The sequence below is a fragment of the Oryza sativa genome, chromosome 6 (assembly GCF_034140825.1).
Source record: "Oryza sativa Japonica Group chromosome 6, ASM3414082v1".
Classification (NCBI taxonomy): Eukaryota; Viridiplantae; Streptophyta; class Magnoliopsida; order Poales; family Poaceae; genus Oryza; species Oryza sativa.
In genome coordinates this window covers 10606529-10677899 of record NC_089040.1, presented here as the reverse complement: position 1 = coordinate 10677899, position 71371 = coordinate 10606529, and the positions used below count along the sequence as shown (strand labels likewise).

The following is a 71371-nucleotide window of genomic DNA, read 5'->3' as shown; positions in this document are numbered from 1 at the left end:
GCGGGCCCAAGTAATAGGCTGCCCCTCTGGCTGCGTAGCCTGGAAATGATCCCACCATAGAGATGCGGGTCCCTGCAGTTGGTGGGCGGCGAAGACGACTTTCTCCTCATCGCTGCACTGCACAGTGTCTAGCTTTTTCCCCACGGCATGCAACCAATCCAACGCATCCACGGGGTTGTTGGAGCTAGAGAAGGTAGGTGGACGGATGCGTAGGAACTCGGCGAGTTTAGAGTGTTGTGGGGGTGGTGGTGGAGCATTATGTTGTGGCGGATTTTGGATGTGGTGGAGGAAAGCAGCCATCATGTTGGCCTGCTGGGCGAGGATTTGGGTGAGAATGGCGTTGGTGTCTGGTGGTGGTGGTGGAGGCGGTGGAGGAGGTGGAGGTGGGCTGCCATGGTTGTTGTGGTTGCTGCCTTCAGGTTGGTTGCCATCACTGGTGGCAGCATTTCTCCTGGTCGTCACCATCTGAAAACCCCACACAGAACCAGCAAACAGAGAGAGCTGACAATTAAAGCTAACCATCCACGACTACCATAACTCTTGAATTTATTACTGCTATTAAATTGGTTCATTAAAGTTCAAGTTGCTTAAGCAAATAAAATAAAGACAGGCTCCGACACAGTTATGCCACACACCGGCATAACCATGCCCCACAAGACCCCAACAAGAAGACAAACGAGAAAGAACACACGCGCAAGCCTACTAACTGCTCGTCTACCACTGCGACGGGCCAGGACGGAAGGTGAGCAACAGCGCATCCTCCGTGCTACCGACGCCGGAGGCTTCCCCCTCCTGAGGAACCACGGGTGCGGGCTCGGCACGAGGGGTCTCCACGAAGCAAGTCCACGCCAGGGACTGACGAACAAGCTCGGGCCTGGAGGTGCTCTTGCGGGCAGTGATCTTCTGGCTGCGGCCGACGCGGCGACGCTTGGGGCGACAGACCTCTCCCTGGGCGATCTTGAGCTGATGCAGCTGCGCCTCCACTGCGTCTAGGTCCTTCTTCAGCTGCAGATTCTCCTGACGCAGCTCCAGGATCTTCAGGTTGTTCTCGACCATCCCACGGCGCACCATCTGATGGAAGTCGATACGAGCCGCGTCGTACGCCTCCACCATGCGCGCCAGGTGCATGATGGTAGCGTCATCCTCCGAGCTAGCATCCCGGAAGGTGGCGTAGTCGCGGGCTCCTCCGCGACGAGGGTGGTAGCGGTAGGGCGAGTGCTGCAGCTCGTCCGGGTAGCGCTGGTGAAGAGTGCCGATGGCGAGGAGAGCGGCGCTCTGGCAAGCGGCGGAGAAAGAATCTCCACCCGCGGTGACTGCCAACGAAGTCCGCTCGGGTGAGCCAGTGAGGATCACTGCAGTAACCTCCCAAGCAGCGTGGGGCTCTGCATCGTCACCCTCCTGCTCCGGGAGCGGCCTGCCCTAGTAGTCCACTCCATGCGGATACCCCAGGACAACGCACATACCCCGCAGCTCCAAGACGAAACCAGTCATGTCCAGACCACGACGACTGACGCTGCCGGCCATCTACAAACAAAAACAAAAAGAAAAGCAACATTTAAAAGTCAGATTTTGGCGATAAATGAAGCAGCAGGACAGAGAGAGACTAGAGAGTTTTCACAAATAGCAAAGGATTTTTATTTTTGATAATATTGCTAAGGCTTGGGATCTACGGCTCGTCCTAGGGTCAAGGGGGCTCTGATACCAACTTGTCACGACCGGAATTAACCCAACGGGCGTTCCTTTTGTGCGTGTATTATTCCTTGTCCCAGGAGGCAAGGTACACCAAGAGTTGATACAATTCAGAGTTTAACAAGCGGAAGCGTAAATAGATAATTTATTACATGGGCGACGAAGGCCCAGCACACACAAAGACAAACGAGAAACAGCGGAAGACTAGGGCGACGACCACAGGCGCTTGACGGCAGGCACGAGCTAGACACCAAAGCCTTCATCAACCAGGGGCTCCTCTTCTGGGTTGGGAAAAAATTGAGCAAGACTGAGTACAACCACCGTACTCAACAAGACACACCCACAAGTGCATAATAAATGCAAGGGAGTACAAGGGAGTTATAATATAAAGGGTTAGGGTTGCAGTAAACAGCATTTAAAGATGCTTAGTTGCTCAAAGCTATTTTGTAAACACGATTCTAGAACTATGCAATATTATTTATCAAGGCCGTGAACCCACACGAACCTGCCTTAACCCAAGGCCTACGATGATTCAGACCGAACCGGCAACCCGACCCTGGGTCCCAGCTCGTCCCAAGCCAACCCAGGCCAACCATTCCACATTTTAGTTGTTAAGCAGGTTTTAAGAATTAAAACGCTAACTTGGGTACATTGCTCGGCTTGCCCATAACCGAGGGCGCGGCTATTCGAATAGATTATACTCTGATCAGAGGTGTACATCTTTACCCACAAGACACATCTTCCTCACATGCAACCACGTGCCACATACCACCACGGTATACAGACGGAAGACGTGACATAGTTTCCAACCCATCCTAGCCATAGACAAGAGTACCGACCCAATCCCACCTACGGCCGGAACCCCCGGGACAGGCAGGCAGGACTGAGCCCCTAGCAGCAGGACACCGGCCCTGTGCCACGACATCTCGACTACCGGGCCGCAGCTCGTGTAGCCTTCATTTGCCCTAGAGATGTCCATCGACCCCCGACTTCGTCCATCTCCATCCGTGTACTTTTGTTTATAACCAGACTGAGCCACAAACTAAGCCTTACCCACTAGACATGTGGAAGTACGGTAGTGCTTTGCAACAGAGGCCCGAAGACCGGTCCTTATATGGCCGAGGTGCTACTATCAAAACCATGCACCCCGAGCCCAGCCTAAAACCATTTTGGGGATTTTGAATAGAGGGGGCGGTGTGAATCCAATTCCACAATACTCCAACAATTCCAAAGTGTCCAGGTGATATGAATATCCCAAAGTCTAGAGTTGTAAAACCGCCTAATGCTACCTAATTAAATAGCGAAGCATCTACCTAACATCATACTAGTGGTACCATGAGTACAGTGTCCACTAGTTGGAGTTTTGTTTAATCTAGGGTGAACAAGGAAATAATAACAATAACAATAATAAGGTCATAACAAAGGTAAATAGGCATGGCTAAATAAAACAGTGATAACGCGGGAATTTAAATAAAGCGATAATGCAATAATTTAAATCAACATAATTTTATAAACTGGGATTCAATATGTTCAAAGATGATGTGACTTGCCTTGCTCGCTTTCCCAAACGTCGGCTTCAACCTCCACGAAGAGCGGATCTTCCGAAGCTGCAGCGTCTACACGACCAACGGAAAAGAAAAGGCTTTTACTCTAATAAACTCCATATAACAAGCAGAAACAAAGCACAAAAATGGGTTCTTGACTTCTTAAGGAAAAATTAGAGACTTGAACGGTCCAATTCCGAGTTCAAATGGCCAAGTTATGGCCATTTGAAGGTTATATGCTCTTTAAATGAATATTTGTGAATTTCTTCATTTAAATTTTAATTTAAAATTTGGATTTATTGCGTCAGCCGAGGGGAGGGGCGCGCGGACCGGGTCCACGGGAGTGGGGCCCACGCGGCAGCCTCACGGTCCACGGTGGACCGGGTGCACCCGGCTCACACCGGCCGGCGCCGTGGGCGGCTGACGGCCGGGCCCCACATGGCAGCCGCGGGGCGCGCCCGAAGGCGGCCACGCCGGCACAGCCGACGGGAGGCGGCGCACCCGCGCCCCGATGGTCGCCGCCGGCGACCACCGGCGCGGCGGAGCGGCGCCCGAGAGAGGGGAGGGAAGGGGGAAACGAATCGGCGGTCCACAGCTCACCCCGGGTCGACGGCGACGACGGGAACGGCGACCGGAGCGGAGGAAGGCGGCGGCGCGGCTCGGGTAGACGGGGACGGCGGCGTTCCGGCGGTCGGCGGGCGAAACGGAGGGGTGGACGAGGTCGGCGAGGTTGCGGCGAAACCGAAGGAGGCGGCGCCGAAGCGGGAGAAGGTCCGGGGCGACGACGGCGGCAGACCGGAGCTCGGCGGTGACGGCGGAGAGAGAGAGCGACGGCGCGAGCTCGATTCCGGCGGAGAGAGAGAGCGGCGAGTGGCGGAAACGGTGGAGGGAGGCACGGGGAGTGTTTATATAGGGTTGGGAGTGAGAGAGGGCGGCCGGATGAGGGGGAAACGGGCGCGGAAGATCCGGCCGCCATTGATGCGCCGGCGAGGTTTAGGGGGAAAGATTCCGAACGAATCCGAGGGAGAGAGGGAGGGAAAAATGGGGGGAAAGAGGGAGGGAATCACGGGGAATATTTCCCCCCTCTTGATTGCACGCGGGGCGGACGGGAGCGGCGGGATTTGCGGCGGCGGCGGCGCTAGGGCACGGGCGAGGCGGCGGGAGCGGCGGGAGGAAGGGGATGACGGGTGGGCCCCACCCGTCAGCGAGGGTGGGGGGGGGGCCCGCCCGTCAGCGGCGCGCGCGCGGGGAGGAGGCCGAATGGGCCGCGGGGAGGAGGAGAGAGAGGGAAGGAGATGGGCCGAGCCGGCCCAAGAGGGGGAGGGGGGGAAAAGACTTTTTAGGATTTTTCTTTTTATAAAATCATTTTAACTTTGTTTATTTCTTAATAATTATTATTTGTGCTCTGAAAATTCCACTAAAATTTATTTACGCATTTTAGGCTTTTAGGAAATATACAAAAATCCTCCAAGCCTTATTTGACTTTTAACTTTACACATTTTAATTGTGGGAGGCTTTCACAAGGATTTTAATTATTCTAGGCATAATTTCGAGGATGTATTTTAGAGTCATTTTGGGACGCGACAGCCACCTCGCCGCCTACGAGCGCTGGCCGCGCCGCCGCTTGGGGGCGCCGCATCGCTGCCGTCGTCGCCCCCCATCGGTTAGGTTTAGGGTTCTCTGTTTTTTCCCCAATTTCTTTTCTTTTACCGCCTCTGGATAATAAAATTTGGAGCGAGGGTAATCTGGTCATTCTGGTAAAAAAATTTCTAACAATGTGGACTAAACGGTAAGTTGACTGTGATAGTATTTCGGGAAGAAAAACGGTTGTACGATGGCATTTTGAGGAAGTTGCGCTTGTCAATGGCATTTCTGGGATTAGAGTGCTTGTCAATGGCATTTCTTGGATTTTCTCATAAAAAAATAACCAAGCAAACTCATTCACTTTTTTTTAAACCGGGGTGTTATATTAAGCAGAGGGAAAATATTTACATGCTTCACCAACAGTGAAAGAAACAGAGAAAAGAGAAAAGAAAAAACTAGGATGCTAGAACATTTTTCTTTTTTTAGATAATGGAATAAAATAACATCCCGGCCTTTGCTCAAAAGAGCTACAGGCAATTATTACAAACTAGCACTCTGTAAGAGTGCAGACCAAAAGAAAGCAAACACACCAACCAAAATTAAAAGGTAACCAAACTAGACAAAATAACATTATTCCAGTCTATTGGTAAATCTCCATCCATAATTGGCAAACAGTTGCATAATCATCGTTTCAAGCCTACGACACGCAACAATTAGGAATTCTCCATCTTCATCACACTTTTGTAACTGTGCCCACAGACGAAGCCAATATGTTGCCTTGAAAATGACCTGCATATAAGTAACAGTAGATGATTTGTCAAAAACCCTATCATTCCTACTCAACCACAAAGCCCAACACAAGGCAGAAGCTCCAACAAGTATCAGTTTGCTCTTTTTGTTTACGACTCCCTGAAGCCAATCATCAAAAATATGAGATATGCTAGTAGGAATATATAAACCAAAAGAAAACTGAACTGCTCTCCAAATAAACTTTGCAAAATGACATTCAATGAACAAATGTTGGATAGACTCATTTTTCGTACAAAAGCAACATCTTAAATTACCATTCCAATTTCGTCTTGCTAAATTATCCTTGGTTAACACAACTCCCTTAAGCAAATACCACATAAAGATCTTGATCTTAAGCGGCATCTTAAGTTTCCAAATTAACTTATTTCTGTCAATGTAACCATTGTTAATTAAAGCTAAGTACATTGATCTAACCGAAAATTGGTCATTCTGATGATAGTTTCATCTAAAACAATCAGAAGTATTATTCAACTGAATATGAACAATAGATGCACACAATTCATGCCAATGTGTTAAATTCTGACCAAATAAAGCTTGAAAGAAACATTGAGCAGAACAGAAGCCATAACACTAGCAACAGAAGAACTTCTCCTTCTGACAATAGCAAATAAAGATGGATACTTTTCTCTAAAGGCCATATTTCCTAGCCATTTATCTTCCCAAAATCTTATTTGTTCCCCATTATTCACAATCCAAGAACCCATAGTTAAGAAAGTGTTTTTGACTTTCATGAGTCCTGACCAAAAATGGGAGTCACCTTGTTTCCTGTCAACTTGGGTAATAGACTTATTGTAAAGATACTTTCTCTTCAAAAGGTCTTGCCAAACACCATTTTCATTTATTAACTTAAACAACCACTTACTCAAAAGACATCTATTTTGAATCTATAAATTATGAACCCCCAAACCACCCTGTTCTTTGGGTTGGCAAATAATATCCCATCTAGTAAGTCTACTTTTTCTTATGATCATCACCTTGCCAAAAGAAACGAGATCTATGATAATCAATCTTTTGAAGAACCCCTTTCGGAATCTCAAAAAAATATATCATAAACATAGCTAAACTTGAAAGGAAAGAATTAATCAAAACCAGTCTACCCCCAACAGACATATGTTTTCCTTTCCAGCTGCTAAGTTTTTTCTCAATTCTTTGTTCAATAACTTTCCAATATTTATTACAAAGTTTTCTAAAATGCATTGGAATACCAAGATATTTAACTAGAAACGACCCTAACTTACAACCAAAGATATTAGAATATTGCTCATAACACTCCTTTGCCCGACCAAAGCAAAATAACTCACTTTTGTGAAAATTAATTTTCAAGCCAGATAATTTCTCAAAGATAGACAATATCAATTTTAAATTCTTTGCTTGTTGTAAGTCATGTTCCAAAAAATGATGGTATCATCTGCATATTGCAAAATAGACAAACCATCATCCACTAGGTGAGGAACCACCCCATTAAGAGATCCATTATATTTAGCTCTTTTAATTAGTAAAGCTAGCATATCAGCAACTAAATTAAAGAGAATTGGAGATAGAGGATCCCCTTGTCTAAGACCTTTATATGTTTGAAAAGTATTACCAGTTTGATCATTAACTGTAATACCAACATGACCACCTTGAATAAAAGAGGCAATCCACTCACACCATTTAGGAGAGAAGCCTTTCATCCTCAAAGTCTGTTGTACAAATGACCATTTAACCTTATCATAAGCTTTCTCAAAATCAATCTTAAAAATTACAGCACTTTTGCTTTTACGATGTAATTCATGCAAAGTTTCATGCAAAATAACCATACCTTCCATAATGTTTCTCCCAAGAATGAAAGCAGTTTGAGTAGGACTAAATACCTTTTGGGCAACAGTCATGTCTCTATTTGTAGCAACTTTGGTAAAGATCTTAAAACTAACATTAAGTAAGCAAATAGGTTTCTAAAAGTTCTTTTGTTCCGCTCGCACTATTATTTCCTATGTCACTATCATATGAAGTGATTTAAGTTCATATTTTTGTCTTCATACGCATGCCATAAAGTAGGTGTGCCAACGGACACACCAATTTTCTAGTTTACATATAAGACTAGAAAAATTGCTCGTGTGTTGCAACGGATGAAGATTATTTTAATCGTATTATTGTTTAGATTTTTTTTGAAATGTATATGTATTTTTATTTTGATAGTATTGATATCTAATTCGGAAATCCTTATTAGGATGATAGCCATATCCTGTATGTTGATTTCTTATTGTCTAAGAAGAATTCTGAAGCGATTAGGAGTATGTCTATCATCCCAAGTTAACATGTGAGTTTATCAAAATGATTTCTTATACGACCCCTTACGTATTTTCAAAAGCGAACGAACTTAAAAACCGACTCAAATACGGACGATGTACCGAAGTATTGATGGAAATCTTCAATTTTTGCAATAGTAGAGATTTTCGTTCGATTTGAGTGTTGTGTTGTATTTATAATTGGTGAAAAGAAGTTCGTTGGAGCAATTTATGTGGTATACTTCATACATGCAACGTTCTTTGCTGTTGTTGTCCCATTGTATATTTGTATACAATGAGCAACGGTAGAGTTGGACTCACGGTGCCCACTACGTGGTGACAAAGGAAGGATACAGGAGGATATATAAGAGTCCGATGATAAAATTAAGGAAAAAGTACACATTACCCCCCTGAACTATCAAGGTGGACCGAATTACACCCTCAAACTCGAAAACCGGACATTCTACACCCCCAACTATTGAAACCGGACAAATAACCCCTCGGCTCAATCCGGAGCGGTTTTAATCCTACGTTGCCGCACACGTGGCACAGGACCCCACATGTCAGCCTCCACCTCATCCTCCCTCTCTTAAGAAGCTAGTTGGCCCCACATGTAAGGTGCTCCCTCTTCTTTCTTCGTCTCCAGGCCGCAGAGATGCCCGCGTCGCCGCCCTCATCTTGAAGCCCGCCTCCTTCAGCCGGTCGTCGTCGCCGTTGCTCCCATCCAACCGCTGGAGAGAGAGGGAGAGAGGAGGGGAGAGAGAGGGGGGGAGAAAAGAGATGACAAACGGCGGCGGCGACGCCCTCCAGGGCAAGCGGGGAAAACGACAGACGACTCTACTCCGGTCAAGGACCCCTGCCGCCCGAGTTCCGTCGGGCTCCCGCCCTGCTATGCCGTCGCCAGAGGATGGATGCTGCTTCACCGCCTCGATTTCCTCCGCCGATCCCATCGTCAGGAGGCCACCACTGACCAGGCCAGCGCCGGTCTCCATCCCCGCTAGGCCGCCGCTTCACCACGACCGCCACCGCTCTGCCTGGCTGCCAATGTCCTCTCCTCTCCCTTGTGCCACATCTCCATCTTTCTCTCTGCGCCACATCACCACCACCATCCCAGTCAAGCCCGTCACCACTCGCCACCATTTGAAGCTTCCTCTCCGCGCGCGCCCCCTCCGTGCCGCTCCCGCCGCCGCCTGGAGCGCCCTCCCATCCGCGTCCGCCGCCGCTCGCCGCCGACTGGTTCCCCTCCCCTCCCCGACTCGCTGCCGGCCGGAGCCGCGCCCGCCGCTGCCCGGGCGAGCTCTGCCGCCGCCTCAGCCGCCCAACGCTCGGGGAGCTCTGCCTCCGCCGCCGGCCGCCCGCTTTGCCTCCGCCTCCGCCACTTGCCGCCCGGGGAGCTCCGCAGCCGCCTCCCCGACTCGCCCGATGCCGGCCGGAGCCGCGCCCGCCGCTACCCGGGCGAGCTCCGCCTCCGCCTCAGTCGCCCGCCGCTCGGGGAGCTCCGCCTCAGCCGCCCGCCGCTTGGGGAACTCCGCCTCAGCTGCCCGCCGCCGGTCACACCCTCCGCCTTCGTCTCAGGCGCCGTGCTAGTGAGATGGTGAGGGGAGGGAGAAGAGAGAGAGAGAGGGGGGTTGAGATAGAGAGGGGTGGGGAACTGACAGTGGGTCCCACTAATTTTTTTTTTAAAGAATTGCTGACTACCACACGTATGCCACGTAGGACCAAAACCACCGCGAATTGAGCCAGGGGGGTTATTTGTCCGGTTTCAATAGTTGGGGTGTAGAATGTCCGGTTTTCGAGTTCGGGGGTGTAATTTAGTCGAGCTCGATAGTTTAGGGGGTAATTCGTACTTTTTCCTAAAATTAAAAACCAATTCAAACACGGATAACGTCCCAAAATTATAAAAAAAATATTTTCAATTGTTATAATAGTAGAGATCTAGATTTTTTTCCTATTCAGCCAATATTTTTTCCCCAACATATGTAAGAGAGAAAAAAAGAATATCTGTGCTATCTAACTCCGTCATATCTGAACTATAATCAAAATTAACTGTCCCTTTAATTTTCTCATATAAATTTGATTTCTTTGTTCAAATCAACTGTTTCCGCCATATGCGCTGACGTGCACTATACGTTGTGTTGTCACGGAAAAGAAACCGGTCAGCGCTGTAAGCAATATCTAGTTAAATCTTGATCGTAACGGGCCTAAATCAAACCAGCCCAAAACTTCCCTTTTCCTTTTTCCTTTTTATTTTTCTTCTTGCCAGATTGCTCAGCACCTCCTCAAACGAATATTTGATTAGGCTGAATTGGAGTGCTCCATCCAGTGATCTCATGGCGTAGGAAAACCGATACGTCTCGATCATGGAAGATTTGGCACGACGATGAAAAAAGAAAAAGAAAACAATTAATTAGTGCGTAGGTCAGTGTTAATCGGAGCACAAGCCAATCTGATGATTAAAAGAGAATCAAACACGGACACTGATCTGCTTCGTCTCGGATACATGCTAGGTACGAAAATCTTCGGCAAAAACATATTTAATTTTTAAAAACATATTTAATTTTTATAATGGTTAGTTAATAAGACAGGTTGAAAATAAACATTTTTAGAATTGGCAATGTTAAAATTTTAGTAAGTTAGTAATATTCTCAAGTTTGATACGATGAGCTGAATATGATATTGCCAAAACTTTGTTGTTATTTACTCCCTCCGTCCCATAATATAAGAGATTTTGAGTTTTTGTTTTCGCTATTTGACCACTCGTCTTATTAAAATATCTGTGCAAATATAAAAAACAAAAAGTTATGCTTAAAATACTTTGGATAATAAAATAAGTAAAAAATAAATAATAATTCTAAAATTTTTTGAATAAGATAAGTGGACAAAGTGTAAACAGAGGGAGTATGTTTTGTAGCAAGAGCATCAGCGATATAGAAATAGAGGGGGTCATAAGCCTCCCAAAAGATCCATATACATTTGAAGGTGGTCTCTATAAGAGTCATTTGGATGAGCTACATTATAAATGCAGTGTGCATCTCTCTTCCCTGGAATTCTCCTCTCTCCTCAATGCACTTCGTTGCTTGCCGCCATGGAAAGGAGAAGAGGGCACGGAGCTGATGTCGCTGGTGATTCGCCGTGAGCACCGCCCTTTCCGCCGATGGAGGTCCGACCACGAGCGCCCCCGCCGCCGTTACGTGCGAGACGCAGACCTCATCAAATCCCCGCACACCCACGAACACTGCCTCCGCCCAGGCCTCTTCCGCGAGCGACGTTGCCACCGTCGCCGCCTCCTCGGCAAGCGCTGCCGCCTCCACCGCGGCCTTCTCCCCGCGCGACTGCCGCCTCAGCCGGCGCCGAATCCCGCGAGCGCCGCCACCGCTGCCACCGCTAGCTTCCCCCGTCAGATCAGCGTGCCTCCGCGAGAGCCGCCGCCGCCGCTGTGGCCTCCTGCGACTGCTGCTTCCTCCTCCTACGACTGATGCTTCCTCCCGCGAGCGTCGCCGCTGTTGCCGCCGGATTGATTTGTGTTCTGTACAGGGAGGAGGAAGTTGGGGGAGAGGAAGAGGGAAGCGGTGGTTGGGATGGTAAATAGTACTCCTATTGTATTGGAAAGTGGGGCCCAGCTTAATATCCCTCCCTCCCATGTTGTACATTATGTGACCACAGTGCTATATACTACAGCAGGACCCATATGGGACTCAACATGATGCCAATTTAGAGCAAGGTCAATAATTTAGCGGACTGTTGGCGTCAAAAATATCCACATCAACAATACAGTTAGCTACTGAAGATAGTCACGTACAATAGTTGGCTATTAGTTCATATATCCACAATATTTTAATCTAATTTTTAATTTGTCTGTTGTTATCTTCGCCATGCTCGCAAAGCTCTGTTCATGCATCGTCTCGCGGGGACAAATAAAAGCTCGCCCAGTGCTGTTTCTCAGTCTTGGAGCCTGCGTAGCGTCGACGACAGATTAGGGCCCGCTTAGTTGCCAAAAATTTTTCCCAAAAACATCACATCGAATCTTTAGACACATACATGAAGCATTAAATATTGATAAAAAAAAAATTAATTGCACAGTTATAGAGGAAATCGCGAGACGAATCTTTTAAGTCTAATTAGTCCGTGATTAGCCATAAGTGCTACAGTAACTCACATGTGCTAATGACAGCTTAATTAGTCTCAAAAGATTCGTCTCACGGTTTCCAGGCGAGTTCTGAAATTAGTTTTTTCATTCGTAAAACCCCTTCCGAAATCCGGTCAAACGTTCGATATGACACCCAAAACTTTTCTTTTCCCAATTAAACACACCCTTAGTCACCCGTTCCCCTCTCTGTCCACTTAAATTTTCTCCAACTCATCACTTTTGCCAGCTTGGACACGTTACCGCCGGCTTAACCTCTTTATTTACCTGCTCTTATACACTGCTCATGCCCTAAATAATGCCAACAGAGACGTGACCCTGATCTGCGCATAGTTACGCCTTAGAGCAAGTATAATAAGGCTATAAGCCAACTATAATATTATATAGAGGAAAGAGAATTTAAAAATAAAGATGATTGGCTCTCATGCAATAACTAGCTATTCACATACTTCAAGATAAATATATAAAATATATAGTTGAGAGATAGAGAGAGGAGGAGAAAAAAAAGAGATAACATTATAGCTCATAGCTCAGCTGCTATACATATTAACTCTAGTATAAGCTATAAGCTCATATTTGGTTACTACTACATTATTAAACTTGCTCTTAAAAGAAACATGCAGTAGCACAGAGCTGCACCTAGCACGTGGGGTTCTCGAAGCTTGTCCACACACCATGAGTTTTGATTTGTATTTCTCCATCCAGCAGACGAATCTTAAAGAGAATCCTACAGATAAAACAATAAAAATGATTTTTTTTTGCTTTTTTTTCTTCAATCCCGATTAGAACAGCAAATCCGTTTTTAGATGAACAGATGGCCACTTTTTACCCGCTCTAGGGATTGAGATTTTCTGCATTGAAAAAGAAAATGCAGAGGTGGTACTGTATCTTGCATTGGCTCATGTTTTATGCGATGGATCTTCATCCAACGGTACAAATCAGTACCTAGAGTAACTAGAACACTGTTGCTATAGTAACCGTGCTACTGTGATAATGCAAACCACTGTAGTGACAGACTCAAATGACTGTACAAAGTACAAACGTGTTCTCTGCGGTTACAGGAGCCAGCCTTATCAGAATTCAGATGGGCTACTCTGCTTCAAAAGCTCGGCCCTCGCTTCATCGTGGCCGGGCGGGAGCAGCTGCAGGTGTTCGACCATGGCCTCGCAGGCGAAGATGCTGAGAGAAGGCGACACGGCGGACGGGCGGCCGCACCCGCACCCGCACGCCGTCCTCATCCCGAGCGCCGGCATGGGCCACCTGCTCCCGTTCGGCCGCGCGCCTCGCCGTGGCGCTCTCCTCCGGCCACGGCTGCGAAGTCTCCGTCGTGACGGTGCTCCCCACCGTGTCGGCGGCGGAGACGAGGCACCTCGAAGCGCTGTCCGACGCGTTCCCGGCGGTGCGGCGGCTCGACTTTGAGCTCGCGCCCGTTCAACGCGTCGTAGTTCCCCGGCGCGAAAAGCGGGGCATGCGTAGTTCACAGTAAAATTAGAAGTTTAGTTGAAATTGAAACGATGTGATGAAAAAGTTGAAAATTTGTGTGTAGGAAATTTCTGATGTGATGAAAAAGTTGAAAGTTTGAAGAATTATTTTGGAACTAAACACGGCGTTTGTAGTAAAGCCGCTCAAGATTTCTCATAATAACACACAACTCCTAACTCACGTGGACGTGGGTCACCATATCTCGCATGAGAGTCCAATCCAACCATCCACTCGCCCTAGTTACTTACTCCCTTTGTCTCAAAAAGACTGAATTCTTCGGTTTTCGTGTCCAACGTTTAACCGTCCGTCTTATATGAAATTTTTTTTATGATTAGTATTTTTATTATTGTTAGTGATAAAACCTGAATAATATTTTATGCATGACTTATCTTTTTATATTTTTTTTATATTTTTTTCAAATAAGACGAACGGTCAAACGTTAGACACAAAAACCTAGGAATTGAGTTTTTTTTAGACGGAGGGAGTACATCGCCAACCCTTACACCATCGTAGGATTGGTGTGACCATAACAGGCAACGTAGATCCTTTAAACGGATCAACAAACAACGTACTGGCTCGGGTTTTAGACTCAACTATAAAGGTGTGATGAGAGCATTAAGTTAATAAAATCTACATGTCGACAACTTGACACAACGAGTTAGAGGTTCACCAATAAAATTCAATAATCAATGGGTCTTTGTTTTGTGTAGATATTTATTAGCTTGTGTTTCCTTTAGCTTTACTGGTGTATTTTTTTAAGACTTTTTTATGTACTAGTTTATATGAATTTATGTAATAATTAGCTGTAGCTACTTGAGGAAAGGGCGAGATTTTATTCCATTATCTAACAAGCTGGATCAGCATCCTCACACCACTTCCCTACTGCACTCTCACTTCTGCTCCCGCTCCCTCATTTGCATGACCACCCAGCAATGAGCCCGACAGGTGACATGACCGCAACCTGTCATCTTATTTTATGGTTATTGATCTTATATTATTGAAAACATGTGAAATACAATTTTTATCACCGTTGACAATATTTACCTATACTTATATCGATTTGTGTGGTACAACCACTTACAAGATGAAAACGACCCTGCTAGGATCCGGATTGACCCTGATAATTTGTCCTTGTGAAATGAAATGCTTGTTGAATTTATGGCTGTACTATTGGTGAATTTATTATCCTTAGTGTGGTAGAAATAAGTACCATTGAACCGTACATAATTGTCATAACACTCGGAAAAATAAGCTCATACATGAAAAATGTACATTACAAAAACGCACATATAAAAGTGTAACTAAATAAAACGAGTTCGTACTTTTCAGGCTTATACCAAATAAATCACAATAGCAAGAAAAAGATGTTTATACATGTGATCAGCATATGACAATCAGACCTTACATCACAGTAATGTACCAATCTCTATCTCAAAAGATCTATAACCCCCCCCCCCCCCCCCAATTGTTTTTTTCCTCTTTCAAGGCGATTTGTCATGTTTCTGTCACGTGGTATGTACGGCAATCCTTCTCCCAGCAAGTTGCTATTAACTCCATCTCAAAATATATTATGGATATTTGAAAGGTTCATGATATATATAAACAGTGTGTGCAATGTCAATAAGACATCTACACTAATATAAAAAATAGGAGTTACCCTGCTACAATGCTACAATGCTACAGGCCAAATCATCCGGATTAATCTGTACCGTCCATCCGCGCGCAACTTTTTCCTACCGCACGATTTGGCAGACGAGGAATCCATGCGCGAAGACTTCGCTCCTCCTCCACCCGCGGCCACGGAGACCGCGTGCTTCTCTTCCTCGCTCACTCCTCCTCGCGTCCTCGCAGGAGCGACTCCTCGCTGCCGCCGCTCCTCCGCGTCCTCGCCGGAGCCGACGCGGCCGTCCTCCTTCTTCCCCACCGCCGCGGCTGTCCTCCTTGCTCGCTCCTCCTCCGCCCCGCTGCCGGCGCCGCCGCGGCCGTCCTCCTCGCTCGCTCCTCCTCCGCCCCGCTGCCGGCGCTACGCCGCGTCCTCGCCGGAGCCGACTTCGGCCCCTTCTCCGGCGCCGGAACCGACCTCGACCTCGGCCCCTAGAGTACAAGTCCCAAAAATCCTGTGTCTTTCCTTAATCTTTTCTGTACGTGTGGGAATTTTAATCTTCTTCCTTCTTGAGCATTGGCCTGTAGCATTTGGTAGTTGAAAACACGACCTGAAAACAAGTGACCATGATTTTCCTTTTTTGTTGAAGTTAGTGAACAATCGGATAATTACATTGAGGTGATCTTCTTTTGTGAACTTTTGAACAAAATTTTTAACAACGGTTGCTGTAAATTATTTACTATGGAAGCAATTGTATGATGCTGCTGTTGCAAATGAAAACTTGAAAATGTGACTACATTGCAGGGTCATAGAAGCAATTGTGCAGGGTCTGCCAATTGTGCAATTTTTTTGTTTGTCAGCTAGCAATTGGTTGACATGCATATCACGTTTTGTGACTTACTGAAAATGTCTGCCAAACTGCTGCATGTTACATTTTGTGAATTTTTCAATGACTTCGAATGTGGCTCAAATACATTCTGCCTTTGATTCCACTTTAATTCCCCTATCGATGTCAACAGCATATGACCATGTCAACAATCTCCACTGGTTGAATTATCTGCAGGAAATGTACTTGAATTATATCCAGGAACTAACTAATAATTCACAGCTGTTATAATTTGCAGCACGTGTGTTTGATTTGATGCAGGTGATCGTCAATAGGTCCAGTGGGCTGGAGCTACCAATTCATCTAGGTCTTGCCCTGGTAAATATTTGCATTCCATTTTGGAGCTGAAAACTTGGTCATCGCCACCGCTCCTTCGCACAGCCAATTTGATAAAGAAATCAATGCGATTGTCCTTTTTTTTGTTTAATCTACCACAGGTAATGCTCCACTTCCAAAATTACCTGACAACTACAACTTCTTGGTGATAGCTGCTGCGTTGAAAGAGTCTGGTCTTGGATCTTCTTGGTTTTGACTTGACCAAAAGCAATGGATAGTCAGGTCATGTATATTACTGTTTCATGTTACACACACTGGTTGTTTCTTTTAAGACTTTCTATCAATTTTACTTGAGTATCCGTTTTGGATTAAACAAACAAATTTTCCTGCTGAATTTCTTCAGGCACATATTCCTTTAGAAGAAACATCTCTGCATGCTTTGCTTTGTTGAGTTGATAAAGTGGGTCAAAACGGGAGTCCTAATGTGCAAGCAGCTGGTCAAGAAGCTGAGGATATCCCATTCCAAAAAAAAAGTGCCTTCTTTGTATGTAATCAAGTCATGCAGACTTAATCTTTGATCAAGCCATGGTCGGTAAGAAATTAATTCGCTATTATATATGCTATTATGAACACTAGCTTGACTTCTATGCCTTGACTCTTCTGGACAGATGACAGATTTTGTTACTATCTGAATTTGTCGTATGAAAACGACAAATTTCATTCTCACAGGCATAATTGTAGACTATCAATACTTTGAAAAGGTAGCTTTGTCCAGAGGTTCGTAGTAGGTATAACATTTTTTTTCTCGAATACGGTAGGCTGATAGCATTTATCTACTCATTTTGGTGATTTCAGTTAGTTGTGACAACATGAGCAGCCGTCAAGAAGAAGAAAGAGCATGAATTCCATGACTAAATCTTGTGGTCTATTTTGTAAATCCATTACCTCAGTAAAACTTTTAGCACCCGATCTGCATATCATAACTGAATATCCACCTATTATTGTGGCCTACCATTTCATTTTCCAATTCTATGCTCTAGAAGTTTGGAACTACTACATGCACAATTTCATTTTTCTTACACTGATTCTGCTGCATGCATTTTCTTATAAAGAGACCTTTTCAATGGCATAAGTTTTCATCTGAATTCTCAATGCATCTTGCTTGATGGATCCATTCAGCATAATCTGATGGTACGAGGCATGCACTTCATAAGTATGATGCAAGTTATGTTAGTTCGGGGTTTGCCGTTAAGATCATAGTTAGGGGGGAAATATTTTCAGTGTTGCTAGCTAGCTCGAGGGAATGGTATGTTTCGAAACAAACAAGCCATCTGTATTTGCAGTTTGATATTCTGGTTTGCCTCTAAAATCTTGGGTACATTCTTAGCAGAAATGCTTTTCATGCGTTTTAAGAAGAGAGCTTCCATATATTTTAGTTATATCTGTATTTGCTGTTCGATATTTTATTTTCGCAAGTTCAGTTCATGTATGGCTTTAAGAAGTTTTGTGGGACAAAATCTCTATGTATACTGTGTTTTTCTGAACAAGGTGAAATAATGTTGCTCCATATGGAGATGGGATATGCCCTGTCTAGCTAAGTTATAAGCTGTGAATTGTAGATTTGTAGAAGCTGTTCCAGAATAGTTTACTCTTGTTTTACAATGTCAAGTCTGGTTTATGAGGTTTGTATCTAATTCAAATTAATGTTTTTTTTTGCGGGGACAAATTAATGTTTTTTTAGCAAACACATATGCTTCAGTTTTATTATCCTTGAGCAACCAAGTTTACAATTGTGTCGTTTTGAGAATGCAATACTGCAAGAGTATTTGACAAGACTTACTTGATTTTCATGGATATGCAGTCAGACACAGGAGTCTAGCACTTTGAGATGTCCTTCTCTAGGAGTGTAAATTGACACTTGACAGTTTTACGTATTTTGTCAACTACTCAAACCAATATCAATTTGTATTGCAGAATATTTGTAAAAAAAACTCAAATTTGCATGTGATTAGTGGTTGATAAAATTTTGCCTTCAGTTTAGTTCCTTTCATGCTTGACACCGTTGATTCTTGTTTAAATTTTTACTTCTCTTCAAACTTTCACCTCTTAAAATGTATTCACTTCAGGAAGCTAACCATCTTGCTGTCTGGATTTTGATATGTATCTGTTCATGTAATCCACAAAAAGACTTGGCCCATAAGGCCACTGCTATTAACATTCTTGCCCCCCACAATAATATGGATATATTTCATAGTTCAAATTGAAGGCTTACACTAAACAATTATAGGCGTATTCGGTGGATGCATGACTCAAGTTCAGTTTGGATGGAATGTACACCCTCTCTTCAAATTCAGCGTGACTGTTTTTGTTCTCAGTATCTAAGCTAAGACGTGCAATGTATTCTGCTCGGTTGTATGAACTGGAGTACCGGCATTTTTTAAAAAAAAAATTAGTTTGCATGGTAATGGAAATGAAGCCTGATTTCATCTCTATCTATGTAGCTTTGTTTCTTACCCACATGGATTCTATGCCCGTTACTATAATACTCCCTCCGTTCCAAAATATAAGCATTTTTAGCTATCCAGATTCATAGCAAAAAATTGTTATATTATTTTGGGACGGAGATAATATGCACTGAAGTGTTTGCTTCTCATTCTCAATCTTGATTTCAAATGATAGTGAATGTTGATTAATTTGTTCTCTAGGAATGGACCATCATTATGATTTTGTGGTGTTATGTTGAAGCAAGTTATAATGTGTACAACGTGCCTTGCACGTGCACGGTTACTAGTCACAATAAAAACTACACTCTACAACCAATGGTTTCTTAAAGTAGGCCATTAATAAATACATCATCTCTCTTCTGTACCAATCATATTTATTCTTCATCTATTATAATGACATTATTCTCTCCCAATGCAAAACTTGATAGTGTCTATTACATAGATTCTCGTGTTGAAGCTGTGTCTTGCATGAGACCCAGTTTCTTCCTCTCTTCACTCTCTCTTAATTAATATAGTGCCACATAAACTAAAAGTCCTACATGACAATGTAGTTAATGCCATAGATACCATTCGGACTGCCCTAAGGGCCTATTTGTTTTTGGAAGAATCCCAACACATAAGAATAGGAAAAGTAAAAGAATAAAAATACATGCACACTTCAATCCATAGGAATTGTCTGAGATGTTTGAGTGGATAAAATTTTTTTCTAAGTTTTCACTCAATAACATGTAGGAAAGGATATTTTTCTTTGATTTTCCTGTAGGTACATTCCTGAAAACCAAATGATACTCATAGTGATTAATCTAAATCCTTTCGTTTTCCTCCAAAACGAATAGCCCTAAGATCATATCCTAGAGAAACAACATTATACTCCTTCCGTTTCAAAATGTCTGACAACGTTGACTTTTTAAGTACATGTTTGACCATTCGTCTTATTTAAAAAATTTAAGTAATTATTTATTTTTTTATATCATTTGATTCATTGTTAAATATACTTTCATGTACACATAGTTTTACATATTTCACAAATTTTTTTGAATTTGACGAATGGTTAAACATGTGCTAAAAAGTCAACGGTGTCAAATATTTTGAAACGGAGGGAGTACTATTTATAGAGATTTAAACTCACTAAAACATATCCACTGATTAAATTTAAAATTCTTCCAAATTTCATATGGCTTCATTTCTTATTCCAATTTAAAATCTGTAACAAGGATTCCATCCGAATTATTTAAATTAGAACCCATGTCTCAGTACTCAATTAGTGCGACATGTTCCCCCTTGGCACAGCCGCGCGAACTCGACCAGACAACGGTGGCTCGATCCACCGCCGGCGACGGCCTTCGCGGCGGCCTTGGCGAGGCTCGCCGCCTTCCTACGCAACGCCTCGTCCGCCATCGCCGCCTTCACCTTCTCCGATATCTCCTCTGCGCCGATCACCCCGGCTTCCCCCTCCCAGCTCCAGGTGTCCGCCCACACGCCGAGCCCGGCGCGCGCCACCACGCCGGAGTTCACCCGCTGGTCGCCGAACCTCGGCAGCGCCAGCACCGGGACGCCGCTCGCCGCCGCCTCCGTCACCGAGTTCCAGCCGCAGTGGCTCACGAACAGCGCCACGGACTCGTGCTTCAGGACCTCTTCCTGATCCACCCATGCCTTGGTGACGAGGCCTCGCTTCTCCACCCGCTTCAAGAACCCCTCGCCGAGCAGCTCGCCGAGCTCGGCGGCGTCGTCCCTGTCCACGACGGTGCTCTTCACCACCCACAGGAACCTGTGGCCGCTGGTCTCCAGCCCGGCGGCGAGCTCCCTGAGCTGCTCCCCTGAGATGGCCTTGCGGCTGCCGAAGCTCACGTACACCACCGACCGCGCCGGCTGCGCGTCGAGCCACTCCATGTAGTTTGCCTGCGGATCTTTTGCCTGGTTGCTCGCCGGGAGAAGTGGCCCCACGGCGAACACCGGCGGGAAGCCGGAGGCGACCTTGCCCTGCTGCAGGGCCGCGACGGCCTCCGGCTCCAAGGCGTCGAACGTGTTGACGAGGATGCCGGCGGCGCTCGTGAGGCTCCGGCCGTTGGCGACGAACTGGCGGGTGAAGAGGTGGTTGGGATCGTGCAGCGCCTGCGGGATGGAGGCCTTGGGGATGCGGTACACGCCGGGGATGTCGACGTCGCCGACGCCGCCGCCGTCGCCAGCGTTGGCGTCGAGGTATGTGGGGAAGTAGGCGCAGAGGGAGAGCATCGCGGCGGAGGCGGTGAAGAGGATGTGGCACGGGAGGCCCTGCTCCTTCGCCACGGGTATGACGACGGATGTCAGCGCGATGTCCGTGGCGAGCGCCGATGCGCCGGCGCCGGTGAGGAGCGGGCCGAGCAGCGGCGCCGACCGCCGCATGGCCTCGAACCGGAGGAAGAACGGGTCGGCGCTGGGGAACTCCGACGCGTCGAACGGCGCGAGCTCGAAGTCGAGCCGCCGCACCGCCGGGAACGCGTCGAACAGCGCGTCGAGGTGCTTCGACTCCGCGGTGGACACCGTGGGGAGCACCGTGACGAGGGAGACGTCGCAGCCGTGGCCGGAGGAGAGCGCCACGGCGAGGCGGCCGAAGGGGACGAGGTGGCCCATGCCGGCGCTCGGGATGAGCACCACATGCGGCCGCCTGCCCGCCGCGTCGCCAGAGCTCGGCATTGCCGGTGGTGGCCTCGGTCGAACACCTGGCGATGTGAAGCGGGAGTAGGTGTGCCGTGTGCGTGCTGCTGCTGCTTGGGTCGTGTAGGTAGCTGCAGCTTAATAAGGTGAGACGTGCAATGCTCACCACACAATACACCAACCAGCCCAGCGGCAACGTCGCGTCGTCGACTGTTCCCTTTTTTTTTAAAAAAAAAATAAAAAAAGAGAGGCAAATACCATCAATAAGGATAATGTACTGCTACTTGCTTCTCTCTCTGTTGTTAATACATATATATATGGAGAAATTTAATAAAATCAGATATAGTGGCACCACATTATGATGGCCTCCCTGCTCTCCCCCACGTTGCAATTGGGAATGGGGCATGCAGTAATCACTGCTAAGTTCATGGAGAATAAAAGAACTCCTCACAAATGGGAACTTAGGCCAGTTTCCAAAGAAAAACTTTTCACCCTGTCACATCGAATGTTTTGCTAAATATGTGATTCGAATTTTGGGCCCACAATATATTTGGATTAGTTTCATTAATAGAACTTGACTATTAGGATTAGTTTTCTAGCATGACTCTAAGTCTTTCCCCACTAGGACTTTTAGATTTCTCATATATATATATATATATATATATATATATATATATATATATATATATATATATATATATATATATATATATATATATATATATATATATATATATATATATATATATATATATATATATATATATATATATATATATATATATATATATATATATATCTCTTGTAAGCCGTATGCGGAGGGAGCGACAACCCAATGTATCCCTTGCGTTTGTATCCAACTCCTCTATAGTGATCATTGCTAGTCGGCACCCGTAGTTTTTTCTCGCAAGTGTTTTCCACGTAAAAATCCGTGTATCCGTTGTGCATCTATTTTTATAACAAGTGGTATCAGAGCATTGGATTCGATCTATTGTCACTTCATTGTTGGGTCCATGGCCATCCATCAGATCGATCTGCTATTCGGCCTCCATCGCCGTATTCGTCCAATCGTCGAGTTCAATCTGTTTGGAGTTATGGATTTGCGGTCCTGCTGCTGTTGCGTTTGGTAGGAGTGTCCAGCATCAGCGCGTTGTCCCGCCGATTCAATCTCGTTCGGCGAGACATAATCCCGTCGGTGTTTATAGGCGCTGCAATAATCGGAGGCTGCGGCAATCTACCGAGGGAAAATCAAGGCAGCAGGGCACCGCCATCTATTGCACATTGAGCAGAAAAAGCAAGGCAGCAGCACGCATCCTGTCCTGAGGAGGATAATTAGGGCAGTCAACCTGCCGTTCATGTGAATTAAATTTCACGTTGCAATTGCTACGTGCACACGCCCTTCGCACCAGGGATTCAAGCCTTGCATAGTTTTGGTTCTGTTCAGGGAATACAAATTCACGTTCAGAATTGCTATATTCACAAGCCAAGTTTACCAGGAAGTTCTGCACGGAGATCAAGATCATACTTCGTTTTATACACCTAGGGTGTTTCGCGTTTCTGCTAGGGTTTGACAAATTGTACCAGCAGATTCAGGATCTTATTCCCAAAGCGAGTTTGAAGTTTGATCTACTGCTTCTAGATTGAGATGTAATATTCTCGTTATATCAAGTGAGGTTGCAAGTTGGCACATCTCCAATCATGGAGGAGGAGCTAATACTGTCGTGCACAAGTTTATCAGTTGCGCATACATATTTCATGACACACAAGCGAAGTCGTCGAGAGGGAGCCGCAAGGTTCCTGTCCAGATCACGTGGAGGTGGTCAAATTTCTGGCGGAATTGCTATGTCCGTTTGCCCAGTATATCAGGAGGTTAATAAGGAGATCTAAATACTTCGTTTTGAGCATAAGAGTTTCGCGTTTCTGCTAGGATTCCAGAAATTAATGCCAAGAGATTCAAGAAATTAATGCCAGAAATTTATTCTCATGGTGAGTTAGAAGTTTGTGCATCAGTTTCACGACTCTACTGGGTTCCACAATGTCATACCTGTAGATTCAAGATTTATTCCCAATGGCGAATTTGAAGTATGGTCTAACTCTTCTGGATCAAGGGTGTTATGGATTATAGTCCAAGTGACTATTTGGCGCACATTGATTTTATCATGATGAGGTTGTTTGGAGATTGAAGATTTTTATGCTACAAGGGAAATTCATATCAAGATGGAGATTGTTAAATACGCGATCTAAATTTTAGGCCCACAATATATTCTGATTAGTTTCCTAATAGAACTTGATTATTAGGATTAGTTTCGTAGTATGACTCTAAGTCTTTCCCCACTAGGACTATAGATTTCTCCTATAAGTCTTTCCCCACTAGGACTCCTAGATTTCTCCTATATATATCCCTTGTAAACCGCACGGGGAGAGTGCGACCGTACAATGTATCCCCTGTATTTGTATCCAACTCCTCTATAGTGATCATTGCTGGTCGGCACCCGTGGTTTTTCCCCACAAGGGTTTTCCACGTAAAATTCGTGTCTCTGTTATGCTTTTATTTTTCATAACATGTTTAGACACATACATAGAGTATTAAATATAGAAAAAAAAACTAATTACACAGATTACGTGTAAGTTGTGAGACGAATCTTTTAAGCCTAATTGCGCCGTGATTTGACAATATGGTGCTACAGTAAACATTTACTAATGACGGATTCATTAGGCTTAATAAATTCGTCTTGCAGTTTACAGGCGAAATTTGTAATTTATTTTGTTATTAGACTACGTTTAATATTTTAAATGTGTGTCCATATATCTGATGTGGTACAGAAACTTTTCACCCTGAACTATACAGAGTTACATACAGAATAACAGTTTTGTGATGACCGGCAGGTACACATGTACATACTAATAACATCCTTTCAATCTTTGATTATTACACACATGAGCAAGCAAGCAACCAACCACAATATACATCTATTATATACTAAAAGTACATTAATCTTTCTACAAACGCTTTTAAGCCATCATGTGACACTCCTACAAAAGCTCCTAGATCGCCACGTGCCATTCTGTAATCTCACCATTGATTTTCATTTAAAATGGTGGACCCATTATTTTGGACCATTAGATTCTATCTTCTATTATATACTAAAAGTCCATTAATCTTCCTACAAACGCTTCTAAGCCGCCATGTGGCGCTCCTACAAAAGCTCCTAGATCGCCACGTGGCATTTTATAGTCTTACCATTGATTTTCATTTAAATTGGTGGACCTATTATTTTGAACCATTATATTATATTATATTATATACTTAAAAGTCCATTAGTGTTCCTACAAACGCTTCTAAGCCGCCATGTGGCGCTCCTACAAAAGCTCCTAGATCATCACGTGGCATTTTATAATCTCACCATTGATTTTCATTTAAATTGGTGTACCCATTATTTTGGACCATTAAATTAGATCTGTTTATTTCCTCTTAATATATCATGTCCTGTGCGCATAGATGCCGTTTATACCGGGAAAAAAATTACCATCGGTACGTATTTGGAAAAAACTAAACGTACCTTTAGGTACTGTTCACTTAAAAAACAAACGTACTTTACGTACGATAAAAACTATAGGACAGAAAAAAGAAACTGTTTACTTAAAATAAAACAAAAAAGGTTGTCAATTTTCATTTAAAATGACGGACCATTTTTTAGATTATTATATTATAGTCACCGTCACATGGCACTCCTATAAACGTTCCTATACCGCCACATCGCACTCTAATTTATTAGAGAAAATATTAGAAATTTTAAAAAAAGATTTTCAATTAAAGCGGTGGACCTATTATTCTAAATCATTAGATTAAATCTATTAAAAGATTGCATCCCACCTAACCTTCCACCAAATAAAAAAAGCGGTTTTACTATATTCCTACGCCAGATTTCTGGCTCCATAGCAGTCACCAGTAGTTTTGTGTCCATCGGATACGCTGTGAGATTCGTGTCAAGTTAAATCTATTGTGCTCATACCATCGCTGGGCGCTGCTTTGCTGCGTTCACACTTGCATGTATAAGTCTGCTGCGGGTAGTTATTAATATATTTACAAATTTACACAGTAGTTACGCTACTTACATATGTATTATTAGGATGCAATTTTATGATTTATATATGTAACTTTAGGACTACATATGTAATTTTGAGATTTATATTGTCAATACACGAAAATTATATATGTAATTTAGGTACTTACAATGTAAATACATGCCGACTATTTTTTATTGAAAAATATGACGCTATAAATATAGCTACTCCCATAAAAAAAATCTCACGTGAATAGCAGTACGTATACGTACATACATACTACCCAAAGAAAAGAACAAAAACATCGATTGAAAAAAAAACTAATCTCCCATGTGCTACGAGAGAGAAATATGTATGCACTATTCACCGTAAGATCAAAACCAACAAAAATCTCACGTGTACGTGTAAATACGTACTTCCTCCGTTTCACAATGTAAGACTTTCTAGCATTGCCCATATTTATTTAGATGTTAATAAATCTAGACATATGTATATGTTTAGATTCATTAACATCTATATATACGTGAGCAATGCTAGAAAGTCTTACATGGTGAAACGGAGGAAGTACATGCTACTATCCAGCGGAGAAAAACCCAAAAATATGCATGTACTTAGAAAAGCCCCAAAAATATGCATGTACTTAGGTACTCCCTCCGTACTCATAAAGGAATGAAGGAAGTCGTTTAGGTTAATGTTTAAGTCAATCCTTGGGAATATAAATCATGAATATCTCTCAAGTTGTTGAGTTTGAAAATGTAAAAATTATATGAATAGATTTGCCTTCAAAAAATACTTTCATAAAAGTATACATATATCACTTTTTGATAAATATTTTTATAGAAACAAGAAGTCAAAGTTGTGTCAAAAGGAGGTTATTACGCTTCCCAGCGGCCCGAACCTGGATAATCTCTCGCCTCCCTCTCGATCATCATCCATCTCACTAGCTTAATCTCGGCGAGATTACGCTTTCGATCATCGCGCCTTATCCCCTAGCCGAACTAGGGGGGATCTCACGTCCTCCTGCTAGAGAGGATCACTCCTTGACAGCTGGCGCGTCAGGTAGGGGGAAACCCGCGCGTTTTGTGAGAGAGCCGTTTTTCTTCCGCCCTAAGTTTCCCTCCATCCTCAACGGCCATGGTTGAGGTAGTGGAGGAAGAGGTGGTGGCATACACTCGCACGCTGTCCGGGAGTGAGGACGGTAGCGGGAGTCGTGATCCCCGCCACCACCGCCGGAACTCTCCATGCAGTGTGTGATCGCAATCGCACTACACGCCGGCACCTTTAGCAACCCTTTTTTGTCTAAGCTTTTGTGAGGATCTCGATGGTCGCTTCCTTTCTTTGCGTCTACCTGCAGCTGCTTCCGTCTTTGTACTCAATCGTGTATGTACTATAAGCTCATTGAGCACGTCTTGGTATAATGGGCCAATGCCAAGGTCTAGCCCATCATCACCACGGCCCACACTGCATATATATAGCCCAGCCCAATACTTTTTCACATCGCTTCCATTTCCGGTATATGGTCTCTCATCTTGTCACTGAATTACAAAATTATCCCTTAACCGAAAATTTACATATATGGGATCTCAACTTATAAAATTGGATAATTCTGGTTCCTTACGTTGTATTGATCCTGGTTTTGTCCGACCTGATTACTGAGTTAGTGTGAGACCCACATGAGCCCTACATGTAAGGGTGACCACATCATCACCCTCTTTCTTTCCCATCTTCTCTCCCTTCCTCCTTTCTCTCACTTTCTCCTCGTCTGGGCAGGCTGTCCGGTGGGGCGAGGCGAAATAGGAGGAGGTCCGGCGGCTAGCGACGGGTGATGCGGTGATGCGGGAACAGGCCGGGGCACCGGGGTCTGAGTGTAGGGCGAAGATGGGCAGTGGCTGAGGGAGAACCAAAGGCTTTTTATTAAAGTCATTTGCTTTACAACTTTTAAAGGTGAAAATAGCAAGCTTTCATGGTTTTTATAAACTGACTTCTTCTTCGTAGGACTTGGGTGTTATTTGGTATCATTTTCAAAGATGCGGTTGGCCTTGCGCGATACTTATTTATTAAGTCGCAGTTGGCCATGAGCTATCCGCATTATATTTTTACTAGATGGTTGCCCTAGGGCTACACACATTATGTTATTAAGCTGTGGTTGGCCAAGAGTTATGTGCATCAAGCTTTATGCAATCGGTGTCATGTTACTCGAGGATCACACCGCATATACTATAAATTAATGTTAAGTCACCTCACTGGCTAAAATTATAGTTATTTACTATGTTTAGTTTTTTTTCCCAACTAAGCACATGGTCGGGTGCTACATCTATCAGGTGCATTATTTGATGAGCCCTCCACAACCTCTTTGTAAGATATTAACATGACGACTCAAGAAGTAAGCACTCAGGAAGCCTTCGCAAGGAACATTGAAGCATTAAGTAGTGATCATCAACCATGGAGGAGACTGCAACTCTACTATGAAGGTCTCGGGGGTTACTGTGAAGAATATGGTTACCGGGTCCCCACATGGCCTACATATTTTATTAGAGATAGGAGGTAAGCCAGATCCATCTTATAATATTATCTCTTATTGGGAGCCTGAACCTATCTAAATTTTTATGTCATATATTCATCCACTTTTAGGTTTTATGCGTTACCTCTTTTATTATTGTTGATTTTTAGAATCGACGCTATCTTTTTTGGTCTAAGCTTTTTTTGGAGCTCGGTGGTCGCCTCCATTCTTTGCGTGTGCCTGCTGCTTCCGTCTTATACTCGATCGTGTTCTATAAGCTCATTGATCTAGCTCAGTGGTCGCCTCCATTCTTACTGACAGGTGGCTTACGTGGCTTACTGATAGGTGGGTCCCACGCTGACTCAGCCGCCACGTAGGATAAAAGCGAGGTCAAAATCACAGACGCGACTCTCGGTCGGGCGCCCGATCGGGAGGGAGTTAAATCAGACGCTGACGTCAGCGCCACGCATACGTGCAAAACCACTTTAAACTATTTTTTTTTCTTAAATTACTTATCCAAATTATGATCCGATTGCACCATTAAATTCGTTGCAATTAAATCTTCAAAACAAGACCATACATGGATATATTCCGACGAAAATATTTTTTAGCTTATTATTGAATTATTTTTAAATGTTGCACGATGTTCCACCAAGTATATCAGAATTATTTCACTAAGTAGATCGAAAATGTTTCAATCGTTTAAATTGGACGTTGTTTCACCTTATATAAAAATAATGTTTCAGCAAATAGCGAAAAAATGTTTCAATTGAATGCAACATTTGATCTATAAATAGTGAAACATTATAGTACACTAGGTGAAATATTTTCGGTGGAACAAAAAATAAAACGAATTCCCTTAATAGAGGGTTTCCAAAATATGTGGGTGATTTGTTGCAATAGAATATTTCAGTTCACTGCAACATTGGATCTATACATAGTGAAACATTATGAGTACACTAGGTGAAACATTTTTGGTGGAACAAAAAAATGAAACGAATTCCCTTTCCAAAATATGTGGGTGATTTGTTGCAATAGAGTATATGGTGGAGACATGTGACAGATGAGGGCAGGGAGTGTGGTTGGGTCCAGGTGGCATGCATGCGCGCGGGGGCTGGGGGGGCGGGGGGAGCGCCCGATTTTTGCTCCTACCGCGCCAGTCGCCCGAGCCCTGGCATTATCCCAAAATCACCGAAGGACCTATAGTGAACTGTTTTTTAAGTTGAGGGATGTTATATATCTGATTTTGCGGTTAGAGGACGATTTTGCAATTCGATGACAAGTTGAGGGACCTTTGGTGTACTTTTTCCTTCTTTGCACGTGTTAGATCTAGCCCACACTTCATATCTTCAGCCCAGCCCAATACTCGCTCACATCGCTTTCCATTTCCAGTCATCCGTCCGAGTCGTTGATGCAGTCCTCTCCGGGGGCATTGCGGTAAATTCCCCACTCGCACCGGCCGTCCTGCTCGGTTCACGACTCGCCTCAAGTCAACGGTCGTCTCCCCGCCCCAATCAGACCCGCCAGGTCGTCCAGGTCCACCACACATGTCGCTATCAGCCCTAATCTGAACCGTCCATCCACCCCACGAACGCATCGCGTCCGTCCATCCGTTCCACGCGGCAACCCCTCAGAGCCATTGTTAAATAGCTAGCGCTAAGCTCGGTTCCACCCTACCTCTCACACTGGACTAGAGACAGCAATGGCGTTCGCGGCGACCAAGCCGAGCAAGTCTCCCCTTCTCATCCTCCTCGTCTCCGGCGTCGCGTTCCTGCTCCTCGCCTCCGCCGCCGAGTGCTACGGCGGCGGCCGCCACGATGTGACGCGGTCGGCCGTGGCGCGGCGCTCCGGCGTCGGGAGCCGGCGGCAGTACGTGCGCCACCGCCTGACCGGCGGCGCCGTGGACGTTCCGCACAGGTACATGCTCGCCGAGAAGGGCAGCAACTCGACTCGCGCTAACCACACCTCGCCGGCGGCGTCGAACTCGACGCCGTCAGCGACGACGACGGAGGCGCCGGCGGCGGGGAAGCACCACCGCAGCCACAAGCACCGGGTGCGGAACTGGATCATCGGGTTCGTGGTCGGGTCCCTCGCCGGCGTCGTCTCCGGGCTGGCGATGTCGGTGCTGTTCCGGATGGCGCTCAACTGCGTTCGGGGGGGGTACCGGAGCAAGTCCGACACGGTGATCTTCATCCCGAAGCTGATCAAGAGCAAGGAGCACCTGGCGTTCCTGGAGAAGGACCAGGACGGGCTGGCGTCGCTCGCCGTGATCGGGCGCGGCGGCTGCGGCGAGGTGTACAAGGCGCAGCTCCCGCCGGAGCGGGAAGGCGACGCGCCGCGGTTCATCGCCATCAAGAAGATCAAGAAGCGCTCCGGCGACGGCTCCGGCGGCCAGAACAACAACCTGAGCGACGAGGAGAGCCGGCAGCTTGACAAGTGGACGCGGCAGATCCAGTCGGAGATCCGCACCGTGGGCCACATCCGCCACCGCAACCTCCTCCCGCTCGCCGCCCACGTCCCGCGCCCCGACTGCCACTACCTCGTCTACGAGTTCATGAAGAACGGCAGCCTCCACAACGCGCTCAAGGCCACCACCACCGACACCACGACGAACGACTACAACGACAACAACAGCGGCGAGCATCCGCCGCCGTCGCCGGCGCTGCCGTGGCCGGCGCGGCTGCGGATCGCGGTGGGGATCGCGGCGGGGCTGGAGTACCTGCACGTGTCGCAGCGGCCGCAGATCATCCACCGCGACCTGAAGCCGGCGAACATCCTCCTGGACGACGACATGGAGGCGCGGATCGCCGACTTCGGCCTCGCCAAGGCGATGCCCGACGCGCACACCCACATGACGACCTCGAACGTGGCCGGGACGCTGGGGTACATCGCGCCGGAGTACCACCAGACTCTCAAGTTCACGGCCAAGTGCGACGTGTACAGCTTCGGCGTCATCCTGGCGGTGCTGGGCACCGGGAAGGAGCCGACGGACAAGTTCTTCGCGCAGCAGGTGGTGGACGACGTCGGGATCGTGCGGTGGCTGCGGCGGGTGATGCAGGAAGGGGACCCCGCCGCGCAGGCCGGGGTCATCGACGCCGCCATCGCCGGCGCGGGCCACGACGAGCAGATCCTCCTCGTCCTCCGCATCGCCGTGTTCTGCACCGCCGACGACCCCAAGGACCGCCCCACCGCCAAGGACGTCCGCTGCATGCTCTCCCAGATCAAGAACTAGCAAGCAAATTGCTCGTGCTTCGCGTGCGCGAGGCGTCGTGAATTCTGCCGTGTTAGGCAGCAAGCGTGTCCACGGATTCCTCAGTGTGGAATACTGGTAGTGCTTAGTGCTGGACTTGTTGGGTCGTCGTCGATCAGGTCAAAGGTGGGTGGGGCCCAGTTGATAGGGACCGTGGCACAATTATTTATAGCGGGAAAGGGAAGTCAGTGAACGACGCTGTGCTTGCCGTGTTTACACAAGTGCTGCGCTTGTTAATTAAGTGAACAGTATATACACAGGAGGATTAGACTAATGAATGTGTTTGGTAGGTTAATTTATGAATGGATGGTGTGTTGACGGTTCTTAATATGATTATCTTGACTTATTCCAAAGATGCCTCTGCTTTGTGAGAAGAATCATCGAATCATCGCTCAAATCATCAAATGCCATGAGTTAAGGGGACAGTAGTAATCGTGTACGTGCAATGCACGTTTCCCACAATACATAAACGTCCTCAAAGTTTAATGCATTGATTTTCCAACAATATGCATATCACACCGCACATACAAAGTACTGAAAGTATAAAAAAGAATAAAGTGCAACTTGTAGGGTTGTGTCATCTAGGTCCCTAAACTCTTAAAATGCAGATCCAGGTCCCAGATGCTGTCAAAGTGTATCATCTGGTCCCAAATCGACATAGCCCTTCTTGGATCCTATGTGGCGATGATGTGTCATGCCACATAGACGTGATGTGTCCTTTTCTTTATTTTCCTTCTTTTCTTTTTCTTCTTTTTCGTTTTCTTTTCCGTTTTCTTCTCATTCTTCTTTTTGTCCTTTCTTCTGCTTAGGTCACAGATAAAGGAGAAGAAAGGAAAAAAAAGAGAAGGAGAAGAAAAAAGAAATATTTTTAAATGGGTCCTATTTGTTAGTCAAAATAATGCCACGTCATGTCCGTGTGGCATGCCACATCAACGTCACGTAGGATCCTGAAGGGGTTATGGCAATTTGGGACTTAGATAATATACTATAACAAGTTATGAGACTTGGATATGCATTTTGAGAGTTTAGGGACCTAGATGACACACCCCTACAAGTTTAAGGATCGCCCGTGCACTTTACTCTATAAAAAATGTCTCAAAATAGTACTTCAGTATATAACATTTACATGATCAACACCAAGTGCTCAAAATAGTACTTCAGTATATAACATTTACATAATCAACAGCAAGTGTATATCTTCTATCGTGTGACCAGTAGAAGTTTATATGGTATGCAAACCATAGAGGTTTATATCTCAGTTACTTTTAAGACATTGTCTCATAATAGTACTCCAGCCAATTGTTATCGGAATAGTGCTCGACGTCGTTGTCTTAACTGAAGTGCAAAAAAAAGGAGATGTCGTGTGTGAACATGCTGGAAACATCTTAAAAATTGAAATGACAACTATGCATTTCTGGTATGGACTTACGGGGTATCCCATGAGCATGTCCATCATCCTAGCAGTTGGGCACTGGAAGGGATTTCACACTGCACATGTGCATCATCCTAGCAGTTACTGCCAAAAAATACTGCTCAATCTCGGCTTCTAGCTAACTTCCCAGCCATCCGAGGGTGACACATTGTAATGCTGGTTTAAATTGATTTATGAAATCTGACTTCAACAGAAATACGGCAAAAAAAAAGCCACGTCCTGTTTCTGGAAAAAAAAAACTGAAGTATGTGTTGGAAGTAATGTGTGGATCAGTTGATTTTGTTGAAGGAATAACAATATTGGAAAAATACGGAGCACGATAAAACTTCAGATAGAAAACATGATAGAGAAAAAGGATCGCATTACATTGGCTGGCAAATGGAAAGGTTTATGGAAGACAGTAATATGTGAGTATAAAGCTAGCTGGATCTATACCGCAGCTAGGTTAGTAAAGAAAGCCATGGCTGCATACATATAGAAACAAGTAAAAAAGTGGTAGCCATTACTTCATTCCTACATGTAAATGTAAAATATGATGGCAGAAAATAAAACCAATAAACTGCAGAAGTGAAATGAACAGTCCAGTTTAAGAACCTTGGTGTAAGCTTTAAAAAGGGCACATGATTCCCATCAGGGAAGAAATATATTGCCAAATTTGAACTAAAAAGTAAATAAAAATCATTAAAGGTGGTCCAGATAGTATTATTTGCACCCAGTAATCCTAGTTATCAGCAGGTGGGCTATTGCAAATGAGTTAAAGAACTGAAATTAAATTAATGGCACTTAAGTTATATATTATATAAATATATTCACCGTAGGACTCTCATACAGTATTTACCTTAAGAAAACAGAAGATCAATGCTTTGTCCAGTGCAAAGCATCTCTTGCCAATACATTTTTTTTGTGTGTGGCTCCCTTGTCCTCTTCAAGGGTATGGCCAGATTCCAGCTAATTAAAGTACAAAGTTTTATCCTAGAGGAAAGCCAAACAATCATATGAGCAGCTGAAATTATGTTACAGGAATTATGCAATCTAATATGCAGTCTATATTAATTTAATATATGCTCCTAGGGTATCAAAGAGCAGATTGATCAGATCTGTGACATACAAAGCCATAGAGACATGGACTGTGACATACCTATCAAACTCTCCAAAGAATGAGGATGGGAATCATGTCACTCCTCTGTGCTCTCCATCCTGCAAAAGTTTCATGAACTGGAACATGATATATTTGATTTCTATCCATGATAAATGGCATCAATCCAAGTAATATCACACTACTTTGGCACAATTTAATTTAACGAATTTTAAAACTATAAATTGGAAGTGTAGCTAGTGTAGCAGCCATAAAGGCACATTCGCTGTATGATGCAGGAATTCCCTGACTGCCACAATCAGCACAGGTTTGAAAGTTGTTAATGTCACAAGTAGATGCTTGAAATACACCTCGCTAGCCAACCAGACCAGTGGCCCAGGCATGCAGCTTCCTTGGAGATGGAGTAGGCAGGGGGCAGAGTCTTGGGTGGCTAAGCAAGCCTGAATTTTCCGCTCTTACAGAGTACACGTATTTTCCCTGAGGACATAAGGGAACCTACAATAGCTTCAGACCTGTACCATAACACAACCAGGGGAGGAGATTAAATGCAAGAACATCGTCAAATCTACAATATTTACCAGTTTGATTATAACTTTTTCTGCAAATCTACAAACAAATGGTTGGGGTTACAGTACTCGGAATCATCCATACGAATCGAATTCCTAACCGTCAGATTTGCACTATGATCCAATCCCTAACCCTCGGATTTGCACCATTCACTACAAATTAAATTCACCAAAATGAAGGGGAGCGTGCAATACTTACATCGATGGGTTGGGATATGGTCGGCGGACTGGACGACAGCGACCTAGTAGGGCACCTTCACTGCACGGGGGAGGATCCACACTCCGTCGCGGCGGGGGCATGCGAGGGGTCGTAGGAAAGCGCAGCGGCTGCCGTAGGGACTCGCGGGAGCCACGTAGGTGTCATCGCGCGAGGGCACACGTGGGGATAGCGCGGCGGCGGGCATCGGGGGCGAGGTCCGCGAGGATAGCGCTAGAGCTGGCGACGGCATTGTGATGGATGGGATCGGATGAATAGGTGATACTCGGATGGACGGTACGGATAAGTAGATATGCAAATGGACGCTAGGGATTGATCCAGGTGATTTGGCTGGTAGAATTGGAGGAGGCTAATTTCTCCTTTTTATATTAGTATAGACTAGAAAAAATATCCATGCGTTACAATGGATGAAGTCTATTTTAATCTTATTATTGTTATATGGTTTAGTTAAAATAAAATTCACTGTAAGAGTTCACTTTATATATTTTTAGAAAATCATGCGCTGTATTTAGGAGTTCGGTCATCTCAAGTTAGCATGCGAGTTTTTTTAAACAAATTTTTTATATGATTCCTTCTATATTATCAAAAGTGAACGATCTTAAAAACCGAATCAAATACGGTTGTGTATTTCCAAAAGCAAACAAACTTAAAAACCGACATATACACGGATGACGTACCAAAATACCGGCAAAACATCTTCAATTTTTATAATAGTGGAGATATAGAGATGTGTTAGGGCATTGGGGGCGAGTCCATGGGGTAATCGGATGTGCTCGTATACAAACGGAAAATTAGCGCGGAATTGATGGACAAAAATACGGCGACGAACGGAAAGTTATCGGTCTTCTAAGTAGTTAAGATTCATAAGATATATATATATGCCACATTATTGTCTATCACGTTTTTTTTTTTGGTTTTTTTCCTTTTCCCTTGGTTTTTATTTCTTTTTCCTAATAAAAGGAGAACATGCATATTTATATTAGACCATCAGGATGGATCAATTATTTGACTGGGAAAAAAAAGAAAAGAAAGATGCACTCGCGCGCGGGCCATCTCCATGACTCCATCTGACCTTCCCAGGCCCATTGTGCACCTCTCCCATCGCGGGCTCGCGGTCGCGGGAAAAACGGAAAACTGAATCGGAGGAGGTGGTGCTATGCGCTACGGAGCGAAAAAAAGAAACATGAGATGCAAGCGCTGGGCAAAAAACGACGACGGAAGCGATTAGGATTCAAAGGCGACGGACCAAATCATCCGGCAAAAACATCTTAAACTTTTATATTAGTAGAGATAGAGATCTATAACTAATATAAATATTAGTATTTTTCCGGTCGTCACATCTAATTTTCGTCCGTTTTTCATCCATACACAATCCGATTCGGTTAGCAGTAGCCATGGAAAAAATTTGCAAAAAAAAAAAAAAATCGGTGGCCGGCGCCGACGCCCGCCTCCACGTCGTCCGGGCCGCCGCCCCTTCCGCTCCACCGGGACCACTGCCGCCGCACCTCCCCTCCCCCCGATCTAGCGGAGGGGAGGGCGTCGCCGGCCCTCCCGCCGCCGCCACACAGAGAGAAAGGGGAAGAAGTGGAGAGAGTGGTTGCCGCCGCCGCCGCTCGCTGGGGAGGGGGGGCGCACCACCGCCGCCGCCGTTGCTCGCGGGGAGGAGGGCGCCGCCGCCGCCGCCGCTCGCCGTGGGGGAAGGCGGCGCCGTTGCCACACCCCGCCGTCGCCGCGCCGTGCCGGCGAGAAGGGAGGGACGACGCTAGTGGCGGGGGAGTCGGCCGGCTGGGGGGAGGGGGAGAGGCGCCCGGGGTGGGGGGGGGGGGCGCCGCTGCCGGGTGAAGGGCGCCGCCGGCTGGGGGAGGGCACCATGGCTGAGGGGTACATGGAGTGACGCTGCCGTGGGGGAAGTGATGGAGGGCATCGTCGGCTAAAGAGAGAAGAAGAAAAAGAGGTAAAGGAAAGAAGGCACACTGGAGGAGAGAAGGACGAGCGGTGGAGAGAAAGACCAAGAGAGGAAGAGAAAGAGATGGGGAAAAACGAGGAGATAAGGATGGGCGGAGGAATCGAGGCGCCCGTGCTCGCTCTCCGCTTTCTCCGAGCGGTTACGCTGGGTTAGGCCGTGTTTAGTTGGCCAAAATTTTTGGCTGGAGGGAAAAATTTTGGGGTTTTGGCATTCTGGGAACTAAACAACGAAAAGTTTTGGTAAGAAATTTTGGGACCTATTTAATGCTGCCTGATTTGGCCCTATTTAATGCTCTCCCAGGTGGCTGTTGCATGCATGCAGGTGCTGTTGACCCCGAAATCTTTCACTCCCGTTTAGTTCCCAAAACGCGAAAACTGGCCCATGCCAAAAATTTTCGCCTAGACCCGAAAATTTTCGCCATCTAAACCGGGCCTTAGTTTAAGTTTCCCAATTCACCTTTCTCTTCTTTTTGTTCTCTCGTGTGCACGCTTTTCTAACAGTTAAACGATGAGTATTTTGTAAAATTTTTCTATATGAAAGTTGTTTAAAAAATCATATCAATTCATTTTTTAAAAATAATAGATTAATATTTAATTACTGATGCGCTAATGAGTTATGATTTTCAAATTTTGAATTCGGTTTTTCAATGTTCATGCATATCCGATTGATTACAGTCTCACAGGTGCGAAGGTTGAGACTTAATGGTAAACTAAGATCATGTCTGTATGTAACAACACGTCCGTATTCGATTATTTTGTGTCATGCTAAATTAAAAAAATACTACTACTATTCGTGATATCAGTTGGGTGCCATCTTATAATGAACCAGTTTTTAATTTGAAAATTGAACATAATTATTTTTTTTTCTTTTTGTCATCTGCAAAACACGACATATTAGAGTCCGCACCATCTATCGTCCACGCATAAGCCGTGAAACGATCACGCGAGTCCCTGTTTGATTTTAGAAATTATATCAAACGCTCGCCATGCAAGAGTTGAGAGAGAGAGAGAGCTGTGTGTTATTGATAATATGAATATATCAATATGCAATAGTTGTTTCTTATCAGTCCTGATTATCATTAACAATGCATTAAACAATTTATCCATCTTGGAACATTATTACATACAGTATATGTTAGCTGTGTATTTATAGCATTTATCCTTTCATTATACCCATAGCGAAGCACGGGTATTTTGCTAGTATAGATATAGATGTTGTCCACTTCATTAACAGAAAAGTGATGATCGCAAAAAAAAATACAACTTTAGCCCCTATTTGAATACATTACAGTGTATTTATGAAAACCCAGTCAAATCACTACTTAGAAAAACGATTTTTTCCAACACCACAATTTTATTTTTCCAGGCGGACTATAAAATCACCATTTTTAAAAATATCTAAAGATATTATAAATCTAGTTGATTTTTACTGGTGGGATCTTAAGACGTCCACCTGCAAAAATATAGTCATTTTTATAGACAGACCTCTTAAGATCATGCCTAAAATCGATGCAGGCGATACCACCTGCAAAAAGTTAGGCCCAGTAAAATCCGCCACCCACTCGGCCCTCCACCCACTAATTCCTCTCCTCTCCACTCACCTCTCCCTTCACTCCCTCACCTCACCCTCCACCCCTCTTCTCACCTCACCGTCCCCTTCCCTCCCTCTCAGATCTGACCGGAAGAGGGGAGGGCGGCGGCAGCCATAGAAGGCCCGGCGCTCCCTTCCTGTTAGGGGCGAGCATTCGGTCTGACCAAAAATTTCGATCTCGGTCTTCGGTTTTTCGGTCATTTCGGTCTTTGAAAAGTGAAGACCGAATTTCAACGCAAAAATGTCAGGACCGACAAATTCGGTCTCGGTCTTGGTTTCGGTCCTGACCGAAATTCAACAGCATTTTCATATATGCAAAGAAATAATGGAAATTGTCAACACAAAAATTACAAAACAAATCGTAAGCACGTATGAGTAAAGACTCTTATTAAATTGCATGTCTAGAAAAAGTATGATGTGAAAATTAGAGTTCAATCCTATTGATCTTTGTGGATTGTAGGTTGCATTTAGACATTTTTTTGTTATAATTCAGTCTTTTCGGTCTATTGGTTAACCGAGGAGACTAACCAAATTGACCGAACAAAATTCGGTCTTTCTTTGCCTAGGACTGAATTGATGATCGAATTTCTCGGTCTCGGTGTTTTTGTTCGGTTGATCTTTTTCTGCCCACCTCTACCTCCTGTCACACCTTGAATTTTTCCCTTTTTTTTCCTAGCCTCAACTCACTTATTCTGGTTCGTGAATTTCTAGGTGTGACACTTCCCCTCTCCCTCCCTCCCTGCTCCTAGATCTGACCGGAGGAGGGGAGTGACGGTGTCGGCAGCGGAGGCGACGCTCCCCTCACTCCTAGATCCCCCTTCCTCTCTCCCTCCTTCCTAGATCCGGCCGGCAGGTGGAGGCCAGAGGCAGCGGCAACGGCCGGCTCCCCTCCCCTCCCCTCCCTCCCTCCCATATCCAGCCAGAGGGGAGAGGGTGTCAACGCGGCTCCCCTCCCTTCCCTTCCTCCTAGATTCGACCGAAGGAGGTAGGGCGGCGGCACGGCCCTCCCCTCCCTCTTCTCCCTCCCCAAACCCTAACCCTAGATTCGGCTGGAGGGGGAGGGGCCAGGAGGGCAACGTCAGGTAGGGGTGGTGGCGGCGGAGGATTTTTTTTTTACTTCACCGAGAATGTTTTTGCAGGCAGGTGGTTGTAGCACCTACGAAGATGAAGTGGTCACTTGTGAAAATTATTTTCGCAGGTGGGCATATGGCCGCTGGTGAAATGGTATATTTTCATAGGCTTTGAAGTGCAGGAGGGGTGGAAGACCGTCTGAAAAAAAATCCATTTTAGCTGTTTGTAAAATCTGTTTTTAAGTAGTGAATTATAATATTTGATAGTGTTTATATTGAGGTAAATAAGGAGTACAAGTTTTGCATTCCAATCTAAATACTACCCCGTTTCCTAACATATGACGTTTGAATTAACCAACATAAAAAAAAGGGGATGGAATGAGTATTTCAAAAGTTGTGGACGGGCTAAGTTCTGCCATAATGACCTTGCTAGCATGGTTTCATAACTGGAGGGAGTATTTAAGCTAAATAATCATGTGGATTGGGTCGCACCATGCTTGACACGGAACAAGTTGTAGCAGAGAAAATTGACTACAAGGACAAGGACGGATGTGGTAAGATCATGTGGGAAAAATATCTGGTCCGTATACATCTCACCTTTAGTTTTACCGTGTTTATCTTCTTTTGAATATCATGGAAATGTTTATGGACAATCCTGACAATGTCGACAGCGTTGACAAACAAACTGTATTTGTTTTAGGCTTACTTAAAAATAAAAAGGTCTATCTAAAAATACGGCGACAGATTTTTAGATAAAAATATGCCAAATGTAAAATATAGTATAAATATAGTGTAACTACATATATAAATTAGTGCAATTACATATGTAGTGTAATTATACATGTGAATTAGTATAATTACATATATTCAAGGACTTACAATGTAAATACATGTTAACTATTTTTCCATAAAAATATATATGGCAACAAATTTATAGAAAATCAGAAAATAAAATCCCAGCAATAAGAATTTTAAGAAAAGAGCAGAATAAAGCTACTATTCACCAAATTTGCCATTTTTCTAATTTACATTAATAATCCTCCCTCTCTCTCAAGGGAGAAGAGGGAGAAGAGTTAATATGGTCCCCCAATTACGTTTTACTCTGTCATTTTAGTCCTTGTCATTTTGTATTGTCCAAACTAGCCCTACAAATTTAGATTTGGCTCGGTATAGTCCATGGACCTAGATAATATCACAGGTGCATGATATATCATTTGAGCATGCAAGGTCAATATTTAAATTAATGTCCAAAGTACTCTTACATTTATCCTAACAAAGAAACAAAAGCAAAGTAAAAAAAACAAAATGGAAAAATGAAGTGTGGCCCAACGTTGTTGTCTTTTATTTTTTATTTGTTTTATTTTCTCTTTATTTTTTTAAATGGTGTATATAAGGGTATATTGGACATTTAAACACCTTGCATTCAAGTATGATATGGCATCCTCATGTGGTATTTTTTTGGTCCAAAGCCATGACCAATTTTAAGGACTAATTTGGATAATAAGAAATGTCAAGGACTAAATTGATCGAGAGTAAAACTTAAAGTACTGTATTGGGTATTGGCCGTTCACTTCTTTTTTTTTAAAAAAAAACAACGAAACGAACCACCTGTTGAGCTATATCAGCAACAAACTAGTAACCATCAGATGTTACAGTTTAACTTCTTAAAGTTCTTTAGATCATACAGCATGGCCAATATCAATTCTTTCATCAAAGGAAAAGAGACAGTTGTTTTAACTAAGTTTTCTACGATAAAATTCTGTGTCACCGTGTGATAGCCCAACTGCCAACGACAAAATTCCTAGCATTTGTGACGAGCCCATTAATTTATCACATTGAACATAGGGGTGGATAGCGAGCTGGCTCGGCTCGGCTTGGTCAAGCTTGTTAGGAGCTCGTTAGGCTCGCGAGCCAAACCATCCAGGCGGCCAGGCCTCTCTTATTCTCAGTGGGACGCGACGCAGCTAGGGGTGGATGTGGGCGGCGAGCGAGCAGCAGTACGTTGCTCCACGGCAGCATCAACTGCCGCGGCCTCCTCCGTCAGGGACTCCGGCACGACGGCGGCAAGCTCGGCGCTGATGTGCCGCCGCGCGTCGCCGATGGGGCACATGCTCCACCCAGTTGCCATCTCGACGGCGATGAGGCCGTGCACCTTGGCGAGCTCTGTTTCGAGCTTCTCCTCCTCCCAGTAGCGTGAGGCGGCGGCGGCGGTGGAGGAGGAGGAGGAGGAGGAGCTTATCGGCGGGCTGGCGGCTGGCGGTGGAGGAGGAGGAGGAGGAGCTCATCAGTGGGCTGGCGGTTGGTTGCGGTACGGCGCGACGCATGGCGGTGTGAAAGGGGATCGGCGGCGCATGATGTGGGCATGCGGGATGCGGCGCTGGATGTGGGAGACAGGGAGAGTGGGAGACCGGGAGTAGTCTAGGGTTTTCCTCTCGGTTGGGCTTGGGCCGGTGTGTAACTTGTGTTGTGTCATTGTCTGTTGGGCTTGGGCCTTAGAGTGCTAGCTCGTTAAGGCTCGCGAGCAGCTCACAAGCTAGCTTGTTATCTCTGACGAGCTTTTAGCGCCAGCTCGGCTCGTTACGAAATTTAAAAGAGCCGAGTCGAGCGAGCTAACGAGCCATAACCTTCCTGTCCACCCGTAATTGAACATATATTATGACCAAGAATTCCAGTTATCACTAGAATCGGCCGAGGGTGAAGTTTACAACAAATATTTTTTACGAATTGGTCATAAATGAATGACGAGCTCCCTATTCGTCACAAGGGAATAAATCAAGGAAGCCTAGATCTATTGTAGTGTACTGACATGTCTCTTCACTACATCTCACGGTAGCTAGTGTCACGTTGATTCATCTCAACACAAGTGTCACTGGGGCGGAAAGAAAGCTCAAAGACCGTGCCCCGGATTGGTTTGTAGTGAGTTTTGTTCGAACTTGTAGTCATTATGAATCAAGCGGAGATAGGCTTTTAGCTTGTGAGCTTATCAAGGCAACTCGCCAATTGCTTGTTTAGCTTGTTAGTAGTACAAGAGATTATCATAACTACATATACTTTGTATTATTTAGTCTTTCATTTATATCCAAGCTATTTATATTTAGTGTTATTACTATGGTAATATATATATGATAAAATGGTAAATTTAATATTATAAAGGATATATAAATGTGTTAACAAGCCTAACAAAAGCTTAACAAATCAGCTCGCGAGCCAAGCCAAGCTAAACTTTTATTTCGTTAAGATTAAGGAGCTAAGCTAGGCTGGAATGGTTCCTTAAGATAATGAGTCCAAACGAATCGAGACTTAATGAGACGAGCTTGCTCGTCAATGAAGGCATGACCGATTACTATACGCGAGAGGCCATGGGGTTTGGGGAAATTGTCACCACCACACATACATGTAGAAGCCATTGGGTGGAGAAAGAGATTAGGAGATTTAGGTTCTATTTGGAGAGCTTAAGATTCTGAGAAGCTACTATTTGGTAGCCAGCTTCTGAGTATCTACAAACCTGGTTTTCGTACTAGCTTCTTAGAATATATGTCAGAATTTACACTGTTTGGGAAGTTAGATATTGTATGAGAAGCTCTCCAAAGAGGCTCTTAACACCGCTATTGGTTCAACAAGTAGTTTGATACTCTCCATTTTAAAATATAACAACCTAGTAATAGAATAGACACAACCTAGTACAATCAATCTAAACCCTAGTAACCCTCCATTCAGATTCGTAGTGATAGATCAATATATTTTACTACATCCGTCCTAAAATATAACAGTTTTTAGCATTCAAGATTTGTCCCAAAATATAACTTTTTTCATCAACATTATCTTCCCAACCAATCACAACTCTACACTATTCAATTTCCCTCACCTATCTCTACTTCTCAATTAATCATTATATTCCTCATTTAATTGTACTTAATCCTATCTTACAATAATTATAGTCCACTATTCTAAAGCTCAACATGCAAACATGCCACCTCATCATCCACTAGCAATAATTACATACAAAACTTATGCAAGCATGCAATATCATCTATAATTCACTGAATTCTACAAATCAACATCCAATCATCTTCGTTCACATTATTTTTCACAATATTTTTAACACACACATATATATCCATCATTTTTATAATACTTAACATATATTCATCCATATAATCAATGTGCGGTATATCATATTTCATCTACAATCTCATACAGAATCTACTTAAATGTATTTATCTCTGAACATAGTTTGACAATCCAGTTTTATTTGTTGTTCATAACTAATATAATTTTTACTTTTAGCTCGATTGTTAGAAAAATATTAAAAGTTACTTAGGAATTTCTACATTAAAGCGCGGGGAATCACCTAATTTTTAATACCCATGTCCAACCCTAAAAGGACGGAGGTACTAGCACTAGCCTTCTAGAACAATTAATGGTCAGCCACAAACTATAATAAAAATAATAAAAAGATAAGTGTTTTTTATGCCACATAAATATTGCACCCCTTTACTCAAGTACTTTAGTTGGTTGTTTGTATTTTCTTACTACCTCCGCTGAAATATAAGTTATTCCCCAGAGATATTAAGGTTAACTTTATTTTCTCTTTATAAAGAAGGAATGGATGAGCGTGGAAGGGAATGTAAGATAGAAAAGAATTGAATCGAAAATGATCGGTGAGACAAGTACTATTATAAATAAGCAATTTTACAATCCTTAAGTAGGTACTATAAGATACCACTTTTTACTAGTATGGTAGAAGTTCTTATATTTTACCACAGGGAGCATATTATAACCAAGTGTAAATAGATGAACCAACGCGACGTGATTGCATTGATTTAATAAATAAGTTTACATCGATTGAGCAACACGTGGGTAGGATGCCTAGTTGACAGAAAGATGTAACTACTGGTATTGTCCATATTAGCTCTACATAAGATTGAGACAAAACAGAAAATGGAGTGCCCTGTATATGCATGTTCCTGCATCTCCATGTGACCGTGTTAACATCATCTTTTAAGCTTTGCCATATCCTCAAGCAGCCATAGCACTAGCAGGTGTAAACGATGTATGGAAACGAGAAGACTAGCTGCCGCGTATGCGGACGCGCACGTGTTGGGGTTAACATAACTATTTCAATTAGTTAAGGGTAATGAGGGTAATTAAAGAAAGATTTTTCACTTTTTTGGAGAATTTTTTTTACTAATAGATTGAAAATTTTTTTAAGTTATATTTGAAAACTTTTTGACTTTCGATTTAAATTTTGACAACTCTCAACTCAAAATTTGAAAATTTCAATTTGCAAGAAAAATTTTGAAAACTTTCAACTCCATTTGAAAACTTTCAATTCCGACTTGAAAACTTTCAACTCGAGATTCGAAAATTTTCAACTTGAGATTCGAAAACTTTCAACTCAGATTCGAAAACTTTCAAGTCGAGATTTGAAAAGTTTCAAATCAGATTTGAAAACTTTCAACTTGAGATTCGAAAACTTTCAACTCAGATTCAAAAACTTTCAACTCAGATTCAAGAACTTTCAAATCAGATTTGAAAATTTTCAAGTTAAGTTTTAAAAACTTTCAATTCAAAATATTTTGAAAAAAATACGTGTGCTAAAGATTTTAAAAAAAGTAATCAGAAAAAAAGAAAAAAAAGCTAAAAGAAAAAATCGAAAAAAAAGGCCGATGGGCTTCTGGGCCGGGGGGCCCGTAGGGAAATACATATGTCTAACAGAATATAAGACGTAATGAAATATATCAATTGTACACAAATAAGAATTAGTACAATTTCATCCCCCTCAGTCTTCAGTTACCCAAAAATAAAAAACTGATATAGTGAAATATGTATGCTGGAGCTCTTCAAATGACAGCAAATAGTTTGATTCATCGTCACCCTTGTTCCATGGTTATACCCATTATAAAGTTGCTACTCCACAATTACAATATAACCGAGAACATTCGAGCGCATGTATATCTCCAATCCACTTAATTTGCAGCATATGACATATCGATTCAAGCAGTGGCGGACCTAAAGAAATTTTGAGAACCTGGGCAGATCTAATTGCATTCAATGTTTTCTTTAAAATTTTCGTTTTTAATCACTGAAATAACAGCAAAATATTACTCCCTCCGTTTCGATATATATGAAGCTTCCGACAGCATGGACAAAATTAAGGATAGAGCGATTTTACTATTTTGCCCTTCATCCCTTTTGGACGACAGGGAGGAGCACAGTGCGCGCGGCCCGGCCGTCTCCCTCAACGCCGGCTCCCTTGCCATCTCCCCCGCGCTGCCTCGACGCCGGTTCGCTCGTCGTCTCCCAAACGCCGCTGCTCGCGACCACAGGAGGAGGAACCCGCTGCACAACGCTCTTCCCGGACGCCGCGTCGCCCTTTCTTCTCCGACCTTCCCGGTGAAAGCGGCGTTGGAGCCTGAGATCAAGCGGTCCTTCTCGATTCAGTCCTCCTCCTTTCTCGTCTCCAAGCAGCATGTCCTCCCCGGACCTCGGCTCCTCACTCGTCACCCTCTCTGTAAGTGAGCTCGTCGATCTCGCCTTCTCCAACTTCCAGCTTGTTTAATTTTTTTTTTCTCATTTCCTCCAATTTTCATTGCCTAATTGCCTGGTTTTGCCCAATTTACAATTTAAGCAGAAGGAGAGGAGAAGCCCTGGTTCTGGTTGATCTCCAGCCGAACGGCAATAACGACGATGTCATCTGCAGATGCAGTACGTTCTGCTTGGTTTCAGCCGAGTGGCAAGAACAACAGTGGCGGCAGCAGCAAGCCCGACGTCCGGCTCCCTGTGCGCCATGCTGCCCGACTCTTGCTTGCCCCACAGGCCACAGCTCGGGGTGGGTTGCCGCCAAATTGGGGTGCGGCGGCGGCGCACGGGAGGCATGAACGGCAGCGGCGCGTGGGAGGAGGAGACAGTGGCGAGCGAGTCCGGTCGCGATGAGGACGAGGCAGCGCCGTGGCGATGTTGAGATGGAGGGCTACGATGGAAATTAACAAACGTGACTAGGACGGATGAACTGGTAGCGTCAAACAAAAAAAAAACGATTCTGATTTGCACTGTAGCGTCAAATGAAAAGAAACGGAGAGAGTATACTGTATGCTCGTTGACAAGCCCCAAGGTCGCAGGGCAGTGGCTCTGCCCTCTGGATTCATACACACCACTCCATCAACATATGCAAAGTCCACAGCGGTGGCGAACTCGATCAGAAGTTTGATCGGGACCGTAGTGAGATGATCAATAATGTAGCATCCTTGAAGGCTACAAGCAGTGGCCGTTGCGTTCTCTGCAGGTATGCAGCACCAAGCCACCAATTTGGGTTCTGCCAGAAACAGTGAAGACTGCAGCTTCAACTTTGAGCTTCACAAAACAACTAGCAGGGTGGCCACTGCTAGCAAATATTATATATATATATTATGATACAAAATTATCTATATTTTTTTAATTTGAATCTCCATAAAAATTAGAATAGCTGACTTGTTGACTATGTCCATGATTAATCTATCGTATTGCATATATGTAGGCATATATTTGAAATAGAGAGAGCTTATATGATTGAATGATATGATTTTTAAGGGAAATTAAATAAAGTGATTATAACATGTTTTTCTGCTTTGACTTAAAAATAATCAGGCATCTATATTTTAATAGGTTTTCGAAGTCATGTCAGCTGCCACTATCCCTTTGCTCATTTGCATCTTGTCCCTCCTCTTCATATTTGTCACCCTCCAATGACAGTTGTTACTTATGCACTTGAATCTCATCGTCATCATTGATCTGTTTTTAAAGTTTTTAGATGCCATTACCAACTTACATATTTGTTGTCTCTCAGCTCGCTCTCCCATGTTAACTGACACCTCTATACTTCTTTGCACCCTCCGCTCGCATGTCCACTGCTACTCTTATTCATTATAGGTACCTTACAAAATCGCGTCAAGGTTTTATTTTCATAGTTTGTCGAAGTTGTCACCACTACCTTATTCATTTGCCACCCCTCTGCTCACTCTCCGATAGCAACTATCATCTTCTTACTTATTTTCCACCTGTCTAGTTGTCAACCTGTCCCGCCATCTCTCATTTTGTTGTCATCAGCACCTTATAAAATCAAAACTCTTATCCTAGTTGGAGTTCCTTTTTATTATTTTTAGAAGTCATCGCTGCCACATTACTTCTATTTTTTTTTGCTCCTCAGCTCGCTCTCCCATGGCAACCACTGCTTCCCGCTCCTTTATCACTTATCCCCTTGTTAGCTTACACCGCATCTCTTCTTTATTGTTGTCGACGCCTAATAATATTGAAACTTATCATGATCGTGATCATGTTTGAAGTCCCTCTAAATGTTGTCGTCCTTGCATCCCTTGCTTTGCTCTTTTTCATCCAAAGGGTCGCCCTCTCACAACTCCTACTATTTGTCACTTGAATAGCTCTCCCTCCCACAACCCTAGTAGGACTAACCTATCGAAACCTTTTATTTGTAAAGCTTGGTGCACTTTTTTTATGTGCTTTTGGACTAATTTTGAAAATACAATTTCAAAATTACTTTATTTGTATTCTGAATTTTAATTAATCTCATGTTGTGTTGATCTAGATAGACTCTTCTTTCTATATTCCTTATTTTTATTCGCAATTTTAGTTATTTCTAAATTATATTCTTAATTGATTAGGGTTCTTTTTTACATAGTATTTAGAAACCGTTTCTGTCACCTTACTCATTTTCCTTCCCTCAGGCCGTGTTCCCGTGGTAACCACTATCTTACTACTTTGTCATCCCTTGGGTCCTTCTCACAGCTCCTTCTATAGAATATTTTTAATTGGTAATCTTATATTTTTCATGTGTCGGTAATCAAAAGGGAACCCTCGCGAGCGAATATGTTTTGTTTAGCAAATGCTTAATATAGATATATTTGTCGGTATTTAAAATTTTATTGGCTCCACTACTCTTTTTTCAGTCGTATGCAATATTATTGCCTAGAGCGGACAGAGTGCCAAGCAGGGGATTGATTATATTCTTTTGGGATGACCGAAAACTTCTCTGAAAACTACTCCTTTTTCATTCGTGTTTATCCCATGTCCGGTTGCAAAAATATATTTTCGCGGGTGGACAACAATCTCGTCCCACGGTTTTTATTTTTGTAGGTGGCCATTTAATTAGCTCCGAGATGCCTACCCGCCTGAAAAAAAATGCTATCGTCTGGAAAATAGTTTATTTAGTAGTGTGAGAGTCCGAACATGATTATTGTTTAGTTGTACGGTACTTTTGTTTTTCCAAAGTTTGAGTAGTATTTGTCTACTTAATGTGCCGTTAGGTATACTTATCAATTGATCTTATTGGTTAAAATATAGGTTTATCTAATGGTGTAGATTTTTTTCATAAAGACGATAATTTTTAGGCCACCCGAATAAAAGATAGCACTTTTTTAGCCATCTTTATAATATATTTTTTCGATTAACATGGTAGTTTTTGGCCTCTAAAATAAAAGTGTGGATTTTTCTTCAAGCTACTCGTATCTTATTTAGATAATCCTGACTCTTCACCTTATATCAGTTACAAATATTCAGCTATACTGCCCAAGCATGGAAGACTGTCACATACACATGCATGCATGGTGTAATTGTAGAACTAATCTATTAATTAATTAATTAGTTGATGATGTCATTATTAGAGATCAATACATGGAAAGTCCTTAACTAATTATCTAGGACACCATCAACACCAACTATTACCTTGCGCTTGGTGGTACGTGCTTGATTAGGATTGCTAATATAGCATGTATATTAGTTCCTGCCTTTATTCCTTCAATCGGAATCCAAACCGTAATTTTTTTTTTTGAATTTGATGGCAACTGAGCAGACCACTTTGTATTCCTACGTTAGCAATACAACTCTAGTTTCTAACTATATACGTATTAGATGTTAACCGTTAAAATCTAGATCTATTATGATCCAATGATTAAAATATTTTTCCTTTTCTTCGATTAATGTGGAAATTTCTAGCCTCCACAGCAAACGTGGTGTCTTTTTTTAAGGCTGTTTTAATAATATAATAGATTCTGCATGACAAAAAACATGATTTCACCAATCCATGCATTTTGCAAGAGGATAGTAACAAGGTAAGGGTTATATACAATGTAAGTTAACCAACCTCTTCCAGAATAGTATATGTTTCATTTGAACAAGAACACTGAATAAACATCTGCCCATCCTGTCCTGCATCTTTTGACAGTGGTTTGAACAGCATAGCTGCATTCGATTTTCCACATATCCACCCTAGAAAACTCCCTTAGGGAGAGAAATAGAATAAATGAAGAATAACAAAGATGATCAATTCGAAACTAGCAGGTTAAAAAATGTTGCTTTGGGATAAACAGAGATCCATATATGTGAGGTGAGAAGCTCTGAAGGAGATCAAGAACTGCAAGTTCCATAGCTCACATCTGCCTATCTTTTGAACTTGGAACCAACAATTACTTTTTTCTACTCCTAGTCCTAGTTTAGTAGGAAAAGGTAGACCAAGACAATGGATATGAAAAAACTAACCACCTGCAGCCAGACTGCCAGAGCAAACATGACGTACGACAAATTATTAATTTTTCACATGTTCAGCAAATAGATTGCAATGAGCTAATGTAACCACAACTTTGTTTTGTCTGATCTCTCTTTGCTTTTGTACTAGCCAGTGACCATCAAATCAAACCTTTTTGCAGGATACATAATATTCTTTTCGTTATCCAAAAAGCTAATATTCTTTACGAAAAGGAAAATAAACAGCAGGTAACAATAAAGATAGCAAAAATTTTACTCCTGCACTATGTGATAGGTCAGCAACGATATAAAATATGACTAACACATAATGTTGAACCAACCATGTATACACAAGCTCTTTCAGACATTATAGCAAACACCTCGTGTGCACACCAAAATGGAAATAACAAAACCACAATCGTGCCTGAAATGCTGTTCCCCTCTATAGTGTAATAAACATGGTTTCTGTTCTGGATGAATTGGAAAAGTAGACTGCCCAGGTAAGAAGTGGAAATAAAACACCTGATCAAATGAAAAATTCTAAGCTGCTGGTTCAAATGCTCATGCTGGAACCAGTAGCATATCGCGAGAAAAGATCAGATTGAACCATTCATACCCGAGAGGGAAGAATCGAGAGAGTGAGACGCGATGGAAGAAAGTGGAAGCCACCTTATGCAGGGTTTTAAATTTCGAAACTTGGTTTTCTACCGGAGGTGAGCGAAAGAACCGAAATTTTGGAAATTTCAGAATTTTTCGTACGAAATTATTTGAAATTTTGACTGATTTTGAATGAATTTGAATAAAACTTGACCAAATTCACAAAAAAATGGCAAAAACCGAAAATTTCGGGCGAGATGTGAGCATTTCGGTGGGGGGGGGGGTGAAATTTCGAACCGAAACTTCAAACCCTGACCTTATGTCAGCACCCCTCCTTGGAACAGCGAGGTGTGCGCAGCCGCAGAAGCAGGGACGACCGGAGGTGCCAATGGAGGAGATGATCACTTGATCAAACCACCTTGAGCTATGCATATCTGTTCTCTGTTAGGTTAAGAAAACAAGAGAGATGAAAGGGTGAGTTGAAATCATCGATGTCACCAGATGGCTAATACTGAACAAGAGGAGGAAACAAGTTAATTAAGCTGCCATGTAGGGAGAGAGAGTGACTGACCTGTCGTTTGTTGTCAACATGATTACTTGCGAGCTGTCTCCCTCCTGCTTAGGGAGGAGATCCTTTGGCGTTGCCAGCAAGATCGTGATCACTTCGGTCCATTGCCATTCGCAGCACGGGACAATTTGGGTGTGCGTTCACTTCTCCCTCCAGCTGAGCAAGCATCGCCACTTTACCTTTGTATTCAACTGAAATCTCCTTGAGCCTTGGAAGGTGAATGATACCAATAATCCCTGATTCCAATCTGCACCTGCCTATTTCTATCTTTTCCAATTGGGGTGAGCTGCCGTCCTCAAATCTAATATCTCTTTGCTGATCCAAATTGAAAGTCACAAGTGTTCTAAGATTTGGGAATGCTCCTGTTTTGAATACTAACTTCTCCCCAAGGTAAGCATTGTGACAAAAATGAAGAAGCATGAGGTTGGGCAATGCCCCAAGTATCAGCATGGTTTTACCTTCCTTTAGTTTGGTCCTCAATAAGTAGAATTTCCTCAGGTGAGTGAGCCGCTCAATCCAGTTAGGCAACTCTTCAAGACTTCCATTCAACCTGAGTGTCCTCAATAGGGGAGGAGGCGATGAAACAGAATCTAGGCACTCAAGTGTTCCAATACCTGTGCATCCCACAGCATCCATATGGAGAGATTGTAGGGAATAGAGCTTCTGGATGGCTGTATAGAGTATCTCACATTTTAACTTTGTAGATCCCTTTGTTACCACATATAGTTTCCTCAGCTTGCTTAACTGCCCCAACTCTTTTATTACTCTACTGCTAGTCCTTCTAATATCCACTACCCCCAATATTTGTAAGTCTCTCAACCTACATATTCCTTTTGGTACCTTGACGCCATTTGATTTTGAACGGAAGCTTTTGGTGGCCAAGTGCAAGTTAGCAATTTTTTCAGCACGATCAGAGGTACTAACGGAAGGTGTGAATATCATGGGCAGGCACAATGTGTCAGTTAAACATGTTGTGAAAGAAGAAAAATCATATTGCTTCATGCATCTAAGGCTCCGGAGACTCCGAAGCTTAGTAATCTGAGTTGGCAGTGTTGAAATGTTCGTCGAATCCAAGTCCAATGTCTGCAGACCATCCAGTCTTCCTATGGATTTTGGAAGTGAGTAAATATATGATGCATTATTGTATCTTGCAATGCGTAGGTATTTCAAGTGGCACAAGAGCACTATATTGTTGACATCATTTTGTGTGATAGTAAATTGTGCATCTCTTAGATCCAAGACCCGTAACATCCTCAACTGAGATGAACAAACTGAATGCTCTAGTTCTACGGGCCTCTCGGCAAACATAGTTAATGACCGTATAATGCTCCAGTCAAAGCTTATCTTAGAGCAATACTTACTCCCCTGAAATGCTATGTGCCGAGTGTTCCCCTGTACTGCTTCATAGTCAGTGCCCCTAGGTAAGAATACAAAATTTTCCTCTCTAGAAATCGAAATTGTAATATCACGCATTATATCATGGACTCGACAACTCTAAAACTCTCCTCGTACACCCGCTCTTGATGGCTGAATCATGCTACGGTTGATGAGTTCTTTAAAGTAACTTTTCCCAACATCTTCAATAGTCATATTAGCCCTAGCTTTAATAAACCCCTCTGCCATCCATCTATTTACCAGACGGTTCCTATTAATTTCAAAATCCTCAGGAAATATGCTTAGATACAAAAAGCATTGCTTAAGATGAGATGGCAAGTAGTTGTAACTTAGGGTCACTATCCTTCTCATTGCTTCAAGGTTTGGGTTGCTCTCAAGCTCTGAAGGTATCTGACTATAAAAGGTTTCCCACTCTCTTATCTCTTTGGTGGCAAGCACGCCCCCTATTGTGAGTATAGCCAGCGGTAAATAACCACACTTCTTTACTATTTTAGTAATAATGTCACTCATCTTTTTATCACTTTCTATATCTTCTGTTGTTTTATTTGCTTTCCTTAGAAGCAACTCTTTCGCATAGCTTATTTCCAGGGGTTTAAGCTGGTAGATAAGCAATTCAGAAGTACACTCCTTAGCTAAGCCAACATCTCGTGTTGTTACTATCACCCAGCTCCCTTTATTGTTATTTCTAGGGAAGGCAATGCTATTAATCCATTTCTATGAATCTGTACTCCACACGTCATCAAGCACAACAAAGTACCTCCTTTCATTTAACTCTGTCCTGAGGTAGCTGGCGAGGTCGTCTACTTGTGGAACCTTCCCTTCGAGTTCTCTCATCTGCTTCTTCAGTACTTCCTCTCCAAAAAGTTTCATCATCAAATCCTTTAGTAGTTCCAACCTAACAAAGGACTGTGAAACAGTAATCCAAGCACAGCAAGAAAAATTCTTTGCAATGTCCTCTTTGCTTTCATAAATTTTCCTTGCAATAGTAGTCTTACCCAAACCACCCATACCGACAACACATACGACTTCTGTAGGTCCGATATTGGCATGGACATCTATAAGATCAAGCAACTCTCTTTTGGGTCCAGAAAAACCCACAAGATCAGCTTCCTCAATGTTGTTAGCTGATTGGTTGCGAATGTCTTCCATAAATAAATTCCTCTCATCAGTAGTGGTGCAGGTGAGGTCATTCTCTATTAAGTTGTAGCGTATGTTCCTAGTGCTTACTTCTTCAATTCTTGTCCTGAGATTGCGGATCTGGATGGCAATCCGATGGCGATCCTTTAGCTTCATCAACTGCCTCGACAAGGTTTGGCTGCTCACATGAACTGTAAATTCATCAAGGCAATCTTCAATGTCATAGGATAGATCCCTTACTTGCTGCACCCAAACCTTCAATAGTATGCTTTTCTTTGATGGTTCAGCAGCCATCAAAAATGCTTGTATCCTTTGTAGCTCGTCCTTGATGAACCTGTAGACAAAATGTTCAACGGAATTCAAGACATTGTTTTCACAGGTCTAAAGGTGGTGTTTGGATCCAGGGACTTAACTTTAGTCCCTATATTTAGACACTAATTTAGAGTATTAAATATAGACAACTTACAAAACTAATTACATAAATGAAAACTAATTCACGAGGCAATTTTTTTAAGCCTAATTAATCCATAATTAGATAATGTTTACTGTAGCATCACATAGGCTAATCATGGATTAATTAGGCTCAATAGATTCGTCTCGCGAATTAATCCAAGATTATGGATGGGTTTTATTAATAGTCTACGTTTAATATTTACAATTAGTGTCCAAACATCGGATGTGATAGGGACTTAAAAGTTTTAGTCACATCTAAACAGGATTTAAATCTTTCTCAGCTCATCCAGGCGTGGCCAACATCCCACGTGGACTGCGTTGCTTGTATGTATACATGCATATATAGCATTATAAATCACAAATATGAACAAATTGGAAGCTCAAACTAGGAACGTGAAGATTAATTTGCATTAAATCTTTGATTCCATGGTCAAAAGCAAAATTGCACAGCACTGAACGTAATAGTTCCATGTCAAATTGTACATGCATTTGACTTAAGCATGCCATGCTACATTGTTTACTCTCGAAGGCAACCATGTTTCTGTCTAAATTAGATTATCACCAGGTCCATAATAGCTGCGTCGTTTGTATTCCTTCATTGAACATGGTTACCATGAGGAAACTGTGTCCACTTGTGTTTGGGCATATAGAGGGACTTCCAGTACATCCTACTTTCACTTTCCTCTACATGTATCTCCCGAAGATGTTGCAAATAATATACTTATAAAAAAAACTGCATATGCGTTCCTCCAGGATATGTAATAAAAAATATAAATAAATCATTAAAAATAAACTGAGTACCATACCACTCTGCATAAGTGTGGTCCCAATAAATCTAATGCAAATGACAAATAAAATTAATTAGGCTGCAATTCAGATGCTCACCATATCTCCTTCTGCACTCCCAGCAGCAAGACCATCTTTTCTGCGGCAACCGAAGCAACCTTGCTTACAGCACTTCCCACCAGAGACTTTGCAATGCTGAGTACTGTATCCGTCATCTTATATTCCTTCTCTGAACAACTTTCTTTAAACTTTTAAGCAATAGATTATAAGTTCTATCTTTCAGGCTACAACTGTATTTATCTGCAATGTCAAATAGACATGTATAAATCAAACTGGGGAATGAAAAGTTTACATGACATAATAAAACAGGGACAAAGAGAACATGCAGAAAACCAACCAAAAATGGCTTCCACTTATAGTTATCCAACTTTTTTCTGGACATTGACTGAGCTCGGAGGTTCTTCATAGCAAAGCAGAAAGGACTTGCCTACCGTCGACCACTAGCTAGTGACATCTCCAAAGCCCAAACTCAAACGGTATAATCTCTTAACTAGTTAACTTTCTTAATTAGTGTCATAAAACCACTGGGTTAACAGAATATACACAAAGGAATTCCATGAGTTATACTTCAAAAAGATTACAGGAAGTTGACAAATATGCCAGCTGAAAAAAAAAATCGTAAGGAGATGCAAATAAAAATGAGGGGACCGCCATCCGAGTGATATCAGCCCAAGTCCAACAGTTCATAAGTTTACTTTTTCTTCCTTGAGGTGAATGTTGTAGCTTAAAACAAAAGGTTGTATATTGGTGAAACTATGCTTGTATTACAACTTTATGCTAAGTTCTGCAAGTTTAGCTTAACAGACAGGCAAGAAAAATAGCCAAACCTGAAAATGGTTGGGGAAAAAAATGGTTTCCAGAAAACTGCGGAAAATACCCAAATAATCTTCCCTGCTTAATTGAATAGCAGAGCTCCTGCTTTATCTTTTAAAAAAAACTGCAGAAATTCGGGGTTTACTTACCTATGCTGCTGTGCACACCCTGGGATCTGTGCACACACGGTGGTGAAGCAAAGGAACGCAGGGCGGTGCGCACAGCAGGTGTTCGACGGTGGTCCTAGCCTTGATGCAACGGCTTCGGCGTCCTTCCTCTTCCTCTGTAATCTCCGGAAAGGTGAAGATAGGGTACTAGACGCAGGAGGAGAAGTGGACGCTAGTGGCTGAGGAACCAACAAGGGGGAAGTAAGGAATGGGTGGACGGCGTCGGCTGGCAACATGGGCCCTCAGGCGCGCCGTGACTGACGGAATCGTCGTCATCATCGTCGTAGCATATTTTGGCATGCGCTTTGCCGGCCGTGACTTGATTCCAAGTCTCCGACGCAAGTCTTCGTCGTCGTCGCAGCTGCAGGATGGGCCTGGCCATGCGCTGTGGTTGCGCCTCGCGTTGTACTTGTGCTACCAGTGGTAGCGCGGTAGGCTTGGCTACCAATGGCAGATAGGACTACCTATACATTTGTCGACAAATTTTTCCCCAAAAATTTGACAGATGTAATTATAGTATAATCGTAGTGTAATTACACTGTAACTTATATGTAATTACACTGTAACTTATATGTAACTACACTGTAACTTATATGTAAGTTTCAAATAATTTTGAATTGTTAGATCTATTACAAGATTTGTTTTGGTAAGGAAGAAAACAAATCATACTACACACATGTGAAAGAATTTGTTCCCACGACTTCCATTTTACCGAAATAACATGTTACGGAGAGATTTTTGAAAGTTACATACAAGTTACACTATAGTTACAGTGTAATTACATGCAAGTTACAGCGTAATTACACTACGATTGTACTGTAATTACATCTGTCAAATTTTTGGAGAAAAATTTATCGACAAATATATAGCAAAATCGATGGCGGATTATTGTTGAGATGGATTCGGCCTGACACGGAAAGCGTTGTGTTTGAAACTGCTAAACTTAGGCTGTGTTAGTTGCAAACCCCTCTCCCTCTGTTCCGCGCGCACGTTTTTCAAACTACTCTACTGTTTTTTTAAAAAAATTTCTATACGAAAGTTGATTAAAAAAAATCATATTTATCCATTTTTTTAAAAAAAGAGCTAATACTTAATTAATCACGCGCTAATAGACCGCTCCGTTTTCCGTGTGGAGGGAATGAGTTCCCATCTCCTAAATCCGAACGCAGACTAAGTATTTTTTTTACAAAAATTTTCTATATGAAAGTTACTAAAAAAATAATATTAATCTATTTTTGAAAAAGAAAAGCTAATATTTAATTAATCACGTGCTAATGGACAGCACCATGGAAATGTTCAAACAACTCTTAGGCCGTGCTTAGTTCAGCCAACTACCCCCAACTCCCAACTTTCCATCACAGTATATCACATCGAAAACTTTCCTACACACATAAACTTCTAACTTTTTTTCAAGAACTAAACACACCCTTTAAGTGCGCATTCCAAATGGCCCTATGCATTTATGTTGGCCGAATAATAAGTATTCCGAGCAGAGACAGAGCATGTTCGATTCAAATGTGTAGTCACAGAGGATAGAAAACCAAAATACAGAAAAAAAAAAGTGAAGAAAAAGGAGTAAATAGGAAAGAGGGAGGAATCAGCAAGTCTAAGCAAGCAGCACCAAAACAGTCATCCATTCTAGTAAAACAAAAGAAAAATGTTGATATCACAAATTTTTGGCAACATTGACAATAAAAAATATTTTTGTACAGAACTAAAAAAAGATAAATCCCTCTAATAAATAAGGCAATTTTTGCTTGAGGACACCGCTATTGTGTGGTTTTAGCCATGGTATGCTGTCCAAACTCACTTTGGGGAGAAAACACTCCATAAACGAGGTAATTTGCCAATAAACACCGCACCGATTAAAATAATGATTTCCGGTTGAGGAGAGAGAAATCGCGTGAAATGTCGAAAATACCCTTGAGCCCACGTATCAGCTTTCCATCTCTCTTCATCTCTTTCTTTTCTTTCTCCCTTCTTCTTCTTCCTCCCGCCGCGGGTGAGCAACGGCGCAACGCACAGTCGGCGCGACGGCTCGAGCCAGGACAACTCGGCACGTGGCCGGGAAGCGGCAGCGCACCGCTAGGGACCCACCGCCAATGACGACGAGGCACGACGTGGTGCGGGGCGGTGCAGAGGCGGAACGGCGTCGGCACCCGATTATTGGCATCCGGGATGCGACGTCTGGAGCGAGATTCTAGCGGTGGCGACAGCAAGGGTGGCGCGGCCGGTGCGGCGGAGCAAGGCTGGGTCAAGCTCGAGGCCGACGAGGAAGAGGAAGAACGTCGCCGCCGTGCTCGTGTGCTCGGTGTCGCCACTTGCCATAGCGCCGTGCGCCGGGTGGCCGCTGCGCCTCGTCGTCGTTGGTGGTGGGTCCCCGACAGTGCGCCGCTGCTTCCCCGGCTGCGCGTCGAGCTGTCCCAGCTCAGGCCGTCACGCCGCCGCTGCTCACCCGTGGTGGCAGGAAGAAGGGAGAAAGAAAAGAAAGAGAGGAAGAGAGATGGAGAGCTGACATGTGGGCCCAAGGGCATTTTTGACATTTCACGCGATTTCTCTCTCCTCCTCAATCGGAAATCATTATTTTAATCGGCATGGTGTCCATTGGTAAATTACCACGTTTATTATGGAGTGTTTTTCTCCAAAAATGAGTTTGGGCGGTGTCCTATGGCTAAAACCACATAATAACAGTGTCCTGTAGAAAAAATTGCCAATAAATAATCTGATTAAAGAGAAAAATAATAAGGTTAATAATCACTAAAATTTTCCATTTTACGTACATGAGCAGAAACAAATTAGTTTCGTACCACATCAAAAGTAGTAGAGAAATAACCACCAACTCAATTTACCATCCTAGTACTCCAAGATTAAGATTAAAAGAACAATTTTACAGTTCTTGAGAAGCTAATAGGAAGTAGCACTTTTCTAATGTAATTTTGGTACCTCTCAGTACCGAATTTTACATTAAATTTTTAAAGATATGCTCCGGTCTAACAAAAAGTACATCGAGTCCTTGAGATACCGATACCTCACGCTAGATCTAACAATCGTAAACGATTTGGTACCGTGAGGTACCCATAACTCGAGATACTTTTTGCTATACCGGAGCAAATCTCAAATTTTTGTACCTATCAGTACCTCCTCAATGAGCAATGAACCACCCTGCTCCTACGTCTTCTTGTCAATACCATTTTTTACATATCATCATGTAATAATCAAGCAGTCATCTGATTCAACTCTTAAAATATACTCCCTCCGTCCCTAAATATAAGGGATTTTGGTTGGATACAATATATCCTAATACAACGAATCTGGACTGGAGCTTATCTAGATTTATTGTACTAGGATATATCATATCCAAACAAAATCCCTTATATTTAGGGACGGAAGGAGTATGATAGATCAATGACAGACAAATAAGAATTAGTACTCTTATCTGAGCTAAAATTCAGCCTGTGCTCTGAAATGATAGCAAGTAGTTTGCTCCATCACCTCTGTTCCATGGTTGTCCCTTGAGAAATTTTCTCCTCCCACGTTTACAATACGGTTGGCGAACATTGGAGGCTCCACTTTGCGCTATATGACATACATCTATCCATGACCACCATCGCATTGACAAAGTTGAGGGCGATTGTGAACTCGATATACAGCCAGCCAGTTTTCCGCTAGCTCAGAGTAAAGGCTTAGCAGCACGATCCATGTACCACTCATGGCAACAAAAAGTGGCCATTGTGATCTCATGGAGCTCCAGACTCCAAGCAACCAATTTGGATTCAGCCATAAATGAGTCTGTAAGATTGCAAGTCTCTGCATGGCAGAAAACACAGATATCAGCGTACATGAATTTTGCAGGAGACCTTATTTGTTGTTTATACTAAGCAGTCTATAAGGGTAAAGGTTATAATGAAATAACCTTCCATCCAGAATGTTTTTTTTTTGAACAAAAACACTGAACAAATATCTGGCCTGGTTAAGGACCTGCACTCCATTTGTCAGCAATGGGTTGAGTACAGTGCAATGCGTCTAATGTAGTCCATTTGATTATTCACATGACGACATCTCCACCCTAGCAAACTCTCTTTCAGAGAGAATAAATGAAGGACAAAACTTTTCTGATCTGCCATTCTTTTTGTACTTGAGAGACTACCTAATGTACTTTTGAAATAACAACTGCCGGCCAAACAACATATTCATTCAGCAACTACAAACTTAGCGGAAATCTTACTACTGGAATATGTAATCGGTTAGCAACAATATATCTAAGCAATGCGGATGAAAAAAAAATATGAAGAAATAATATTTTTGAAACATGGCACATGCCATCTGGCTGATATTCCGTCCATATAAGTTTCTCAAACGAAACCGCCTACGATACATACCCGCACATTCGTGCGGGCTACCTTCCTACTTATGTTAAAAAGGATAATCAAATACTCATTCAATTACTTGTTAATGCTAGTAAAAGCAATAATGATGAGAGAATTAAAACTAGTTTCAATTGTAAAGTTAAATACAATTAAGAGTCAAGGTTTATCACATACCAGTTACCACCATGGAGGTAAGTTCAGTCCCTGAAAATAGCTCTCTACAACAACCACAGCTCTCTGATGTGTCATGAGTTCTACAATTATCACAGCTCTACGATGCGTCATGAGTTCTACAAGATGGTGGCATCAACATCTACACATATTAAACGTTTTTTAACAAATAAGATTGTTGCGAGAACAGCAAAAAAACAAAATGGAATAAAGAAAGGCTGTATATATACCAATTAGATAAAACTTACTTGATGTTGAGAGTCTTTGATCTATAGTTCACATGACGATAGATGTTGATGCTGGGCAGGACAGACTTCTCTTCAGCTTGGTTGTTGCAGAGATGGGTGGAAGAGTACGAAGGACATCAGGCCTAGGTATTGATTGTGAACTCTCGCCTTTCTCTAGTGATGATGTTTGAGATTTCTCTATTATCTCTGCAGCTTTGATGTCCTCCCGATGATGCGCACTTTGGCTCTGACCCGCTTGCACCACAGGACGCTTCACCAGTTTCCCTTTTGCAAAATACTTAATTTTCTCGAGGCTTTGGAGGTTAGCCGTGCCGCAGACTGCTAACTCCGAGCTGCAATCCTGAATGGTTATTGTTTCCAGCTTGGGCGAGGTCCTCTCCTCGAATGTAACCTTTCTCAGCTCCTCCAAAGAGTCAAGTCGAAGAGTCTTTAGCCCTCGGAACTTCCCATGGCAAAGAACTAGCTCTTTTCCAATGTAGGCATTTAAAATAAGACGGAGGCATTTGAGGCCGGGCAATTCCCCGAGTACTTGTATGGATTCAGTATCCTTCAGTTTGGTGAAAACTAGCTGAACCTTTACCAACTTCTCGAGCTTTCCGACCCAACTGGGGATTTCATGAAGGGAGCCTTTCAATTTGAGGGTGTGGAGGAAGGGAGGTGGGGAAGCAAGCTGCTCAAGCATGTGGAGGCCTCGGAAGGGTTTGGCCTCCACACGAAGGGAACAGAGAGAAGAAAGCTTCTGAAGGGCTTCACAGAGATAACTGACATTCCTCTCGGTGACCCCTGCCACGCCTAATTTTTTCAGCTGAGTAAGTTCCCCCAACTCGTGGACTGCTTTCTTGTTGCTTCGTGCGATATCCACAAGCTCAAGAATCTGTAACTCCTTCAGGCTCCCTATTCCTTTTGGTACGCTCACCCTTGCGGAACTCCGCCACCACCTCCGAGGATTTGTCTCCGCTAATCAAATGTGGCAATATCAAGGGCAATTTCATTGTAGTTACTAAGGATTTTTTGGGCTCACGGGTAGTAAATTCGAAGTGACTGTAAACTCCAAGGGTGCTACACCGGAGACTGCGGAAACTACGAAGTTCAGTGACTTCTGCGGGCACTTTAGTAATTAATGATCTTTTCAGGTTTAAAGTTTGCAATCCTTGCAATTTCCTGATGGATCTTGGAATATGGTAAATATATGAACCTTTCTTCACAGATAGATACCTTAAGTGGCAAAATGATCCTATGTTACTGATGTCGTTCTGTGTTACACGACATAGACTAAACTCTAGATCCAACACTCGGAGCATCCTTAGCTGTGGTGAGCACAGTGAAGCTAGTTGCTCTTTAGGATTGTAAAAGAAACTTAATGACCGGACATGGCTTAGATCAAAGCTTAGGTATGAATCCTGTCTCCCATCAATAGAAAGGTGATGGATGTTTTCAGGTGGAATACCAGAGACAAACCCTTTCGTCATGAATACGAAATTCTCCTCTGCGGAAATAGAAATTGCGATATCACGCATGATATCATGGAGTACACAGGACTGTACTACTCCATGACTATAAAACCTACATGGTTGAATCATGCTTCTATTGATGAGTTCATCGAAATAACTATTTCCAACATCCTCCATAGCCATTCCAAACTTTGCATCCACAAAACCCTCGGCTATCCATCTATTTACCATACACCTCCTTTTTATTGGAAAATCCTCGGGGAAAATGCTAAGGTACAGAAAACATGGCTTGAGATGAGATGGCAAGTGTGTATAACTAAGTGTAATTACTCTAGTCATTTCTTCAAGACTTGACTTTGTTTTGAGCCCTGAAGATAGCTGCAGAGACAGTTTTTCCCAATCTTCTATGCATTTCGTGCGAAGGACAGCTCCTATCGCAACAAGAGCTAGCGGTAAGCCTCCACATCTTTCTAGTATCCTATCAAACACCTTCTCAGCCTTGCCTCTTTTATGTCCTCATAACTTTTATTTGATTTTCTCAGCAGCAATTGTTTAGCATCATCTGTTTTTAAGGGTTCAAGGCGGTACAGATAAGAAGGATAAGCACAGTTTTGAATTATGCTGGCATCTCTCGTGGTTACTATTATGCGACTTCCTCCATTATTAGAGTCAGGAAAAACAGATTCATTAAGCCAATTCAATGCATCTATGCTCCACATGTCATCTAGAACAACAAAGTACCTTTTCTCTTTTAGACCTTGCTTCAAGTCTTCCACGAGGTCTTCCACTTTCTCATTCCTTTGCATGCTCTGAAGACCTTTGAAGTGTTCATTTTCCGAATCACCACCCAAAAGTTGCTTGATTAGTCCTCTCAGGAGCTCTGTCCTGACAAATGACTGTGACACAGTGACCCAAGCACGGCATGAGAAATTATTAACAATATTAATACTATGGTAAACCTTTTTAACAAGACTTGTCTTCCCTAGACCGCCCATGCCAACTACAAAGATCACTTTAGCAAGACCATGGTTAGCATGGACATCGATCAAATTAAGTATACTTTCCTTTGCATCATCAAAACCCACAAGTTCAGCCTCATCAATGTTCTTAGCTGACCAGTAGCGAAATTCATCCCTCAAGGTGTCATGCTCATCGGTGTTAGGGCTGATTAATGAGTACCGTGAATTCCTATCGCTCACTTCTTCAACTCTTGATTTGAGGTCACGAATCTGGATGGCAATGCGATGGCGATGTTTGAGCTTCATCAACTGTTGTGACAAGCTTTTGCTCCCCACGTGAACCATAAACTCAGCGAGGCAATCTTCAATGTCAAAAGATAAATCCCTTACTTGCTCCACCCACGCTTTCAACAGCCTGGGTTTTTTCTCCATCTCTTCAGCTGTCATCAGGAATGCTTGCATCGTTTTCAGCTCGTCTTTGAGGACAATTTTAGGACATTACATGGCTTAAATTTATTCTATCACCTAAAGTATGAAAATCAATTCGAATAATCACTTAAAATGGTTTTACCACTTGGTACCAGGAGTTTTGTTTCTTTTTTTGGGGGGTGGGGGTGGGTGTTTGAAAATAACCAGTTTGGAAAGTTTAGGGTTAACGTTTTCCTAAACCAATATTTTGTTTGCGTAAGTAATTAAAGAAAACCTACCAGATCTCCTTGTTCACACCAATCAGTAAGCTTATCTCTGCAGCAGCTGCCTCTCCGGCCTTCGTGATGGCATTCCCCACCAGCGACCTTGCCATGCTCAACACCGTCTCCGCCATTACCACCAGATCAGTCCTGTTAGAACAATGGATCTCAGAATCGAAGCCTATTCCGTTAAATTGTACTTCCTCCGTTTAATATTAAAAGACTTTCTAGCATTGCCCACATTCATATATATATTAATGAATCTAGACATATATGTATGCCTAAATTCATTAATATCTATATGAATGTGGACAATGCTAGAAAGTCTTATAACCTGAAACGGAGGTAGTATCTATTTCCTTGCAAGGTTGGAATATGTACAGAGTGACTAGATGCGGTTATTTTTATCAGAATGTAGCACGTCCAAAAGCCAGCGGAAAGAGTTAAGTCACCTCGTGGATATCTACCCTTCCGTCCCAAAATATAGCAACTTTTATCATTCAAAATTTGTCTCAAAATAATTACAAAGCTAGAAAATTCGTAGATGCTGGCAAAGCCTAATTACAGTTAACAAGCATGCGATTGTTTGTAGTTTGTACATAACTACATATATACTGTAAAAGTTAATACTAATGCAAGTAAACTTTAGTACCGTAATTGTTTTGAACCATAAGCATGATCCAATACACATGCCAAAGTTCAAATGTAAATGAAAAAAAAAAGGGGGGGGGGGGGGGGGAACGCGGCAATAATCACCTTAGTACGACAGTACCAAAAGTAGGCCTGATTATTATCCAAACATGAAACCTAACTCCTCAAGTAATGGCTAATCAAGCTTACACCTGCGAATCAAATCACTGCACCCAGATCTGCTGAAGACATCATAGATTCACAGCCGAAGTGTTCAGCTCTTGCCGAATTTTAAAAGAGAGAGAGAGAGAGCAGTGGAAACATTGAACCAGGAAAAAAAGAACTCGTGGAGTCAGCTAACGGGCACATACCTGCAGAGATCTCGCTGTTCAGTCTTGGAACTGCAGGAGATCAGTCAGCCTCGGCGCATCGAGCAGGCCAATTCCGAGTGCTTTTATAGCGAATTCCCCCCTTTCCCTTCCGTCCCACACTTTCTTTTTTTTTTTCTCTGTCGCAACTATTTTTATCGGGTGATTGTGAAGATCGAAGCAGTACCACGTGAGCGATCAATGCAGTTAGCTTGCTCCAACAAATTAGCAATACTAGTACTTAAAAAAAATGTAACGAATCGAGCATCCCGTTGACTCGCGATAGCGGGAGGAACAAGGGGGGAAGAGAGCCGTTGGCTGCCGCCGACAGTTGCCAAGAGAGGAAGGAGGAGATGCGGCGGCGGCGGCGGCGGTGAAGTTCCAGATCGGAGACGGCGAAGAAGGACTCACTTTGGATGGCTGCGAGATGGAAGGGAATCGCTATGGCGGACGGTGTAGGAGCGGCGGCGGTGATGTGCCGCAACTCCTACACTTTTTCTTCCTTCGTGCGTCCGTTCAGATCGATCGATCTCGGGCCTGGTACATTTTGCAATTTGGTCATGCGCCCAACATTTTTAGGGGAATTGAACATGTGAAAATCCCGTATTTTTTTACATTCCATACAATTTTAGGTCATGTCTAGAGGATTTTTAAGATTATAAAAAAGGTTGCTAGTCAGTTCTCGAGAATATCGGAAAGCTAGATTTCTTAGCTATAAATTTTACTTATAGATTATATATACTTGATTATTTTGATGTTGTAAATTCTACTATAACTATAGATTATTGGTGAGAATTTACATGATTTATGGAACTGGAAATTCGGAGAGAAAAAGCTGCTATAAGCTCCTCAAACAAGCTCTCGTAGACTTGTTGCAATTTTAGTTAACTCATATCGATAATGTTCTGCCTCGGGCGACCGACGTCGAACAAAAGTATCGGGCTTCTTTCGCATCGCCTCATTCCGCATCATCTCCTCTCCCCTGCCTCTCTCGTCTGCGCCACCTCCTCTCCCCCGTGCTCCTTCGCCCACGCCGACTCTCTCTTCCGCCAACCTCGCTTGTGCCACCTCCTCCACCGGATCCACGCCGTCAACATCCGCCGCAGCTTTTCGGTTTCCTCGACGTCGACAGCAGCCTCATCCCCGTGGAGGCGCACTACCCATGCTATGCCATCGCCTACGACGTCATCGACTTCACCGACCATTTTTTCTCGTCGTCCTGAATGCCTGGCGCCGCCGCGACATCCTTGACGGCCACATCCTCTTCTCACGCAACATCGACGGCCCCAACGAAGACCGGAGGATAGCACCAAAGTGGAGGAAGAGGTAGATCTAGCCTGATTTTTTTTTTTTGGATTTTCGATGTTTCAGCATATGTATCTAAATGTTTCATTAGATTAATCAAGATGTTGCTGTCAGTTCTCGGTGGTGTTTCATTATATTTTTTGGATTTGTCATGTTTTAGCTTTGTATCCAAATGTTTAATTTATTCAATCAAAATGTTGTAGTGAGTTCTTCGATGAATTCAGATTTGCTGTTGTTCAACACCTTTGAAACCGATGTTTTATATGTTGTAGAAAAATGTTCCAAGAGTGATTTAATTGTGTTTCATCATTTCTGTAGCCGAAACATCATTTTGTTAGGCACTGAAACATTTTTTTACATAAGGTGGTGAAACAACGCTCGATCTTTTAGAAAAAAATTGGGCGTCCAATTTGTAGTTTTTCCACAGACAAATTTGAGTTTATCTTTAGGCTTTGCAGGTTCGTCCAATATAACACCTTATCTATATGTGAGTTTAATTGGTTTCCAAATTTTTTAAGGAACTTCTATACTCTTTGTTCCCATCATATATTTACCCCGGACAAAGGCATATGAACAGGTCGTTGGGCTCAGTTTTTTCAGATTAATTATTTAGTGGATTATTTTCTCCACACATGGAAATATACGTTATTAAAAAAGTAATTCTTCTACTGCATTTCTAAGATTATTTTAAGCTATTTATTAAGCTGATTTCTCAAAATATTTAAATTTTCCCTATTGCAGAAAATCTGTCACAACAATCCGCTCGATAATTTAAATCAAACTAAGCCTGAAATTGGGGGTTGAAATGGATGGTATTTTTTCCGTTTCACAATATAAGTCATTCTAGTATTTTCTACATTTATATTGATATTAATGAATCTAGACATATATATCTATCTAGATTCATGTCTAGATTCATTAACATCAATATGAATATGGGAAATGCTAAAATGACTTACATTGTGAAACGGAAGATGTAAGACTTAAGATGAGTACAGCCCCTGTGAGGTAACTAATAAATATAAAATTAAGTAATACTCATTGAGATCGATAATAAGATGCCCACGCTACAACATAATACTTACTAAACTAATTAACACGAGTAAAGATGGGATGACCAAACCATTCCGGTCTTTGACAACAACATCAAAGTCAAGCTCCAGCTCACCCCCACATGTTAGTTTTGTCCGGTTCCCGGAAGGCAGCAAGCCTGCAAATCTATTGTAACATGGATCGTTGCAATTTGAAGATGACTTAAATAGGCTAATACATTTCATCTCTTTCAAAATACATATCACCCATAACTTTTAAATTGTTTGCTTATGGACTTACGTTAATGGTTTTATTGTGTTGCACCATACTTCAATTATGTTGTATACCTGTTATCCAAAAAAAAGAACTTCTTCAAGTTTAAATAGCAGCACACGACTGAGTACGAATAGTATATGTAAGTGTTGTAAACGAATATAGTTGCACATTCCAATAATTCCCATCTAAGTTCAAAAGTGCCGAGCACACTTAAGAATAGATGCACACTCCCAATTAACTGTACGCTTACAATACACAGACCATATTCAATTCAAATGTGTGGTCACACACTAAAAAAAATAAAATAAAAACTGAACAAGAAAGATGAAGTAGAAAGAGTGAGGAATCAGTGAGTACAAGCTATAGCAGCAGCATCACAGCAATCTTCATATCCGGCTGAAAAGAAGAAACTGCGATCACAAAATTGCAATAGAGAGAAACTTGAAATATATATATAGAACATCTCAGAAGATAATTACATAACAACAGAAAAGGCTGCACCAGTGCACTAACGTAGCGGTGTTGCATAAGTACGCTGCTATAGTATTCCATGTTTATCTCCCTAAGAATTAGACAAAACACAGATTATTGGAGCACCAGTGTACCGTACGTGCAAAAAACACTCTTATTTCCAACACAGCAAAAAGATGTAGGGAAATAAATACAATGCACAGAAGTACGAATTACTCATTCTGCACTCGTGAATTACAAACAAGTAGCTGATCTAAAATGATCTGCCTAGCTCTTGAAATGACAGCAAACAGTTTACCACATCCCCGAGATAATTAGTATCGCTCCTCCACGTTTACTAATTACAATATTGCCAGGAACATTGGAATGCATTTAGTTCTCCTCTTCTTTGCAGCATACGACATTTCGATCCATGTGACCACCAGAGCATTCGCAAAGTTGAGAATGATGGTGAACTCTAGCTGCAGCGAGATTGATCATAATGCTTATTAGCGACACGTGATTCAAGTATATATGAATTAGCGTCTTCATGGGCACAAAAGTTGCGATCTCTGATGGCATACAACACAGCTCCAAGCCACCAATTTGGATTTCTGCCAGAAATAGCCAAGATTGTAGCTTCAACCATTGAGCTTCAGCAAGCCATATGCATTCTGCATGGCAGAGAAACAATATCAGCATATTCATGCATTTTTGCATGGGGCTCCAAATTGTAGTTTTGACAAAGCAATCTATAAGGGTAAGGGTTAAAATGAAATGACCTACCATCAAGATTTTTTTTTCTTCCTTCGAACAAGAATACTCACTACTACACTACACCACACTAATTTGTTTCCAGGCGGCCCATTAGTGCAACCGCACAGAAAAATGAAAAACGGGCATCAGAGCATCGCCCGCATAGGAAAATCTATTTTTGTGTGCAGGTCACTTAACAGGCCCGCATGAACACGAAAATAGCCCACCCCACGCGCTCACCCTTATCCTCTCTCGTCACGGGCGCGCGCTGCCATTAACTTCCCACCACCTCCCCATCCATCCTCCCTCTCCCTCTCCCTCTCCTCCTCCCCATCCTCCCATCTCCCTCTCCCTCCTCCTCAGCGACGCCGGCGCCCTCGATAAGGGAGGCGGAGACGGCGGCATCGATGGTGGTGGCGGCATCGGCGGGCGCGGCGGTGGCGGCATCGGCGGGCACCCTGGCTGCATCGGCGCGCGGCATCAGCGGACGGCATCGATGGACGCGGCGGCGGCGGAGCAGATCCGTCTCCGGCCGCCGCGTGGGAGGCCGGATCCGTCGCCGGCCACCGTGGGAAGGCCGGATCCGTCGCCGGCCGCCGCGGGGAGGCCGAATCCGTCGCCTGCCGCCGCGGGGAGGCCGGATCCGTCGCCTGCCGCCGCGGGGAGGCCGGATCCGTCGCCTGCCGCCACGGGGAGGCCGGATCCTTCGCCGGCGACCGCGGGGACGACGGCGGTGGTCACCGGCGACGACGACGGTGGTGGCAGCGACATCGACGACGGGCCTCAGGCAAGGCAGCGACGACGGTGGTGGTGGCGGCGGCGACGGTGGCTACGTTAGGGTTTGTGGGTGGATGTTGATTTTTTTTTTGTTTTGGTTTTTTATTTTCCCATGCGGACGGCCTAAGCGACCGCATGCGAAAATCGATTTTCGCGTGCGGGTGCGTCACCCGCACAAAAAAATGGGGATTTTTGCAAATGCGACCTTCCAGACGGGTGGAATCCCCGCACGCAAAAATCATGCCACCCGCACGGAAAAACCATTCATGTAGTAGTGACTGAACAAACATCTGGTGCATTTGTCAACAGAAATAAAAACTTGAGCAATTCTATAGTAATTGAGGAGGTATTATGAGGTACCAAAAATTTAATATAAAATTTGGTACCTTATGAGGTATCAAATTTACAATAGAAAAAGTGGTTTCAAGGATTGAAAATTGCTTTCGTTTTTTGCACGCATGCTTCCCAAACTACTAAACGGTGAGTTTTTTGCAAAAATTTTCTATATGAAAGTTGCTTTAAAAATAATATTAATGCATTGATGAAATTTAAAATAATTAATACTCAATTAATCATGCACTAACACTAGAACAGGTTCGGTCAGTAACGAGCCTAAAGCCTCATCTCTATCGGGTAGCACCCCCGTCACTAAGCCTGATGTGAGAAAATATCTCAATCGGATATTCGGCCGTCACAGATGTCACACATCTCAATCAGGCCAACATTATAGCCCGTCACGGATGACTCTCATCTCAATAGGCCTAAACATAGCCCGTCATGGATGACTCTCATATCAATCGGGCGTAAACTATAGCCCGTAACGGATGACTCTCATCTCAATCGGGCCTAAATTATAGCCCGTCACGGATGATTATAATAAAAAAAATAAATTTTATTTTTTGGCTACCCTCAGGCCTCTGCTAGGCACGCCCGCGGGCCGGTCTTTTATGCAACCGGTCGGTCACCCATCCCGAAATTTCTCCACCCTAAGCATGCTTAACCTCAGAGTTCTTTGGGGATCGGTTTCCAGAGAAGAAGTTGTACACATACACAACCATTAATATATTTAACACAACCACATTCATATAACATCCATTTTGATTACATATTTCACATCCATTCACATATTTCACCAGCAAAACCGAGTTAATTGGATCAAATATATATTTAGTAAGTATTAACATGATGAGGATGCAAGTCAGACTTCTAGTCGAAAATAAATTTTGAATTGAATTTTATGATACTAAATGAACTCATGTGAAAAAACTATCAAAAACAAAGTTGTAGAACTCATTGAGATCTACCAATTTTATTTTTGTCATTTCTCCATCCGGGTTTGATTGAACTATATAAATTTTGAGTTTTAAAATATAAGAAATTCAAATAATTTTTTGGGTAGTAAATGATTTCAAATGGAAAAATTGTCAACAACAAAGTTATATAACTAATAAAACTAATCAAAATCTATAACTTTTATTTTGATCATTTTTATATATAACATTTTTTGAACAGTTTGAATTTGAATTTGAAAATATAATAACTTCAAACAATATTTTCAAATACTAAATAATTTCAAATGGAAAAGTCATCAACAACAAAGTTGTATAACTTATCAAGATTTACAACTTTTATTTTGGTCATTTCTCTATATAACATTTATTGAACAGTTTGAATTTGAATTTGAAAATATGACAACTTCAAACAACAATTTCAAATACTAAATGATTTCAATTGAAAAAGTCATCAACAACAAAGTTGTATAACTCATCAAGATCTATAACTTTTATTTTGGTCATTTCTTTATCTGACAAAGTGATAGTAACATTGTTCACAAAATTCACATATCTCGTCTGGTTTTATAAACTATAACACAGATATGTCAATTTTGTGAACAATGTTACTAATACTTCGTCGGATGAAGAAATGACAAAAGCAAAAGTTATAGATATTGATGAGTTATACAACTTTGTTATTGATGACTTTTTTAGTTGAAATCATTTAGTATTTAAAAATGTTGTTTGAAGTTGTCATGTTTTCAAATTTAAATTTAAACTGTTCAAAAAAAAGTTATATAGAAAAATGATCAAAATAAAAGTTATAGATTTTGATGAGTTATACAACTTTGTTGTTGATAACGTTTTTAGTTGAAATCATTTAGTATTTGAAAATATTGTTTTGAAGTTGTCATATTTTTATATTCAAATTCAAACTGTTCAAAAAAAGTGA

At 42.9% G+C, this 71371-nt stretch overlaps 4 protein-coding genes, 1 long non-coding RNA gene and 2 other non-coding genes across 17 annotated transcripts; 3 read left to right on the top strand and 4 right to left on the bottom strand.

Moving 5' to 3' along the window:
* The first annotated feature begins 15330 nt into the window (after positions 1-15330).
* LOC4340786 (uncharacterized) lies at positions 15331-18011 on the top strand. Of its 2 annotated transcripts, none has more exons than XR_010742238.1 (6): positions 15331-15619; positions 16271-16327; positions 16447-16567; positions 16689-16873; positions 16954-17046; positions 17141-18011. It is a non-coding gene; the product is annotated as an uncharacterized protein (transcript). The 2 variants fall into 2 exon arrangements; XR_010742239.1 differs by having other exon boundaries at positions 16689-16877; positions 17141-17409.
* A 1924-nt stretch (positions 18012-19935) lies between these two features.
* Positions 19936-21575, bottom strand: LOC9266253 (UDP-glycosyltransferase CGT-like). The gene has a single exon (XM_015786198.3). The coding sequence runs from the start codon at positions 21460-21462 to the stop codon at positions 20047-20049; it is 1416 nt and encodes a 471-aa protein (XP_015641684.1). The 5' UTR covers positions 21463-21575; the 3' UTR covers positions 19936-20046.
* An 8088-nt stretch (positions 21576-29663) lies between these two features.
* LOC4340783 (leucine-rich repeat receptor-like serine/threonine/tyrosine-protein kinase SOBIR1) lies at positions 29664-31568 on the top strand. Its single transcript, XM_015785477.2, has one exon. The coding sequence runs from the start codon at positions 29691-29693 to the stop codon at positions 31218-31220; it is 1530 nt and encodes a 509-aa protein (XP_015640963.1). The 5' UTR covers positions 29664-29690; the 3' UTR covers positions 31221-31568.
* A 725-nt stretch (positions 31569-32293) lies between these two features.
* On the bottom strand, positions 32294-34766 carry LOC136356817 (uncharacterized). Of its 3 annotated transcripts, none has more exons than XR_010741830.1 (6): positions 34532-34766; positions 34117-34278; positions 33809-33867; positions 33509-33642; positions 32668-32895; positions 32294-32573 (listed from the first exon to the last, which is right to left on the bottom strand). It is a non-coding gene; the product is annotated as an uncharacterized lncRNA (long non-coding RNA). The 3 variants fall into 3 exon arrangements; XR_010741828.1 differs by having other exon boundaries at positions 32668-32909; positions 34532-34765; XR_010741829.1 differs by lacking the exons at positions 34117-34278; positions 34532-34766 and having other exon boundaries at positions 33809-33948.
* Positions 34767-45331: 10565 nt separating this feature from the next.
* On the top strand, positions 45332-45984 carry LOC112939326 (uncharacterized). The gene is made up of 2 exons (XR_003242928.2): positions 45332-45689; positions 45810-45984. It is a non-coding gene; the product is annotated as an uncharacterized protein (transcript).
* Positions 45985-49940: 3956 nt separating this feature from the next.
* LOC9268881 (putative disease resistance RPP13-like protein 3) lies at positions 49941-55840 on the bottom strand. 2 transcript variants are annotated; one of them, XM_026026274.2, is made up of 4 exons: positions 55649-55840; positions 54726-54926; positions 50859-53721; positions 49941-50728 (listed from the first exon to the last, which is right to left on the bottom strand). In XM_026026274.2, exons 2-3 carry the CDS (start codon positions 54839-54841, stop codon positions 52965-52967), a joined length of 873 nt encoding a protein of 290 aa, XP_025882059.1. In that variant the 5' UTR covers positions 54842-54926; positions 55649-55840; the 3' UTR covers positions 49941-50728; positions 50859-52964. The 2 variants fall into 2 exon arrangements, with proteins under 2 accessions (XP_025882059.1, XP_066167378.1); XM_066311281.1 differs by lacking the exons at positions 54726-54926; positions 55649-55840 and having other exon boundaries at positions 50859-52969.
* A 2655-nt stretch (positions 55841-58495) lies between these two features.
* On the bottom strand, positions 58496-65018 carry LOC9266404 (disease resistance protein PIK6-NP-like). 7 transcript variants are annotated; one of them, XM_066311274.1, is made up of 6 exons: positions 64553-65018; positions 64308-64420; positions 63570-63701; positions 60453-63302; positions 60208-60346; positions 58496-59473 (listed from the first exon to the last, which is right to left on the bottom strand). In XM_066311274.1, exon 4 carries the CDS (start codon positions 62240-62242, stop codon positions 61319-61321), a length of 924 nt encoding a protein of 307 aa, XP_066167371.1. In that variant the 5' UTR covers positions 62243-63302; positions 63570-63701; positions 64308-64420; positions 64553-65018; the 3' UTR covers positions 58496-59473; positions 60208-60346; positions 60453-61318. The 7 variants fall into 7 exon arrangements, with proteins under 7 accessions (XP_066167371.1, XP_066167372.1, XP_066167377.1 ...); XM_066311275.1 differs by having other exon boundaries at positions 64308-64423; positions 64553-64609; XM_066311280.1 differs by lacking the exons at positions 63570-63701; positions 64308-64420; positions 64553-65018 and having other exon boundaries at positions 58813-59473; positions 60453-61409; positions 62645-63448.
* Positions 65019-71371: the final 6353 nt, after the last annotated feature.

Bases quoted from the DNA above. Each gene is read 5' to 3' on its own strand.
- LOC9266253 (XM_015786198.3), bottom strand. From the start codon at position 21,462: ATGCCGAGCTCTGGCGACGCGGCGGGCAGGCGGCCGCATGTGGTGCTC.
- LOC9268881 (XM_066311281.1), bottom strand. From the start codon at position 52,328: ATGCGTGATATTACAATTTCGATTTCTAGAGAGGAAAATTTTGTATTC.
- LOC4340783 (XM_015785477.2), top strand. From the start codon at position 29,691: ATGGCGTTCGCGGCGACCAAGCCGAGCAAGTCTCCCCTTCTCATCCTC.
- LOC9266404 (XM_066311274.1), bottom strand. From the start codon at position 62,242: ATGACTAGAGTAATTACACTTAGTTATACACACTTGCCATCTCATCTC.